General features: G+C 41.0%; 2 protein-coding genes across 5 annotated transcripts; both read right to left on the bottom strand.

Moving 5' to 3' along the window:
* Positions 1-7,902: 7,902 nt before the first annotated feature.
* On the bottom strand, positions 7,903-13,764 carry PHLDA1 (pleckstrin homology like domain family A member 1). Its single transcript, XM_061639709.1, has 2 exons — positions 12,939-13,764; positions 7,903-11,675 (listed from the first exon to the last, which is right to left on the bottom strand). The coding sequence occupies exon 1, from the start codon at positions 13,418-13,420 to the stop codon at positions 12,956-12,958; it is 465 nt and encodes a 154-aa protein (XP_061495693.1). The 5' UTR covers positions 13,421-13,764; the 3' UTR covers positions 7,903-11,675; positions 12,939-12,955.
* A 13,381-nt stretch (positions 13,765-27,145) lies between these two features.
* On the bottom strand, positions 27,146-66,079 carry NAP1L1 (nucleosome assembly protein 1 like 1). Of its 4 annotated transcripts, none has more exons than XM_061639707.1 (15): positions 65,916-66,079; positions 56,641-56,679; positions 53,764-53,852; positions 53,001-53,103; positions 41,456-41,597; positions 41,186-41,266; positions 39,714-39,842; positions 38,259-38,330; positions 37,319-37,458; positions 36,050-36,195; positions 35,934-35,953; positions 35,042-35,164; positions 28,170-28,202; positions 27,943-27,993; positions 27,146-27,840 (listed from the first exon to the last, which is right to left on the bottom strand). In XM_061639707.1, the coding sequence occupies exons 2-15, from the start codon at positions 56,655-56,657 to the stop codon at positions 27,805-27,807; spliced, it is 1,182 nt and encodes a 393-aa protein (XP_061495691.1). In that variant the 5' UTR covers positions 56,658-56,679; positions 65,916-66,079; the 3' UTR covers positions 27,146-27,804. The 4 variants fall into 4 exon arrangements, with proteins under 4 accessions (XP_061495691.1, XP_061495690.1, XP_061495689.1 ...); XM_061639706.1 differs by lacking the exon at positions 65,916-66,079 and adding an exon at positions 65,445-65,493 and having other exon boundaries at positions 39,714-39,839; XM_061639705.1 differs by lacking the exon at positions 65,916-66,079 and adding an exon at positions 65,445-65,492.
* Between the last annotated feature and the right edge of the window lie 1,202 nt (positions 66,080-67,281).

The following is a 67,281-nucleotide window of genomic DNA, read 5'->3' as shown; positions in this document are numbered from 1 at the left end:
CAGTACTAATGACATGGACTAGCATCGGCTGTCCAGGATTCCAGGCAATAATCTCCTCCAGAGATTGAATTTTGAACCTTTGCATCCAAAGCAGGTGCCCTACCACTGAGCTATAGGCATGTTTTTAAAAGTATCTTTTTAATTGTTCTTTTCAATTCACTAATGAATGCCCCACATACTGTGGGGCAGATGCACACCACGCATTTAAAGCACATTCAACATACATTTGAAGCACATGAATCCCATTACAGAATTATGGGAACTGTAGGTTGTTAAGGGTGGTGGAAACTATAACTGTGAGGGGGAAACTACACTTCCCAGGATTCTTTGGGGAAAGTCATGCATTTTAAATGTGAGTTGGATGTGCTTTAAATGTATTAAATGGATCTGCATTACTTCCTAAACTTTGCCTGCATATAAATCATTTTAATTACATTTTAAAATGTAAATAAGCTACAAAGTTTACTGGGTGTCTCTGGGCTATGTACCATCACTCAGCCTATTCTGCCCTCAGGGTGAAAACAACAGAGGGGGACCATGACCGCACCAAGGAAGAAGGGCACACTTAAAATGTAGAGGAAATAATATGTAAATAATAATTGCACAGGACTGCAATTCAGGGATAAGGAACTTCACTCACCCAGTGCAAATTTCAGAATCATACCACTGCAAAGCTGATTTGTAACTATTTTATACTTGTTTTATGGTTATTGGATTTTAAATGGCTTTATTTCTTGTTGTGAGCTGCCTTGGTTTCCAACCTTACCTCACAGGGTTGTTGGAAATATTCCATATACACACATACTGGGGATGTAAAAAAAAGAATTCCATATAATAGTTTGTCAAAACCAGTTGCCCAGTGCAGAACTTTTTTTTTAAGTATTAGTTTCCTGCTAAATAAAAGCAGTGACACCTAAGTAATGGTGGACCAAGGAATTTCAGGAGGAAATCACCTTGTGCTTTATAGTTTACAGCAAAGCCTTTGATTGTGCAGATCATGAAAAGCAATGGAGTGCTTTAAAAGAAATGGGGGTGCCACAGCATCTGATTGTCCTGATGCACAACTTATATTCTGGACAAGAGGCTACTGTAAGGACAGAATATGGAGAAACCAATTGGTTCCCAATAGAAAAGGGTGTGAGACAGGGGTGTATTTTATCATCCTATTTGTTTAATCTATATGCAGAACATATACGGAGAACAGGATTGGACCAAGATGAAGGTGTGAAAATTGGAGGGAGAAATATCAATAATTTAAGATAAGCAGACAATACCATACTACTAGCAGAAACCAGTAATGATTTGAAACAAATGTCGATAAAAGTTAAAGAGGAAAGCACAAAAGCAGGACTTTAATCAAGAAGATTAAAGTAATGACAACAGAAGATTTATGTAACTTTAAAGTTGACAACGAGGACATTGAACTTGTCAAGGATTATTAATACGTTGGTACAGTCATTAACCAAAATGGAGACAACAGTCAAGAAATCGGAAGAAGGCTAGGACTGGGGAGGGCAGCTTTGAGAGAACTAGAAAAGGTCCTCAAATGCAAAGATGTATGACTGAATACTAAAGTCAGGATCATTCAGACCATGGTATTCCTGATCTCTATATATGGATGTGAAACTTGGACAGTGAAAAAAGCAGCTAAGAGAAAAATCAACTCATTTGAAATGTGGTGTTGGAGGAGAGCTTTGTGGATACCATGGACTGCAAAAAAGACAAATAATTGATGTTAGAACAAATTAACTATCACTAGAAGCTAAAATGGTGAAACTGAGTTTTTTTTTTAATAATTTTTATTCAAATTTTTCAAAAAACAAACAAAACAAAGTCAAAAAAGCATAACAATACAACAACAAAAAATAAAAATAAAATAGTTGACTTCCGATTTGTCGCAGATCAGCTATAAGTATATAATATACATCAAACCTGTCCCTTAATATATACATACAGAATCCCTTTTCTCCATAGGCTGTCTTAGTTAATCGTCAAATCCCAGTATCATCATTTTATTTTGATCTTTCAACAAAAAGTCTAAGAGAGGCTTCCATTCCTTAAGAAATGTATCTGTCGATTTTTCTCTAAGTAGACATGTCAATTTATCCATTTCTACTAAGTCCATTAATTTCAATAGCCATTCTTCCATTGTTGGTGTTGATTCCATTTTCCACTTTTGTGCATATAATAATCTTGCTGCCGTAATCATATATAATATTATTCTTCCATATTTCTTTTCTATTTGTTTATCCATAAAACCCAATAAAAAAAATTCTGGTTTTGACTGAATATTTATCTTTAGAATTTTTTGCATCTTCCTACCTATCTGTGCCCAAAATGATTTTGCCTTTTTACACAGCCACCACATATGATAAAATGATCCTTCTTGTTGTTTACATTTCCAACAAACATTAGAAACATTACTATACATTTTTGACAACTTTTCTGGAGTCATGTACCAACGGTACATCATTTTATAAAAAATTTCTTTAAGATTATAGCATAGTGTAAATTTCAAGCCTTTTTTCCACATATTTTCCCATTGATCCATTTGTATGTTATAACCAAAATTTTTTGCCCACTTTACCATACACTCTTTTACTTGTTCTTCCTCCATATCCATTTTCAGTAAGAGTTTATACATTTTCGCAATTATATTTTCATCATTTGTACACAATCCTATTTCAAAATCAGATTTACTTATTTCAAACCCATACATTTTCTTGTCCATTTTATATCTTTCTAACAATTGTAAATAGGCAAACCATTGAAAACTATATCCTTCCTTTGTCAGTTGTTCTCTCTCTTTCATTATATATTCTCCATGTACATTTTCTAATAGTTCTTGATAAGTTAACCATTTCTCTTTTCCAGCCATTTCTCTTCTGTAAAACGCTTCTTGACTTGAGACACATAATGGTATTTTCGAATAAAACCTTGGTTTATATCTATTCCATATTTTCAACAGAGGACGTCTTATAAAATGATTGTTAAAGTCTACATTTACTTTTACTTTGTCATACCATAGATATCCATGCCATCCCCACTTCAAATTATGGCCCTCCAAATCCAATAGTCTTTTATTCCTCAATAAGATCCATTCCTTTATCCAGACTAGACAGCAGGCAGCAAAATAAAGTCTCAGATTGTGAAACTGAGGTTTTCATACTTTGGCCACATCATGAGAAGACAATAATGCTGGGAAAAACAGAAGGGAGTAGAAAAAGAGGAAGACCAAACAAGAGATGGATTGATTCAATAAAGGAAGCCACAGACCTGTACAAGATCTGAACAGGGTGGTTTATAACAGATGTTATTGGAGGTTGCTGATTCATAGGGTCGCCATAAGTCGTAACTGACTTGAAGGCATATGACGACGACAAGTGCTTTTTTTAAAAAAAAGGATCGGACGGGGAGAGAAAGATTTACAACATAATCCTTTTCTATGTTCACTCAAAAGTCCCATTGATTTTCAGCACAATCCTAACCATGTCTACTCAAAAGTAAGTCCTACTGAATTCAATGGGGTTACCTCCCAGGTATGTGGAATTAGCATTGCAGCTTTACTCCCAGAAAAGCTTCATACTGGGAAGGTTTTCGAAACAGGTTATGAGTAAGACAAATAAACTTCAACAGTCCAGTAAAATTTAAAACTTGTTTGACTCCTTAATTAGAAAAGCATAACAGTGCAGCATGTATACTTTTTATAACTTCTGTTCAAAAATTGAAAGATAAAATATATATGCCATTTTTGCAAGTACAGTAGGCCCCCGCTTTACAGCGCTTCGCTTTACAGTGTTCCGCTAATACAGTGGTTGTCAATTGCAGAAAGGCCCCGCTCCTACAGCGCTTGTTCCACTTTTAAGGCAGTTTTTGCTCGTCGCGCACCATTTTCGCATCATTTTCATGCAACGCGCACAATTATCTTCAATGCGTTCCGCTTTACAGCGGTTTTCGCTTTACAGCAGGAGTCCGGAACGTAACCCGCTGTATGAGTGGGGCCCTACCGTAATTAAAAAAACCTGCATGTACTCTTTTAGTATAATTATAACTAAAATTGTTTACTCTGTAAGCCCAACAAGATCCTGCTGTGATCTTCTGTGGTAGTGCAATCCTATGCATGTTTACTCAGAAGCAAGACCCATTCCTGTACAGAGAAAGTACTCTTTATGATGCTGAAAGCTATATATTTACTGAATTCCTGATATGAGACAAGCAGGAAAAGGAAACTGTTCTCAGAACTTGAAATGGGGTTTAGGTATTGCCTAGGGTCAACAAATCTTGTCAATCACAACTCTGACTTCACTTATTGGCTAAAAACCTGAAAGGACAGGGATTAGAGCAGCCAGTACTAACAGAAGCGGCTGGGTGTGTGTGTGACATTTTGATTTATATATTTTGAACCAGACCACCTAGAAACTTTTTTTAAAATGAAAGCTAAGAGTCTGGAGATTAAGGTAACTCACCCAGAGAGGACCCCCCCAAATCTGCAGTCTCTGAGCAAAAACTGGAGACCCGCAACCCTAGTCTGAAGGCTGGGTTGAGGGGGAAATTTCTCCCAAAGGACCAGATGTGCCCTCACTGCTGTGGGGACAAAGCGGGGATGAGGAACCTGTGGCCCTCATAGGATTTCAGCCTTAAAGAACTATTACGTCTTTGAAAGTTAGAAGGCACATACAGTAGGGCCCCGCTTTACAGCGCTCCGCTAATACAGCGGTTGTGAATTGTAGAAAGGCCCCGCTTTACAGTGCTTGTTCTGCTTTTACAGCGGTTTTTTGCCGCCGGGTGCCATTTTGGTCAATGTAAGTCAATGGGATCCGCTTTACAGCGGTTTTCTCTTTACAGCGGAGATCTGGAACGTAACCCGCTGTATGAGCGGGGCCCTAGTGTATGAGTTTTAGTCCACTTTTCAGCCTCTCTTCTGCTATTCACATCTGGTTGTTGATAATAATCTGGATCCATTTCAGTCGGGTTTCAGGCCTGGTTTTGGCACGGAAACAGCCTTGGTCGCCCTGTATGATGACCTTTGTCGGGAGAAAGACAGGGGGAGTGTGACTCTGTTGATTCTCCTTGATCTCTCAGCGGCTTTCGATACCATCGACCATGGTATCCTTCTGGGGAGACTAGCTGAGTTGGGAGTGGGAGGTACTGCATTGCGGGGATTCCACTCCTACTTGGCAGGTCGCCTCCAGAAAGTGGTGCTTGGGGAATATTACTCGGCACCCTGGACTCTCCAGTATGGGGTTCCGCAGGGGTCAGTTCTGTCCCCTATGCTGTTCAACAATCTACATGAAACCGTTGGGTGCGGTCATCCGGAGCTTTGGAGTGCGTTGCCATCAGTATGCTGATGACACGCAGTTCTATTTCTCCTTTTCATCTTCTTCAGGTGAGGCTGTCAATGTGCTGAACCGGTGCCTGGCTGCGACAATGGACTGGATGAGGGCTAATAAACCGAGGCTCAATCCAGACAAGACTGAGATGCTGCTAGTGGGTGGTTCTTCTGACCAGATGGTGGATGTCCACCCTGTTCTGGATGGGGTTGCACTCCCCCTGAAGGAGCAGGTTCATAGCTTGGGGGTTCTCCTAGGACCATCTCTGTCACTTGAGGCTCAGGTAGCCTCGGTGGCACGGAGTGCCTTCTACCAACTTCGGTTGGTGGCCCAACTACGTCCCTATCTGGACAGGGATAACCTGGCTTCAGTTGTCCATGCTCTGGTAACCTCCAAATTAGATTACTGCAATGCACTCTACGTGGGGCTGCCTTTGAAGACGGTTCGGAAACTGCAGCTTGTGCAAAATGAAGCAGCCAGATTGGTAACGGGGACCAGATGGTCCGAACATATAAAACCGATTCTGGCCTGCTTGCATTGGCTGCCTGTATGTTTCCGAGCTCGATTCAAGGTGCTGGTTTTGACCTATAAAGCCTTACATGGCTTGGGACCACAATACCTGATGGAACGCCTCTCCTGATACGAACCCACCCGTACACTACGTTCAAGATCAAAGGCCCTCCTCCGGGTGCCTACTCCAAGGGAAGCTTGGAGGGTGGCAACAAGGGAGAGGGCCTTCTCAGTGGTGGCCCCCAAATTATGGAATGATCTGCCTGACGAGGTGTGCCTGGCGCCAACACTGTTATCATTTCAGCACCAGGTCAAGACTTTCCTCTTCTCCCAGGCATTTTAGCATGTGTTTTTAAATTGTTTTTATATTGTTTTGAATTTTAAAATTGTGTTTTAAATTGTTTTTAAAATATGTTTTTAAATTATGTATTTGTTTTAATGTTTTTGATTGCTGTAAACCGCCCAGAGAGCTTCAGCTATGGGGCGGTATACAAGTGCAATAAATAAAATAAATAAATAAGTAATGTGGCTGAGAAAGTGATGTGAATGAATATTCTGGTCAATGTAGGCTTTGCATCCATATTACAAATCCAACTGAATCAAAGGAGTGTTTGCCTCATGGCTAAGAATGTCCAATGGCTGGTACTATAGAAGACTCATGCTATCAGCAAATACTAGGCAATTAGCTGATGCACAATAAATGTGAAAGTCACCAAATATGATCATGTAAATTCTACAAAAAAAGTAAATGATCAGAATGTTACCATACATTAATTTCCTTCCAATCCCTAGATCAGCCTTTCCCAACCAGTGTGCCTCCAGATGTTGTTGGACCACAACTCCCATCTTTCCTGACCATTGACAATGCTGGCTGAGGCTGATGGGAGTTGTGGTCCAACAGCATCTGGAGGCACACTGGTTGGAAAAGGCTGCCCTAGATATTGGAGAACTACTAAACTATATTTAGCTGTGATTTTAAAGTACCACACAGTTGCTGAGCTTTATAAAGTGGTTGAGATTATTTTCACTGAAAGGGATGCTTCTGCTGAAGATTGACATTTCCCCCCCTCCTGCTCCCCCCCCCAATTATAACAAGTGGGATATTATCTTCATGGCTATTGTTACAAAGGCACATAATGATAACTGAGAAATGTTGCAACCAAATAGCTCTGCAAGTACTTCACAAGCTGCATTAGGCAAAGCAAACTTCAGAGTTTCTTACATTATTTTGTTCTGACTCAGAGTGATGCCAGTTTATCTGGAAATTCTGAATACACAATCTTATTTTGTGCCATACTCTTGACTCATCTTGAAATCACTTGGTCTTTAGTCCACTTAACTCAAATAAAATCGCTATAAAAGTCAACAGGACTGCTCTGGTCAATTCACACACTTTTCTGGATGGAGGTTCAAATCTCTGATGCTTACATAGGTGGCTAATCATACGTCTCTGGTCAGCCATAAACACATATCTTTGTATCCATTATGGCTTTGTCAGATTATTTTTATTATAAACATGTGCACTTATTTACGAGTAGCACCTAGACATGCTTTAAGTGCGCTTACAAATTAAATGGATAATGAGATAGCCAGGTCACCTGCTTATGTTAATCTCCCTCATAGCACAATTAAAATGACTGTGCACATCTGCCTTCTTCGTTTGCCTGCTTTGTATTGTGCATTTTTACATTCTGTATTTTTACATTCTCCTGATAATGGAAAAGACCCTGCAGGTGAAGACTGACATGTGAACAGAGCATTATTGACACAACCTGCATTCAAGTAATTCTTCTAAATAGCCCTTCTTGGAAAGATCCACTGTAATTATTAGTATTTTGTCATCTGACCTCTCTTTTAGGAAGCACTACAGAAAACCATGGATAGCTACTCTTAAAAAACAAAGCTACCGTCTATGTCAAGACCTCAAAATGAGTGAATCAATGAAAGGAACTTCCATGGATATGAATGAGATTTACAGCCACCTGTTGAAGATTAAGTTCAGAAAAATGGTTTCAGTGTCTCTCTGGAAGATTTAATGTATTCACACCATGCTGACAAAACATTTCAATGGATACTTCTTTATTTGAAATGGAATGCATATTGAAAAATAAATCACATCTCTCAGAAATCATTTGAATCATATTTACACACATTTGTTTGATAACACTTGTTTCAGCTCATAATGTGCCAGAAAACACTTGGTATATCACTGCAGCTAATTTGCAAAAGCCAGTATTTGGAAACCATGAACTAAAAAAGAAATGAGGGGTTACTTCCAGAATGTAGCAGAAAAATACCATAAGGGTGATTTCCTTTCTTCTGAAAACTAAGAACAGCATCTTCCTTGTACTACTGAGAAGCAAATGAACAAAATAAAGTCCAGCTTGCATGTCATGGAAAGGTTTACCGTGACTACAGAGACTGTTCGTGCTTCACTCCTCCCCTGCTGTCACCAAACAAACCATGACTCCTGGCTTAGTCCAAACCAGTGGTTGTGATTTGTTCTGCTCAAACAAACCACAACTAGTAAGCCAAGAAGAAAATATTATTTCATGTAGAGGTTTGTTTGGAATGAAAGAAACCATGAGCCCCACTTCTGCTTTTGTTAGGGGCAGAGCAAAGTAGGAGTGATCTCTGCATTCACAGGTTTACCATGACATACAAATGCAGTCTACCTATTGTTTTTCACCATTATTTTGCAACACCGATGTAAAACTGCTTTTCACTAGGACATTATGCAGAAGCATGTTGGTAACAGAGCAACTGTATCCACCTCCATTTGTGGGGCCTATACACCATGGTAAGCATCACATAGAGGGGGGAGGGAAAGCCCCAAAATCACATGTGCAAAACCATCCATTATTACTAAGTTACTATACCCTGAATTTCCTTGGTGAATTCTGTCCTTTTGTCAGGAAACTTGTCAGATATATATGGCATCAATCATATGAAAGAGAATGAAATCAATGAATTAAATTCACTGCTTTTAGCTTAAAAAGTAATCATAGCCAGAATTAACCGGGGACACTTCCTCATAATCATTACTTGATCTCTCAGTGTTATTTATGCCCATGTTCCTTTACAGCGAGGATCTGAAATAGTTGCATTGCTTATGAACCTCAAATGGGATTTGTAGCCACATCCAAGGCAAACATATACTTGAAGGTAAATCCACCAGATTTAATGAAATGTGCTTCCTAATAAATGCAGTTCAGGATCGAAACTTAAATGTGTTGCTCTGTCATAGTCTCAGTCTAGGAATGACCTTGATTTTAATACTTAGAATATACTACAAAGACATTTCTTAGGCTCAGAGACCCAGCAGAATCTAAGTGATTCCTGTGGAGATTTATACTAAGTCTTAAAAGTAATACAAAACAAAGCAACCCTAAAGAAGTCTAGATGAAGAAGGAAAAAGCCACAGCCTTATTGATCATATAAGTAAAATATTATCAGTACAAATGAATGAACTCAGGCTGGCACTGAAATTTATCCTTTAGATAGATCTACCCAACAGAAGACTATAAACAGTGAAAATGTTTATTCCTAATATCAGAGGATAAACATGATTCTCTCACATTGGCCATAGTTTTCCTACAAATTGTTTAGAGGTGACTGCAAAGTGTTCTGTTGTATTGTGAAAAGCAGCAGCTGATATGACCAAAGACTTTTGCCGCTATTTTTTTAAAAACACAGTGTATTGTGCAGTTATGACAATATGAGCCAACCTCAAGAAATTCAGTATGAAATTTAATTTTTTGGTCCAGGATCCTCAACCGAGGATATTAAACAGCAGGAGTAGGAAGATAGACGGGAAAATGGATGTTCTCATTGATTTGGTCAGAAAAAGGAAAACTGGCAAAGCTCATCATGTAAGTCCTGTTTCTGAATCCACTAGTGTCTTTGGGTAAATTTATTTTACAAACATTTAATCACCATTTTGATAAATGTTGGGGAAGGAAGCCAAGAACACTATCAACAGACTGTTACACGTGAAGGGCAGATGCACTGAAATCAAGAGACTTAAGCCCATTGAATTTAATAGGTCTACTCAGAGTATGGCTAACATTGGCTATCACCCAAAGTCTCAGCAAGAAGATCATTCATAGCTTGTTAGGATTAGGATACATTAGGGCTGCATTCAGATACTTAATATTTTAAGGTGCGCTATGCTGTATTAATCTGAGATAAATGGGGCAGAATTTTGCAGAATTAGACTAAATTGGAAGTAGTAAAAGAAAGCCCAAGGTATCCTTCAGAACAGTGTTGGCTTCAGGTTTTGGGGAGCCCTTGGGCATGGCGCACACAGACTCCCACCCTGAATGGCTCCACCAGTTGTTGCTGCAATGTGTTCACTTGCCAAATCTTATATTTGCCTGGAGTGCTTGCATGCTCAGGTAAACAGGTAGTAACAGCAAAGAGGAGGAGAGCAGGGTTGGGGACTCAAAGGGATGGCAGAGGGACTCATGCAAAGGTATGAGTATCAACAGGTGCCCAACGGTGCCTATTCCTGATGCTGGCCCTGCTTCAAAACAGAACAGTTGGACTGAAGATAACAATACGCTTGCAAAGCTCAATATCTTCTCTTATCCAGTTAACAACATTAGACTCCTTATAACTGAAAGAACCAATTCATCGCTTTTTTAAAAAACACAGTTATTAGAAACCTTACTTGTGCCATATTAAGACTGTAAAAACAACAAACAACAAAAGCAGAATGTTTCTTATTAAGTTAAAAATGAGTGTCGCTCCCTGGCTAAAACATCCTGGGTTCTTAGAGGCTATGGAAGGGGGCCATGGAAAATGTTGCACTGAGGCTCATCCAGGAAACTCAATTATAGGAATTATGGGTAAATTACTCAGTTAAACACTAAGAGGTTTACTGGATGGGATGATTTTAGTGTGGCATTTGAAGACGTTTCAGACTGACATGAGCAGAATCAAGTAACAACTCTGAGAAACATTACAGGCAGGGTCCCAAATTCAGACAAAGTGCAATAAACAGTTCTCGGCATGGTTGTACTATCTGAATGCCACACAAAAAAAGAAGATAACATGACTGTATTTTTAAATCTATTATCCTTGATAATCTATCAAGTCAGATTTCCTTTGCCTGTTCATGAAACAGGAACACACACAAGTGGCATACCCAAATGAATGTACTGTTGAATACAAAATATAATACTCTCCAAATGAATGTATAATAAAAATTAAAACAATCTAGATATCAAGTTCCAAGCCATTGATTTCCTTGAAGAGGAGGCCCTTCTTATGAATTAGCATTTGAAACAAATTCTTATTTGGGGGCAAATTACACACTTTTGTTTCAGAACAGTTTCTCACTTATGGTAATGGAAAAATGATGTAAAAAGTGATGTTGGGGAAAAACTAGTTGGAAAGGCCATATTTTGGGAAATCTCTTCAGTTCTCCAACATCCTCTTCTTTCTTACTCCAATGTAGCCAATGCAAGTATGCTCTGTGTGCCATTTCTTTCTAAATGGCCTAACATTCAGAAATATCTTGCAAACAAGCTTGAAAAACCTCCACCAATAAATTAACATAAAACATAAAATAGATTAGAATAAAAATGGCAGCAACAATATTATGTCCTTTGACACCCAGCAGGCCAAATCATCATTTCAAAAGTTCATAAGTAGTAGTCAAAACTACAAGAGTTGAAATGCTTCCCCAGTGATCATGGACTGTCTCAAAAGTAGGAAGACTCCAGGAGCAGAATTGATGCTCTCCCTTGCATTTGTACTCCCTTTGTTTGCCAAGGTTGTGATCAACAGAGAGGGTCCTCCTTGCTTCCAGAAGCATCTCTTGGATTCAATCTATAACATAGGATAATGATCTGAATTAACCTAGTAGCATTCTGCTTTTATCAATTACACACACATTGGCTACTTGCTTTAAATCCAAGAATGATAGTAAGAACAGGGTCTCTTGCAGTGTCCTTGCAGGTGGCAGCAACCAAAAACGCTATTTTTGCAGCAGTTTCACAGCTAAACTTCAACTCCAGTGAGATACTAACTTCCACCCCACAACCAATTCACAGGTTTCTTTTACATTTAATACACAAATGGTCTCTAACTGTCCTCAGTCTAATGCTTGAAAGGTCAACCATAACATGTGAACTGGATGATTTGCAGATATAGCCAGTAATTATTTTTTGTGGTCGCTACAGCACAGTAATTATGGGGCCAAAATCAACAGATTGACTTTGGAGACCAGTGTTCAAATTCCCACTTAGTCATGAAGCTCACTGGGTGACTGTCACTACCAGTCAGCTTAACCTACCTCACAGGGTTGTTGTGGGGATAAAATGGAGGGGGGAGATCCATGTATGCCACTTTGAGCTTCTTGGAGGAAAGGTGGGATATAAATGAAATAATAAATAAATAAAACAAATAAATACTCTTCACCTTAACTTTGGAGAGCGGGGATTTCTTACTCTGCCTCAGCACCCAAGTGTCTTGGGTCACCCTTGATTTAGTTACACAAAAACCCATCACCATCTCACAACACAGCACACCATGAGCAGCACCCAGAGAGCTCTGGGCTCATAGAATTTATTTATTCATTCGTTCGTTCGTTCATTCAATTGATATCCCGCCCTTCCTCCAAGTAGGAGCAAGCAAGACAAACCACATGCTACAGTGGAACAATAAAAATGGGTCCGATTAAGAGCTTTACATGTTACTCCTAATTACATAGAATTTCTGTGTATGAGAACGCATGAAAGTCCTCAAGCGACCCTCTCTCCCCCCCATGTATACACAGGGCAAACGGAACACAAACACGTGTGAAACAGACTAAATAGGCTGCTGTATATAAAGGCGCATTCTTCAGGAAAGCAAATAGTTTGCAAGCCAACACTTGACTTTTTGTTTGGTAAAATGAAAAAGGTGGGGTGACCAGTGGGCTAAGCGCAACGGTGTGGCAACGGTTATGGAAACTATGAGCAGGGGTCTGGAAGCCATCTAGGAAGGGGAAGCGTAGGGGAGATGAGAGAATCAGGTCCCAGCTTAAAGCTGCGACTGCCTCGCTGCCTCGCGCAGGCACAGGAATCGAGGGTGGGCGACGTCGGTACCTACCTGCACGCGGGGCCCGACTAGGCGGAGTTGGAGGCGCTCCGCAGGCGGGGCCCGTGCTGCTGGACGAGGTGCTGCTGCTTCTGCCGGGTGGACTTGACGGCCAGGATGGCCTGGCGGTTCTTGTACTGCACCAGCTGCAGCGTGATCTCGGCGTTCCAGCCTTGCTCCTGCGGACACCGAAAGTCGATCTCCTTGCCCTCGGCCATCACCACCGTGAAATACACGTACTTGCCTTTCCGCTCCACACAGTCCACCGTCTTCATGGTGGCGAAGGGCAACTCCTTGATCTTGGCGGCGGGCGCCGCCGCCGCCGTCCCCACACCCGTGGGCGCCGCCACCGGCTCCTGCTGTTGCTTGGGCGGGATAAGCAGCAGCCCTTCTTCAGTGAGGATGCAGCGCTTCTTCTTCCACAGCTGCAGCAAGCCGTCGCTGCGCTTCTCCAGCACGCCCTCCTTCACGGGCTTGCCACCGCCCTCCAGCATCCTCCCGACGCCGCTAAGAAAGTTCCCGCACGACGGAGGAGGAAACTGCGCCCGCGCGGGAGGCTTCAAGCCCGGCGGGCGGGATCCCGGGGGCGCTGCTTGAAGGCTTTCTCCGCCTCCTCCAACGACGACCGCTTCGGCTGTGGTGCTGCTACCCGCGCACCCGCTCGGCGTTTTCCACAACCACTGAAGGAAACTGCTAGGCTCCCGCTGCTTTTGAACGCGTTTTCCCACCCCGAAGTGACACCCAGTTGGGTGGGTGAGTTGGTGGGTGAGAGCGGCCGAAGCGAGCGGTGCTCGCTGAAAGAGGCTGGCCGAGGAAAGCCCCGCGCTCTCGCTCACACCCTCGCCTCAGGGACTGCGCTCCTCGCCTGTCTGCTTCCTCCTCTCGGGCCAGAGGCCTGTGGCGTTTCAGTCGAAGCACAACGGCGCCAAAGAACAAAGCGCTTCTCCAGTGCTGGCCACGTTCGCTCCTCAAACTCAAAACGAGTCCGCCCCGCTATGGGCTGGAGCGAGAGCACTTTTTAAATGACACTGACAGGCAGGCTGGAGCCTGGGCGCCCCCTCTGGAATGTGCCACCCACCGAGGCTGAAGCAGCGCGGGAAAGCCAGCCCCCCAAATACCTCCTTGCCCTCCCAACTTCTTCTGTCGGAAGAAGACAGTTATACTTAGGAGGAGCTGATGTCACAAAACATGTCTTCGTTTTTAAGGTGCCACAAGATTTTTATTTTTAATGCTGCAACAGCCTAACTCCAGCTACTCCTCCGCAATGCGATCGTTATTTTGGATTAAGGGCGGTACACACAGTACGGAAAATGGTTGCCTGATACATGTGCGGATGTGAAGACCTCTCATGGGGTTCAAAGAACAGAAATAAGCAGTTTGAAGGCTGAACATGTATTAGCAGCCACTGTAGAACTCACCTTCACCTCTGATGCTCCAGCATTTCTTTTTGCATTTTCTTGTAACACAACTATGTATCCTACACTGACTAGTGATAGCCTACACCACGTGTCTCCAGCCCTGTTTTTTAATGATATTTGGAAGTCTAAAAAACACATTTCATATGGGGGAAAGGGAATGCTCAGAACCACCTTCCTAAAATCAAGTGACAGATCTACACAGGGGCGTAGTAGTCCATGGTCTCTGGGGTCTTAGACCCATTACTTTTTTGGGAGCCAGGTCCCAGCAAGGTCCCTATGTCTCCAGCAGCCTATGAGCCAATCAGTGTGAAAGGGGAGTGTGTTGGCTACGGAAAGAGTCTTCTAACTTGCTTCCTTGTCCTTTCCTGCTGATTGGAGCCAAGGAGTTCTTATTAGTTTCTACTTTAAAAGGCCAAGATGTGGAGAGTGAGAATTCTGTAACTGCAGAAAAAGAGACAGTGAATGCTAATGGTAGCATCCCATGTACATCATCAAGCAGATTGTAGCAGTAGGAGATAAATATGCAGACACTGAATTTAGTAATTCAGGTAATATCTCTTGACAGTGAGAAAGGACAGTCAAATAGTGACAGTGATAGAGAAGCAGAAAGCAATATTTAAGCCTGGCCACATTATTCTATAATCTTAGAAGTTTGTATAAACGTAGAAGGGGGCGTGGCTGCGACTATTATGAAGGGACCCTGCACTTCTGAATTTGCCACTATACTACTGGATCTACACCTTCCCAAATAAAACATATAACAAAGCAGGTAACACACACACACAACAGAAGTCCAAAGCCCTCAATTTAAAACAAAACAAAAATTAGGAGGGCTTGACAGGTAGCAAGGAGTGAGTGTGGCTAAAGGCACTGTGGCGCCCATAGTCACAGTGGGGACCCAAGGCATGCATTAACATATTGTTGAGGGTATTATATGTGACATTCAGTCTGATCCCAACCCCAGTATATCACACTGCCTTCAATGAGGATTACTCCTGTATATGTCTAGGGCTGCAACCACCCTGGACTTTGGTACAGGATTTAGAGGGCAATCCTAACCATGTCTGTTCAGAAGTCCTATTGAATTCAATGAGGCTTCATTTTAGGATTGCAGCCCTAGTTTTTGTTACCAGACAATAGGCACACAGCTCCAGGTTTTAAGTATCTGAAGCTTAATCACCCTTTGCCAAAAGAAAAATGAGCAAGAAGCTGTTCCCATTTCTACCGTGTTAAGAAGTAGCTTGGATTTTAGAGCACTAAATTAAATTCTACAGGACTCCCCTTAATACCGTCTCATTTGGTACACTTGGGAATAATTAGATTCAGACTATATCTATACCCTCCTTTAAAATCAAGCACTACAACCAGGTTCAGCACCAGGCATGACTGGACCCTTGGGCACCAGCCTGTCCCAGGCCCACAGCACAGTAAGGCCAAACACCCCCACCCAATACAAGCAGCACAGGGCTTAAATAAGCCTGCCTGCCCTGTCGCATCAGCATGCACATGCCACAGTCTGTGCAGGTGCATGCCATCATCCAAAATAGTGGCAGGGGTGTCAACCCCTTAGGGATGCCCCTGCCGCTATCTTGGGTGATGGCAGACATGCATGCACAGTATGCAGGGCTGAGGGGCTGATGTGGCAGGTCGGTGCGGCAGGCTTATTTAAGCCCTGTGCCACCTGTTTCAGGGGGCTCCTGGGAGCTTCCGCTTTGTGATCCACGGCAGTGTCAGGTCACTGAGTCCCACAACCAGACGCTGCTGCAGATCACCAAGAGGGAGCTTCACCCAACCTGAGGGGTCCCTCAAGGTCGCATGGGCCCTCAGCAATGGCCCAGCCTGACTACAACTCACCCTTCTTGGGTTGGAGGCTTCTAGCATTAGCATACAAGACACCTATGCACAGCATCTCTCTCTCTAAATGGCTCTGGCATGTGTATTTTGCATTCAGTGGGTGTGCATAGGAAGGAGGATTTTTCCCATTGCAGTCCCAAACCGTGTAAAATGAGGAACCTGGGGCCCTTCGGATGTTGTAGTAAGTAGACCAGACTTCATCAGCTCCAACCAGCACAGCCAATGGTCAAGGACAATGGGAGCTGTAGTCCAACATCTGCCGGGCCATATGTTCCCCATCACTACTATACTATAAAAGTTGTAAACGTGACCCATACGAAAATAGTTGAACATCTTCCCTTGTGCCACTGCTGCAAATCCAATTTGCAGTCACACACTAAAGGTACATTTCACTTAATTACAAATTATCATGCAGTTTGCTCCTTAGGTTCAGCAGAGAACAAGGATGAAGGCATTAGGTCAAAGCCCTCACAGAAGAGATAGGTTTTCAGAAGGGATTTCAAGGCAAAGATAGCTGGAAGAAAGTGCAGAGTTGTTTAAGGAGAAATGAGACTTTTGAGTGGCTGCACTGAAAAAGATAATCAAACAGTGTTATAAAAAGGTAGGGATATAGGCAGGTGAAGATCCTGGCAGACTTTGGGAGACAAAGTGAGCAGAGGGCACTTCTAGACTTGCTTATTGAGCATTTGTCCATTTGTTTGCAGGGAGGTGAGGCAATGTTGTGCAAAATGTTATCCCACACTTCCCAGTGTATTTTCCCATTCCCTTATCACAAGAAGTTTGCTCTTTTGCAGATGCATGTTGTTGTGCAAGCCTTCCCAATCAACTATAATTGTGTAACCTGCATTTGCCAGTATGTGACTGAATCTCAGTGGAAAATAGTGTCAAGTGCCCAGAGTCTGTGATTAGACAGGAAGCTACCATAAGGTACTTAATAGATGTCACATGTTCTAAAGCAATGGCCTTTCAGATGTTGTTGAACTGCCATCAGCCTCAGCCAGCATGGCTACTGGTCAGGGATTATGGGAGTTGCCCTGAATAATGACAGAATGAGTTGTTTTGGCAGGAGAATCTGGAAAAGACATGAAGAGCTGGCATTCAGAGCCAGTTGAAGTAGTCAAGGCAGGATACTTCTCAAATCAGTTTCAGAGGAAGGACCACATTTTTGCTAGTTCGTACATAGTGATAGACTAACAATAAGAAAACCAGAGAAGAAAGAATCAAAGACAGAACCAGCACTTTTGCACCTGATTATCTTCTGGTAACAATGATGTGACTAGAGCAGCTGAGACTCAAAGCACAACATCCTGTGCACAATTCATGTTTCTTGAAGCCTTCTTATAAATACCTTTGCTAAAATAGCTGTAAGATATATGTGGAAGGAAACCATAGCACAATCCTTGTTAGTGATAGAAGAGAAGTTGTTTTATAATGCCTTCTTAAAAATATACCAGACAATTTCCAAATTACATTAACTAAATGCATGTATCAAATCCCTCTGCAGGCCATTTTGAGTACTTTCCTGAGAGCCCACATTGTTTGTAAGCACAGGAAAGCTTTTTAGTTAAAGTTGTAAAACCTGCATATCACATAGCTCGTCCCTTCCTTCCATTCCTCACATCTCCATCTCTCAGCTTTTCAGTCCACATAGCACAGTTAACTCTTTTCTTTCCTCACCCTGTGCTTACTGTTTTGTCCATCTTATTATATCTTATTTCTACTATTTATCACCAAGGTCAGCAGCAACATGTAGCTGGATGCAAGCTCCAGCATGCAAGGATGAGCATTCTGCCATTTCAAGCTTCATTTTTTTGAGGGCTTCTACATGTTCACACAAATTTGTCAGAAAAGGCTGCCAATATTTATTTAGAATTCCTCTGGGCAGGTTATAATGTGCAGGGCTGATATAATAAATTCATCCTTTCTGTATTAGAAAACTGCAGTGCTCTAGCTAGCCTGGCAGTCCTAAATAAATGTCTTAACATTCATACAAGCAGAATTGGTAGAAATATTTCATACAATTTAAAAAGCCAACATGAGCACAGCATAGACTTCTCAAGAATCTCTTTATGCTCCATTATTATGAAAGGAATTAAGTTATGTTTAGGCGCATGGATACGTCATAATTTGTATTTGTGGCTGGATAAGACACTTTACTATATTAGCATATTTGAACAGCAAAGTTTTACCAGCTTTGTCTACACCTTTGTATCAGATGCTTTACAAATACAAGCAGCAATCATAGGCAATTTGGTGATGGCACACAGATGCCCTCTAGTGTCAAGCTCAACTCTGTGTATATTCATTCTCTGCAGAGAAATGTGGCAAACTAAAGCCATTACTTGAACTGCTTTGTTGTTGTTATGCACCTTCAAGTCGACTACAACTTATGGCGACCCTATGAATCAGCGACCTCCAACAGCATCTGTCGTGAACTACCCTGTTCAGATCTTGTAAGTTCAGGTCTGTGGCTACCTTTATGGAATCAATCCATCTCGTTTGGCCTTCCTCTTTTTCTACTCTCTTCTGCTTTTCCCAGCATTGTCTTTTCTAGTGAATCATGTGTTCTCATCATGCGTCCAAAGGATGATAACCTCAGTTTCATCATTTTAGCTTCTAATGATAGTAGCCGTTTAATTTGTTCTAACACACAATTGTCTTTTTCACAGTCCATGGTATCTGCAAAGCTCTCCTCCAACACATTTCAAATTATTTGAACTGCTTAGCCTACTTTTAACTACCCTCCCCCCCAAAAAAAAACCCTTCTGTATTGAATGTACATATATAAACCAGGCATTGAATGAAGTGGGGTTTGGCCCATAAAAACTTACATCAGAATTTGGTCTTCAAAGTGGCATAATGTTTAGCTCAGCCTTTCCCAACCAGTGTGCCTCCAGATGTTGTTGGACCACAACTCCCATCAGCCTCAATCAGCATTGCCAATGGTCAGGAAAGAAGGGAATTGTGGTCCAACAACATCTGGAGGCACACTGGTTGGGAAAGGCTGGTTTAGCTGATTACTGCAACAGTCGCTTCTCTGAAACCTAAACATATTATCAGAGAGCCCCACAATCCTCCAAGATCTCCTGCTTCAGTTCGTAGTGGCATGAAAAGCATTATCTCACTTGCACTTTCCATTTCACTTGTCAGATGTCCAAAGCTGGTCTCATTCTTAGTAGTTAAACAAGAGATTTATTTAAATTTATATCCTGCCCTTCCTCCTAGGAGCCCAGGGGATGCGGGAAACATTAGAACTGAATTGGAAAGCTACTTTTTCAGTTTGAGATGTTTTTAGTGAATTGAACTGAAGCTGTGCCTACAGACTGTTGCATTGGACCTGACTGCCCCCCCCCCCGCAGTAGCCAGTTGAAAGTGATTCAGCTTTTGAAAAAATGGCTTAGAGGTTTTATTAAGGTGTATATAAATGCTGTGAAATAAATAAGAGAGTCAGGTTCTCAGCTGATAGTTGAGGGTGTGGTACAGGAAGGTACCTCCCACTCTCCCCTGAATGACAAAAATAATATTTCTAAGAAAGCTGCAGTGGTTTCTTCCACTGCCTTTACTTTGACACAGGTAAATCTATTCTCTAATAAGACAGCCAGAACTCATCTAAACAGTGAAATTCCAGCCTTTGAATAAGCAATGTTTCTTTCTCAATGCATACCACTGAGTAGTCTTTGGGAAAAAATATTCAAAAGCTTATGTTCATTCTCCACACACACTCTTTTCCCAATGAAGGGCAATCTATACATTGGGCTTTTTGAATGGATTTGTCTGCTTTAAATAGATCCATTCCTGCACCCACTTATGAACTGTTCTTCTGTTGCATTTGTTCTGGAAGCATAAGGACTGGTCCCTGAATTCTTGTACCAAGAGTAGCCTTAATGATGAAGAGACAAAACATCTTTATTGTGAGGGATTAAAAATACTTTAAAATTGTTTTTCCCACTTCTCCTGTGCAAGTCAGCATGAAAAGACATTTGTTCCTTCAGTGGTCAAATATGACTTGCTGTTCTGACAACTGTGTAATTATTAGTGAGGGAAAAAATTGCCATGAACCAAAGATCTCCTTGCACGCAATCAAAGAATCCTGTTTTAAGGCCTGGGGCTCCTATTCATTTTCTTCTTCTGACTGCAGTTCCTCAAGCTACATCAGATGCCATGCGAAAGGTTGTCCCAACTTTCAGAAGAATCTATTTGGGTGGCACTGGAATTGTAATAGGAAGTGGGCCATCAAAATTCCTGGGGCATTCACCAAAACTCTGCATGCCCCTTTGGATCACAGTCAACGTATTTTGTATCATTGCATTAATTTCAGCATCACTGTTATAATTGTCACTTTTCAAAACCACCCACCATACAGGTTGCTACACTTACTACCCACCTTAAAACTATGTTCATCTTTACATTTACCACATAAAATACTTTCCAGTTGGCAAAGACTTATAACCTTTATTTGGAATGGGGGAAAGTATCTCAGGAAAATTTTGACAATATTATATAGGGAATAGCTTTCCCATACATAACAAAATATTATGAAGCAACAATATGAGCATGTTTTAAAAGGTTCGGTTTGAGCCCATTAGGGTGGTACGTTTCTAACATTTCAACAGAACTTACTGCAGCACTCACCACTGTGTCATATGAGGAAATAAAGCTAAAAATTTACTGAGGCAACCTCCAATTATGGTATGATAATGGTCAGGGATCTTTAAGGACAACATTTTTTAATTCTTAGTGGAACTAATGCAGACGCCATCTGCAATTTCAGTGTTTACAAATAAAACATATAGCTAACAGTCTAGAGCAGTGATGAGGAATCTGTGGTCCTCCATGTGTTGTTGGACTACAGTTTCCATCATCCCTGACCATTGGCCATGTTAGCTAGGTCTAGGGTATATTAGATCATACTAGGAACATCTAGGGGGCTACTCTAGTCTATCAAAATATGGTCGTCTACAACAAAGAATAGACTTTGAAAGTTTAATGTCTAAAGGGAAAAGCTGAAAGCTACTACATAAACTGTATAGTATTATGAGCATTGACACTTCCAACAATGTATACCAAAGCAGATGGGATCTCTTTTGCTGTTAAAACACTATCAAGACTGAGTCAAATATACACAGAATCAGATTCAAATTTACACATAGCAAATACAGTAGATGCTGGATTAATAAGTGCTATGACGCTTTAAATGCCACTATGCTCCATATATTTTGGTCTTGTCCTAAAATATGGTTACTATGGATGACCCTTATAAAGATGAAAACTATAACGTATTATGAGTTGCTAGTCAACCCTTTAGCAGTTCTGTTTATTTAAAATACCTGATGATATGGAAATGATCATTAATATTTTAACAGCTATGTATATGACAAAAAACCTGAAACTTCCACGCTGATGAAATGGACTTTGAGGGAACTGGAAAATACTGTAAAATATAGTCCAGAAGTAGCCAATTTATTGGAAAATGGAGCACATTAGTCATATAGACTGCCTTCAAGTCAATCCCGACTTATGGCTACCCTATGAATAGGGTGTTCATGGTAAGTGGTATTCAGAGGAGTTTTCCCATTGCCTCCCTCTGAGGCTAGTCCTCCCCAGCTGGCTAGGGCCTGCTCAGCTTGCCACAGCTGCACAAGCCAGCCCCTTCCTTGTCCGCAACTGCCAGTTGTGTGGCAACTGGGCTCCTTGGGACTATGCAGCTTGCCCACGGCTGCACAGATGGCAGAGCATGTAACCCCTGAGCCACTCACTGTGGAGGTGATCTTTAGCTGGCCCTTGACACCCAGGAGACACGAGCGGGGATTTGAGCTCACAGACTCTGGACTCCCAGCCAGGCTCTCCTCCCCACTGTGTGATGTGAAAACCAAATAATCATCCATATATATTAACATTATACTTCCCCCCCTTAAGTTACTTATGCTCTTTTATATATCAGTGTAAATTGTATATTAGATCATACTAATTATGATCTATTTTGAAATTCAGTTGTATTATGTGAATCAAAAGAAAAATAGAAAAATAGAAACAATTCGCTAATAGGCAAAAAACCGCTTGCGGTTTAAGAATGCACCTACAGCCAACAGATATTTCTATCAAACTTTAAAAAGCAGGGAAATTGGGCAGCTATAGTTGACTACACCAAGGGAGCAGACCTGACCTCTCTGAGATATTGTACCGCCCTACAAATTTGTCAAAATGCAAACACAATTTGGGTTGGTCTTTCACAGTCCAATCCACTTGCTGTGTAGCTTGCAAGAATTTGGTAACATGCCTCTGAGCATATGGTGAGTGGTGGCAATGCCTGCCATCTCCAAAGATGGAGAATTATACTTTTGTATGTTTGTTGGTGTTCTTACTTTGCTTCTTTTCTGTGTTACTGTTTCTACAGAGAATCTAACCTAGAAAATTATATTTCTCATTATTCATCCTAGAAATCTGTCAAATTTATTTTTATTGATTTCAAAGCCTTTTTTCTTGGTCGATGACATATGATGGTGAAGATAGCCTCCCCCCCAAAAAAACTGGAGGTTATGTTCTATTTAGGGCCAAAGGGAGATGATGGGAGAGAAGAGGGGAGGTTTGATCATTTGCATACTTAATGAGTTCAATGGGATTTAAAAATGTAAATGCACTGCCTTCAAGTCGATTCCATCTTATGGCGACCCTATGAATAGGATTTTCATGAGGCTGAGTGGCAGTGACTGGCCCCAGGTCACCCAGCGAGTTTCATGGCTGTGTGGGGATTCCAAACTTGGTCTCCCAGGTTGTAGTCCAATACTATGCTTGAAAATGAAATGGACTGCCTTCAAGTCAATTCTGACTTATGGTGACCCTGTGAATAGAGTTTTCATGGTAAGCTGTATTCAGAGGTGGTTTAACATTGCCTTCCTGTGAGGTTGAGAAGAAGTGACTCGCCCAAGGTCACCCAGTGAGCCCCATGGCTGTGTGGGGATTTGAACCCTGGTCTCCCACCTCCTAGTCCTAGGATAGGTAAAACTGACCAGGGGGAAGAAGGGGGAAGGAGGGAATTGGAAGGAGGGAATTTGAAGGAGGAAGAGGGGGAAGGGAGGGGTGAAAGAAGGGAGAGGGACGGGGCAAGAGGGAGAAGATAGGAGAGAGGAGGGCAGGTTTGATTATTTGCATGCTTTTTGCGTTTGGTGGGATTTACTCCTGTGCAATCATGCTTTGGATAGGTGAAACTGACTGGGGGAGGGGTGGGGGAGAGGAAGAGGGCAGGGAGAGGAGGAGAGGACATTGCGTGGGTGGGCACTGGGCAGAGGGGAAGCCCCTTTCCTTTCCAAAAGGAAAACATTGTGAACAGTATTTCTTTTTCAGGGTCCCCTCCCTTTTTATTCTACAGCAGGCACATGTAGCCTCTCACCCAAATTTAAACCAAAGCTGTCCCTGGCTACATCCACACCAGACTGCTATTTCACTTTAGGCAGTCATGGCTTCCCCCAAATCCTGGGAAGTGTAGTTAGTGAAGGGTGCTGAGACTTGGTAGATGCCCTGTTCCACTCACAGAGCTTCAATCAGAGCGGCTGACTGTAAAACCACTCTGGCCACTGGAGCTCTGTCAGGGGAATAGGAGTTTCCTCTCGGCCCCCTTCACAAACTCCACTTCCCAGAATTCTCTGGGGAAATCCATGACTGTCTTACATGAAAACAAAGTCTGGCGTAGGTGTGGCCCCGATTAGGCAAACCCAGAAGCTGGGAGTCTGGCTTTTAGAACACTGGCAGTTGGTTCTTATTGAGCATGTCCTACATTATCATTGAGTTCAAGCCAAAATTTCTTAATTAAATATCAGCCAGGCATTGTTTTTACTTTTAAACTGCAGAAGAAGGTCAGAGTATAGGGCAAGGTCAGTAATAGGATTACAGGTACTCAGTGAACATGGCTGATTTTTAATGAATTTCAACAGATTATGAGAACTCTGACAGAAAAGCAGTCCAACAGGGGTCTGGTTTTTCTCTCTCTTTTTACTCTTTGAACTCTTGATTCTCTGTTTTGTGTATCACCATGAAAATTTAGAGGGTTGTTAAGCAAGTGTTTCTGAGTTCAGGACGATAAATTTTGTAAGATTTTCTTTTGGAATGAGCTTATCGGAAGGATCACAATGGCATAGGGGGTATTTTCAATTTAACATTGTGGAATGCAAAAAATCCATGCTGACTATAGTATACAGCCACTCTTAAAAACTACATCTCTCTGGGGTTGGGGCCGAGTAATTTTGACTTTGACATACTACTTCAAGAAAAAGACCTGAACAAATGGTAAAAGCTGGGAGTATCTCTCAATCTGAGGTTATCATACTTTGGACACATAATGAGAAGACATGATTTACTAGAAAAGACAATAATGCTGGGAAAAACAGAAGGGAGTGGAAAAAGAGGAAGACCAAACAAGAGATGGATTGATTCCATAACCCTGAACTTACAAGATCTGAACAGGGTGGTTAACAACAGATGCTATTGGAGGTCACCGATTCACAGGGTTGCCATGTAACCGGCTTCAAGGCACATAAAATCTCTGTCTTGTGGACTTTCCATAGGCATCTGGTTGGCCACTGTGAGAAAAGGATGCTGGATTAGATGGGCCACTGGACTGATCCAGTAGGCTCTTCTGTTCTTACTCTGACTAGACTTTTCATTACTTTGGGTTTGATGGTTTACTTAACTCTTATCCACATGTTAAAAAGTTATATAACGCAAGTAGTGAAGGGCAAAGCAAATGGCATACCTAAGTCAGTCACTAGTTTGACAAACAACCAGCTAAACTCAAAACTGGCCATGTCAAGTTTATCCTTTTACCCAGACTTAGTACTGGCTGTCTGAGACCCACTGGAGATGTAGCTGAATTGAGGATAGTCCTTCCACCTATCTAAAAGTAAAGGCAGCACTAAACACTTTTAAGGAGCCACTGAAGACCCTTAACATCTGTTCAATATATCAAAGTGTAACACCCTAATCTTATAGCCTTATTCGAACGAATCAGGGATGGGGAACCTATTGTTGAACTACTACTCCCATCATTCCTAACCACTGACCATGCTGGCTGGGGTTTAATGGGATTCTAACAATATCTGGATGGCCAGAGGACCCCCAGTCCTGCTTTCAGGGGACAAAATTTATTTGGATCAAGTTATAATATCAGAATCTTTATGAAAGTATCTAGCCAGAAAAATGCTTCAATTGTGACGCGAAAGTCCACTGAAATAATTTATGCAAGCCTATTGAAATGAACTGGTGCAGGAGTACAACCCTGGAGGAATCTCAATTATTTATTAAATTTATATCTTGCCCTTCCTCCCAGAAGGAGCCCAGGGTGGCATCACAATGGTGTTTGTGAGAATAACCCTGATGAGATTGCCCCGTTTGGCAAATACAGCCCACAGCAAGGTTGATAAAAATCAGTGGTTTTTTTAAAAAAAACAGGTTTTCATTCAATTTGCATTTTTTATTTAAATCAGATTTCAACATTTTCTTAAAACAACTAGTAAAAAAGAGCCTAGGTGAAAGATATCATCATGATAATTATACAACTTCTAATTGTATTCTATGAATATGTTAACAGCACTTTATGGAGATGGGAGATAATCTGATCAGTCCTATTTGGTGGTATACATGAAGCGCTCTCTCCCTCTATCTCTATCTCGGTCTTGCATCTCTCCAAGTGCAAAGATAGAGATGGTCAGTGAATAGAGAATTTGGGGAGATGGGAGTAGATCTGAGCAAGGAGACCACTGAAGTGATAATCTAGCTCTTAACAGCAGTAGTCTCTTCTGCAGTTGTAGAGAAAAAATGTTCTTCCTTTGGACTGCGTTTCGTTCTGGACCGCACACTTTAAGAAGGATGCAGACAAACTGGAACAGGTTTAGAGGATGGCAATGAGGATGATCAAGGAACTGGAAACAAAGCCCTCTGAGGAGAGACTGAAAGAATTGGACATGTATAGCTTTGAGAAGACCGAGGGGAGATATGATAGCACTCTTCAAGTACTTGAAAGGTAGCCACAGAGAAGAAGGGCCAGGATCTCTTCTCGGTCATCCCACAGTGCGGGACACGGAATAATGGGCTCAAGTAGCAGGAAGCCAGATTTCGACTGAACATCAAGAAAAACTTCTTAACTGTTAGAGTGGTACGACAATGAAATGAATTACCTAGTGAGGTGGTGGACTGTCAGATATGCTTTAATTTGGATTCCTGCACTGAGCCGGCGGTTGGACTCGATGGCCTTATAGGCCCCTTCCAACTGTGATTCTATGGACTAATTCATTCTAAATTGAGAAATAAGTTGGGAACTGAAAAAGCAGGAAAGCTTGTATTTCTTTTCCAGACAACGAACAAGGAAGACAAGGGTGAAGAAGACTGAGAACTGCTATCCGATATTTTAAGTTTCTCATGTTGACTTGGTTGAAATTGCTTAAATTTTATTTTTTAACGAGCTTTACATTTATCTAAAAATTGAAATAGTTAACCATTCAAAACTCCATGTGTATGTTTTGTTAAAGTTGTTTGTTGGTGGTGACAAACATATAATGATTAACTGAACAACTGGAGCTGGTTCATCTCCTGAATGACTTCACAAGTTCATTCTGCTTTAGTACTAAAATGACCAAATTATCATCCCATTATTTGATTAAAATTAACCTGAAAACAATTTAGAATTGCTTAGTGTATACCTACCTCCTAATGAAATCTACATCTCTGAATATGTATTAGTAATATTAAACAATAATGTACTTCTATTGAAAAATGATTATTCAATAGAATCTTCCTCACTAGTGATTTAAATCATGATTTAAATTATTAAAATTGAGTCTTTCAGAGAAGCAATTTAAATCATGATTTAAATCAATTTTAATTTAAATCATATCAACCCTGGGCTACAGCAATTATGCTTATAACATTTTTAAAAAACGTACACAGGCACACAACTAATTTCTGAAAATACTAGGTTTATTCACACCCCAGTGGTAAACAACCTTAATATGATGTCTCTAGTTTTCCTGTAGGTCACTGTCACAAAATACAAAAACCTAAAGCATGAACAAGCAGACAGTTATGAATGTTCAATGTGGTCTTGATGAAAATTAACATATATGGAAGTAATCAAATTCAAAAATGCATTCATCTCCTAATTAGTACGAGTCACTGCCATTTCTATAACAAAGTAATGAAGGCACAGCTAGTGCAAGCAGACTTAAACCCATTGAAACTACTGGGCTGAAAAATACTTTGGTTGGTTCTTCAGGAAATATCTTTTCTAAACAAAGATTGGTCTCTGTCAACAGTTCTGATATCTTCACAGCTGCAGTCTAATAGCTACATGACAACAGACTTCACAAGAACCAAACTATATATAGCAATGAATTAACTATTCATGCTTTAGGGATTTACTGCATTCTACATATTGGCAGAAAAGTACTATTAAAATGCTAGGTACAAGGAACCTACATTTTAAACTGGTTCTGTCAGTTTGTTTTAACAAATAGTTTACTTAATTCTACCAAGATACAAAACATAAGGCTGTAAGTAACTAATAGTTGTGTTTAGGCTATTACAGTGCAGATTATCCTCAAGGCCACATACACACTGTTTCACTGCTGCTTGCATTCTGCTGGGTTTTGATCCTTCTGTTGAAGAAAAACACACACATTAGTGTGAAGACCACAGTTCTGCTACAGGACTTTGTAGATTGCAGATGATTCCTTCAAACACACACATTGATAATTTACCTTGGGGTCATAATCTGGATCATTTTCTTCATCTGCTTCTTCTTCCCCTTCCTGAAAAATACACAGGAAGTATACTTAGTGTCATGTACAGAAAAGGTGAGAGCCTGATATTCCAGTATTCATTAGCACCTTCATACTATGTTTTACAACTAAAATCAGTCAACCCTAAATTGGAATATTGCATATTCGTATACGTCTAAGGGACTCCACCATGAAATGAAACTCACCTCATCATCGGCCTCCTCACCCTCTTCATCATACTGGGGGGGGGGAGGAGAGAGAAAGAAAAGTTTAGTAGTACAATAGCATTAAGGCCATCACCCCAGAAATTACAGCTTTCAAATTACAGGTATTTCTAGATATACAATGTTATCTTACATTACACAGGAGGCACTTTGCAAAGTATGTCAGCTTTTGAAAGTTTCCAACAAAATCCAAATTAATGTTTCAATCTTATGCACACTTACTTGGAAATAAACTTTGACATGAACTCAGATGGAACTTACTTTGAACTAAACATGCTTAATTTGTAGCACTGTTGCAAAAGCTAATACAGTAGGGCCCCACTCATATGGTGGGTTAGGTTCCAGACCCCTGCCGAAAAGCAAAAATCGCTGAAAAGCAGGGTCCTACTGTACTCCTTATTGAATTTTTCTTCCTCCCATTTCTTCTTGCACCACCGCGTCCAGCTCCAGCAGCTTGATGAAGGCTGCCCGAGTGAGGAGCTGGGCATGTACGAAATGTGTGTGGAGCTGGGACACCCTCAACCCCCCCACCTTCCAAGTCTCCACCTCTTCTGGCCAGGGAACATGTGATCTGCCAAGCTCCATTAAAACTATCAACAGAGTGTCATTGTGGCTGCAAGAGATGGCGCATGCTGTGCACAGTAGCAGTGAGGGGAGAAGGCAGCACAGCGTTTCTCTCTCTCGGAGCCAAGTGGCTGGAAAAAGCAGCTACTAAACCAAGTCCAGCTGGGTGGGGGGAAGTGGCAACAGACAACCACCCCCACAGACACTGCCGCCAGGAGTGAAAGAAAGGGAGCTGCTACCACGAGCTCCAGAGAGAGCCGCCTCTGCAAGCTCTGCCTCAGTAGCCAGCAAGCTCCCAATGGCCGCAGTAGCGAGCCGTGGAGAAAGGAGCCGCTGCTGAGAAAGAAGAGAGCTGCCTCCGTGAGCTCTGCTTCAGTAGCCGGCAAGCTCCAACGACCGCAGTAGCGAACCGCAGAGGAGGAGCCACCGCCAAGCGCCCAGCAGGGGGAGATCAGAAGCAGCACCTCATAAAGTAGGCGCAAGACAGAGTCGCCGCTGCGAGCTTCTGACTCGCCGCTTCAACCAGCTAAGGACAGAGGGGGGCGCTGCTGCTAAAGCAAAGGCAGCTGTAGCAACCTCTGCCGACCCCAAAAACGAGGAGGGCAGGCAAGGAAACAGCCTCCACTGTTCCCAGAGGCAGCAGTAGCAGCCTCCGCTGTCCCCCAAAATGAGGACAGGCAGAGAAACAGCCGGGTAGAAGGAAAAAAAGGGGGGGACACCAACTGAAAATAACCACCCACAACCCAACCAAAAAACAGAAAACACTAAAGGTGAAGAGGAGGGAGGGGAAGAGGAGGGAGGGGAAGACAAAGAAGCTGGGTACAAAGGAACAACAGCAACAGCCCCAGTCCCAATACACTCTCTCTCTCTCTCTCTCATACACACACACACTATCTGGGGAAAACCGCCATATTAGTGGAATGCCGAAAAGCAGGGCCCTACTGCACAAGTTTGGAAAGAAAACCTGATCCCTAGTAAACATTTTAGATTTATTAATATTGCCTTGGAGTAAGTTTCACCAGGTGAGGAATAACTAAACAAATCTAACTCATACTGAAGTGTTTCTACTTGAAGGACAGCTTTCTGGGTCTAAGTCAGCTGGTGACAGCTTTCTAACGCAAGCCAAACTGGCATAGTATTTACAGGGGTGTTCTCATCCTGACAAAAAAATAGGCCTAGAAAGCATTAAATCTTCTGTCAAGAATTCAAGGATTCTCACCAGAGGGTCAGCTCCCAAGACAAGGGCAACTGATCCCGGCCAGGCACAACCCGTGCCTCCCTTACTAGGGCTGAGTTAAACCAACAACAAACCTGCAAGATAGATTGATTGCCACCACCCCTTAAACCTGGTCACCCACTCTGGGCCAAGGGGAAACCCAAAGTGCCAGAAATAGACCTGCCAAGGATTCCAATAGACAAGAGCCAATGATGCACTCCTTATCTTGGAGCCTTTAGGCAAAATACCCACTATACGGTAGTCTGTGGCTAAATGGCCACGGTGCTGGATTCAGAGCTAAATTCCCCCTGAAATAAACACACACTGGTAAAAAAGAGGTAGCTTTATTAAAATAAAATATAAGTGAAAAAATATAGTAGCAAAATAATTCCTTAAACCAAACGCCCCTAGGATTAGGTAAAATACAAAATGCACAAGCAAAAATAACAAATCTGTCTAGCCTATTCTATACTCACATATTATAGGAAGCAACCTTACAGTAACCTTATGGTTCCACATCTCCCCAGAGATGTATAGCCTGGATAGCAGATGGAACCCCAGCAACAGGTAGCCCCCAAGGAACATTGGGGAACAAAGACCCAGAATCTTAGTTCTACTTTTATGGGGAAAAGGCCAGCAACAGCCAGAAATTAATTAGCCTTATCAGGGGGCTTTCTGATGATGAAATTTTCCAGAGCTTTCACGCCTAATGGTCGCGAACCTCACCAACCTTGTCAGGCCTGTGGCCTTGAAGTACCAGTCTCAGGCTGATAAGCAGGTGTTCTTACTCACTGCCTAATTAACTGAGTCCAGTTGTGAGAATGGACAGTCTCATGGCCTCCCAGAGGCCCAAATTCAGGCAAGATGTTCGCCCTACAATTCCTTGCCACAGAACATTTTAGTTAACAGACTTAACAAACCAGGCGTTCTTGACACCTTCTATTTTTATAAAGCTATATCAATACCACAGTCTAATGATTGAATAAAACTCAACTGTAATTAAAAGCAGTATATTCAGAGATTAAAATATTAAAGATTATGCAAATAAAATAGCCCGGGAGTAGTTACAATTAATTTATTTTGAATGTTCCTATACTGCTTATCAGGCAAACCTCACAAAGTAGATTCCATAAACATATTTTTATAACAACAACAACAACAATAAATTTTATTTATACCCTGCCTTTTGGCCAAAGGCCCTCAAGGCAGCTTACAAAGAAAAATAAACACAAGGATAAAAATACATCAATAAAAGCAATAAAATTTACAAAAATTAAACTAAATAACAAATAACATTATTAAGAAAAACAAATGTCCAAGAAAATTTTTGAACAAGTGAATTTAAAATGGATCACTCTGTCTTTGCCAGCACACAATATTCCATACTTAGAGTCTCTCTCAGACACAGTTTACTCTGTTCCAGTCCCAGTAGACTGTTGGGATTGGACCCCATTTCTGAGACTTCCGTTTCTAAGTTTATTTAACAATAAATAAAAGTACAATAAAATAGAAGAAAGCGGAAACAGAAGTAGAAAGATAAAAATAATTAAGATTTGCACATACACATACACTAAAAAGCCTGAGTGAGCCTGGCCCCAAAAGGAGTTTACGCTAGGTGAGCTTGCCGGGGAAAGCATTCCAAGACAAGGATGCCATAAAGGTTTTATTACAGATGTCTAACGACCTCACGTCAAATCACAGGATGACACAAAGAAGGGTCTTAATGACAACCTTAATATCCAAGCAGTTTCTATGTAGCTTAATGCTGGTTATTTAACAACTGTATGTCTGTATTTTAGTTTTATTCTTAAGTTAAAATATTGAATGTGAGTTCTCTAATGACATTGTTGTTGTTATGTGCCTTCAAGTCGACTATGACTCATGGCAACCCTATGAATCAGCGACCTCCAAGAGCATCTGTCATGAACCACCCTGTTCAGATCTTGTAAGTTCAGGTCTGTGGCTTCCTTTATGGAATCAATCCATCTCTCGTTTGGCCTTCCTCTTTTTCTACTCCCTGCTGTTTCCCCCAGCATTATTGTCTTTTCTAGTGAATCATGTCTTCTCATGATGCGTCCAAAGTATGATAACCTCAGTTTCATCATTTTAGCTTCTAGTGACAGTTCTGGTTTAATTTGTTCTAACACCCAATTATTTGTCTTTTTCGCAGTCCATGGTATGCGCAAAGCTCTCCTCCAGCACCACATTTCAAATGAGTTGATTTTTCTCTTATTCGCCTTTTTCACTGTCCAACTTTCACATCCATACATAGAGATCAGGAATACCATGGTCCGAATGATCCTGACTTTGGTGTTCAGTGATACATCATTGCATTTGGGGACCTTTTCTAGTTCTCTCACAGCTGCCCTCCCCAGTCCTAGCCTTCTTCTGATTTCTTGAATATTGTCTCCATTTTGGTTGATGACTGTGCCGAGGTAAATCCTTGACAAGTTCAATGTCCTCATTGTCAACTGTAAAGTTACATAAATCTTCTGTTGTCATTACTTTGGTCTTCTTGACGTTCAGCTGTAGTCCTGCTTTTGTGCTTTCCTCTTCAACTTTCATCAGCATTCCTTTCAAATCATTACTGGTTTCTGCTAAGAGTATGGTATCGTCTGCATATCTTAATGTTTCTCCCTCCAATGTTCACACCTCCTTCATCTTGGTCCAATCCCGCTTTCCGTATATGTTCTGCGTACAGATTAAACAAATAGGGTGATAAAATACAACCCTGTCTCATACCCTTTCCGATGGGGAACCAATCGGTTTCTCCATATTCTGTCCTTACAGTAGCCTCTTGTCCAGAGTATAGGTTGCGCATCAGGACAATCAGATGCTGTGGCACCCCCATTTCTTTTAAAGCATTCCATAGTTTTTCATGATCTACACAGTCAAAGGCTTTGCTGTAGTCTATAAAGCACAGGGTGATTTTCTTCTGAAATTCCTTGCTCCGTTCCATTATCCAACGTATGTTTGCGATATGATCTCTGGTGCCTCTTCCCTTTCTAAATCCAGCTTGGATGTCTGGCATTTCTCGCTCCATATACGGTAAGAGCCTTTGTTGTAGAATCTTGAGCATTACTTTACTTGCATGGGATATTAAGGCAATAGTTCGATAATTACTGTATTCCCTGGGATCCCCCTTTCCTTGGAATTGGGATGTGTATGGAACGCTTCCAGTCTGTGGGCCATTGTTTAGTTTTCCATATTTCTTGACAAATGTTTGTCAAAATTTGGACAGATTCAGTCTCAGTAGCTTGTAGCAACTCTATTGGTATGCCGTCTATTCCTGGTGATTTCTTTCTTCCAAGAATTTTAAGAGCAGCTTTCACCTCACATTCCAAAATTTCTGGTTCTTCATCATTTGGTTCCTCCATGAATGAATCTGTCATCCTTGCATCTCTTTTATAGAGTTCTTCAGTGTATTGCTTCCATCTACCTTTTATTTCATCTCAGTCAGTGAGTGTGTTCCCCTGTTGATTATTCAACATCCCTACTCGTGGTTTAAATTTCCCTTTCATTTCTCTAATTTTTTGGAATAGGGCTCTTGTTCTTCCCATTTTGTTGTCCTTTTCTATTTCTATACAATAACTATTGTAATAGTTTTCTTTGTCCCTACGTACTAGTCGTTGTATAGTTGCATTTAGGGTTCTGACTGTGTTTCTATCTCCTTTTGCTTTCCTTCTCTCTTTAACCATTTTAAGAGTTTCTTCAGTCATCCATTGAGGTCTTTCTATCTTTTTAGCAAGAGGTATTGTCTTTTTGCATTCTTCCCTGATCATGAGTCTGACTTCAGTCCATAGTTCTTCTGGTTCTCTGTCAACTAAGTTTAAAGCCTCAAACCTGTTCCTTATTTGATCTTTATATTCTTCTGGGATCCTTGAGTTGGAGCAACTTCCCTATGAGGAAAGTTACAACATTTGGGGCTTTTTAGTTTAGAAGAAAATATAACAGAGGTGTGCAAGACAATGGATCATATGGAGAAAACACATAGACAAAAGCTTTTCTCCCTCTAAAACCTGGGACCATCCAACAAAGCTGAATACTGCAAGATTCAGGAAAGACAAAGAAACTATATCTTCACAAAGCGCATAGTTAAACTATGGAGTTTCCTCCTACAAGATGTGGCAATGGCCACCAACTTGGATCACTTTAAAAGAGAATTAAACAAATTCATTGAAGATACTGCTATCAATGGCTACTAGCCATGATGGCTATGTTCTTCCTCCACTGTCAGAGGCAGTATGCCTCTGAAGACCAGTTGCTGGGAATCAGAATTTGGGAGAGCTCTGTTGCACTTAAGTCCTACTTGCAGGCTTCCACCAGCACCTGTTGGTCAGTGTGAGAACAGGAAGCTGGACTAGATGGCCTGATCCAGCAGGGGTGCTCTAATGTTCTTAAGGATAGTTGTTTCTGGAAAATAGCTTCTCATTCAAAGCTACTACGAATTTGCTTCAGTAACAGTATTAATATTAGTATTTTAAAATTGTAAGAAAAAACTATGGACACATTCAGGTGTGGTGGACTTACTTTTAAAGGCAAGGGTTGTTTTAAAACAAAAAACTTTATCTGTTGTTTCAAGTGACAGCTTCGCTGCTCTCAGAAGCTCAGCAGTGCACTTTTTGTGATTTGGGTCAGATTACACCATGAAAATGATGTTATAACATGATAGTGTTGTTCCCAGAGGCACTGTTGGGAAAAAGGATGGCTGCCCCCCAGGCCTTTACTTTTATTCAGAACAGATCATGTACTTTGTTCAGTATTAAGGGAGGACAGCCAGGGCTCAAGCATCTCTGAAATTTGTACTATAAAGCACATCTAATTACTGTGGTTGCTGAAGAGGAGGGAAATTCATTCTGATTGTGCTTCAACTCTTACTTGAGCAAGAATATAAAGTATCCAGTCCGAGATTCAGCCCTATGTACAAGTGTGTACCATCCAGCAAAGTCACAAGCACCCTTTGTTACATGTCTAGTTCAGTTATAATTAATAAGGTGTATGTGGTAAATTATAGCTCACTAAAAGCCCTTAGATATAGCTAATTATGGCACAGCTGAAAACAATCACCACTTACATCATCATCATCATCTTCAATGGCTTCTCCTGTGAAATACAATACTGATCGTGGAACTATGCGTTCCCGTAGAAAGTGACCAATTTCAAAATCAGCTGCAAGTATTGCTTCGGCATCATCATCCTGCATAGGTAAATGAATTCACAGCTCTATGAATTTGTATTCAGGAATGATACAATTCTATCACACAAACTGGTCTAGATCCAAATTCCCCCCAATTCTATACATTCATTCGCAAAATTAATTCATGATCTGAAAAAAATCTTATTTGTTTCCCAAGAGTGAATTCTCAAGCTCAGTAGCTAGAAAACACATTTTTGTCTGACAACTTGCTTGAATCATTTAATATGTGCCTATAATTTTTATGTCAAAACCTCTTAAGACTTTCATTTTTACTCTCCGTGACCTGACCACTTCCTTGTAGCTTTCTTTCTCAAAAAGTCTTTGACAATTATATTAGCCAGTCATAGCTACTATTTTATAGTATAGATTGTCAATTCTGCTTTTTTTGTTACAAGTGTTCAGTTACACTATTATTTTATTGCATGTATGGAATGAGGGGGCAGTATACTAGTTTCGGTTTTCATTCACACATGTGGCCTCAGCTGTCATATGCACTCATCAACAAACTCACATTTACTATCCAACAGCAACTTCTTTCACCAGAGACACATTTTAATGTAAATACAAATAAAGGTAACTAGAGGAACTTAGGCACATTTTGTAAAAATTAGGGACCTAAGGTGAAGAATATTTCACACTGCGTGTGTTATCACTAAAATCATCTTAGAGGAAGCCAAAAAGGTGTCCTTTGCTGCTGCATTTATTAGCCCCTACACTTAAGATGTTCTCTATGTTATGTTTTTCATTTGGAAATAAAGCCAGAACTTACCAAGTCTCCACTTTCAGGAACTGTAAAGGAAAAGAATTAAGATGTAGGATTATATTTGTATTTAAAAAGCACCTACATTGAGATTGTACTGCAATAAAAAAGGAGCAATCATTTACCTTCAGGAGGACTGAAAAAATTGAAGAAAGAATCATTGGAAACTGTTTTTGTCACTGTTCTAACTGTTCCACGCCCCTTGTGCTTTTGTTTCTTTTTGATGGTTTTCAAAGTAACATTCTTCCCCTTTTTCCAGTCTATTTGGCACCTGTGAGAAAAAGATGTTACTAAACCAACCATATCCTTATGTTTATTCTAGCTAGTTAGAACACTTGGTTTTTACTCAAGTACACCATTCAACCCTGTGAGTAACAAGGCTGTATTAGGCCCTGTTGGTAATGTTATTCTTCCAGAGTTGTCTAATATTAGCAGAACCTAACATCTGAATTGAATGAATGAATCCATATACAGTGCCTTGCAAAAGTAATCAGACCCCTGACCAATGTTCTCATATTACTGAATAATGGTATATTGAAATTTCCTTCTGTATTTTTTATTCTGGAACACTGAAACTCAAAATCAATTATTGTAAGGTGACACTGGTTTACTTGGGAAATATCCTGTGATGTTATAGTGCCACCTGTAGGCCAGTATTAGAGATGACTTATGGCATCAACCATCACACATCAATAGTACAGGCTCTGTGATGGCCTAGGAAGGACTACTGGAGTGACCCATAGGAGGGCCCTTTCCTTGCAATACTATGGGGAACGGGGCCTCCTATAATCATTGATTGGTAAAAGTTTTATTTGCTATGAAGGGTCTTAATGTAATGTGGAATATGATCTGGTATCTGAATAAAAACCACATTTATTAGCATAGCTGGTGTCAAACCTTATTATTTATCTGACTTCATCATAAAAAAACATTTGCCTGCACCCTCCCCAAGGAAACACAAGGGAGTGACAGAACAGGTATAGAGGATGTATACAGAATTAGTTACATATACGTCTTTATAGTGAAGAGTATATTCATAAGTTAAAACATCACTCATGTCCTTTAAAATATTATTTGTTGTACTGAAACAGATATTGTGAACTAAGCAGGCACACATTCATATGCACCCCACACTGACTTCAGCAGAAGCCCTACTCTGGGTACCCTCACCTTCAGAGGCAAGGTGGGTGACCACAACTGACAGGCCCTTCCTTGTGATAGTACCTTGCCTATGAGCCCACCTCCATTTGTTTATTTGTCAAGCACCTACTTGCTAGCACTTAGATGCCATCTTAAAAAAAAAGTTTGTTTGTTTAAGAATTTAATGGCATCTGTTATCAGGTGAATTCATATAGAAGGCTGTCAATCACATTTTAAGAGAATATTACACTTACCCTGTACAACCCATAATTTCTGGTCCATCAAAGGAGAAAGGATCAGAATCATCGGGCTCTGACCTCATTCTATATGTTTTTGTCAACAGTTCATTTGTGAAATATTCATTGGGTTCAAAGTGGAATTCTAATGTAAAAGTCTTTTTAAAAAAAGAAAGGTAGTGTTAGAAAGAATATAATTAAGCTTCAACACAAGCCAGATATCTAAAATTTACTTCCATTATTTTGACAAAAAGGCTACCAACAGTGCTGTTTAAATTCTATTTCTTATTCAAATGGTTACAACGCAAGACAGTTAGTTCAGACCAGCCTTCAACAACTTGGACACCCTCTATATGATTTGGACTCCAACTCGTATCAGTCTGAGCAAGAATGGCCAATGGTTAGGGATGATGACAGTTGAGAGTGCAAAACATGTGGTATCAAGTTGAGGAAGGCTACTCTAGACAATGTTTTGTTATACCTCAAAAGCATAAATCAGTTTTGCAAAACAAACATGCAAACAGACATGCCATTTTCTGCATGGCACCCATTCACATTCCCTATTTTTCAGAGGATTTCTACTGGTGAGATCCCAGTTTTAGTGGAGCTCACTAGTAAAAGTCATGTAACAATGCCCACTGGAAAGAAGTCTTTATAAAGCAATTCTTATGGACTCTTCACGTATTTATATTCATAATATCTCAATACTTTTCAAATATAGCTGCTTCACATATTCAGCTGTGAGTCAGAGATCATGATGCAGTATTACAATACTACACGCATATTTGACTCAGCCCTTAGTTTTGGCTAACAAGTCATGAGGACCACAAGGTTTATGTCTGCTACATGTGTAGAATACACTGCAAATTTTTCAAGTGTCACTGCTGATTACTAAACAGAAAGCATGCATAATTTGTCTAAATATTATTCAATGTATTCTCACCAAAGAAAGACTTACCATAGGCTGCCCGGCCTCTGAAAACTTCACTTTAATATCTTTTAAGTGTTTCAGAATAGGTTCATCGTGTTCCTACAAATAACATGGCAATTAATATCAAGCAATGCTTTCTGTAGTTTACAGAACAATCCAACTCAGGGGAAGCTGGCATAAGTTGTGCTGGAGCAAGAGACGCCGGCGTAAAGTTCTGCTGCTGGGTTAGCTGAATGCCAGCTCAGCCGGGAGTTGTGCACAGGGACCAGAAAGTAAAAGCCTGCTCTCCCAAATAATCTGGCAAGGGAGTAAGCCCCCTCCATTCACTTCTATCCGCAATTATTTTCCTAGACCGACCTTTTTCCTGATTAACTTTTGCCTGGATTGGCAGGAGCACTCCGAACATGTGTTGAATGTGGCCTAAGTCCCCTCATCTCAGCCCCAACATACCCCCTTTTTGGGCCTTACGCTGGCTCCACTTGCACTGGTCTCAGCTGAGCTGGCTGGGTCCCAACTGAGCCGGGCTGAGGGACTTATGCTAGTGTGGCCTGGCTAAGTCAGGACCCAGCCAGCTCAGCTGATGTTCTGCTGCATCCAACTCCCCTCAGCCTGACGTAAATGCAAGTTGGACTGCGGCTTTACTAAATGTAGTTTTTCCCCTGTTTTGTGACTACATTGTAACATAGCAAGAGGAAACAAATTCCAATAATCTGTGGTGAGCATTTAAAATTAGATCCATATTTCATTCATATAGCTAATTTACCAGGAAGCAGCAGCAGTCACACAAGTATTCCTCATAAAACACATGCTTCAGATAAATGAAAAGCATACCACCCGCCCAGGGCTGTATATATTTTGAAATTTGATGCAAATGTAGAGTGTGGCATTGAGTGAGGCATTCAGGTTTTCAAGAAGCAACATTCTCAGTGTACAACATGTTAATTTTTGCCCTTAAGGTGTCTCCCAATAAACACTAATATGCGCAGTGTAAGCAGAATAAAATTCAGCATGGTGTTGGAAAGTTCAGAACAGACAAGAGAAATTCAAAACTTATGGAATTCATCACCGCAGTATGTGACAACGGTCTCTACTTAAGAAAGCTTTAGATAACTTCATGCTCATCAAGTGCTATTAATCATAATAGCTAACTGGCACATCCACATTCAGAGGAAGTATGCCACTGAATATGAGATGCTGGGGACCAAGGTTACAGCCTTCACACCCTACTTGTGGGTTTCCCAGAAGGCACTGCTGAATCACAGCTGGAAACAGAATACTGGACCAGATTCCGCTAGTCTGATCTAACAAAGGTATGTCATGTCCTTATGGTGTAGAATTTGAGTACACAAAGCCCTAGAAAGTGGATTACTGGTGGGACATTCTGGAAATTAGTTGCACTCCAGCACAAAAATCAGACTCCCCAGGTTCTGATAACTTAGTTTACTAACAAAATTTCAGTAAGTTAAAAATTCATTTTTTTACCTGAACCATATCACTGAGTAAATCAACATTCTTGAATACAGTCAGCCAAAATTCAGGAATTCCTTTGGGGTCATCTTTTTCTTCATCTTTTTTCTCTTCTTCAAGCTTGGCCTTCTCTTTCATTTCCTCCTTGTTAAAATTAAGAAGTTACTCTTTCTAAAACTTTGAGCACTGCACACTAACCAAGAGATTTAATGTTATACTAGTAACCACAATGAACAGGAAAACCTACAGTCATATACCACCAGATTAGGGGCTGTACATTCCTATGTCTATGTAGGACAAGCACCTTATTATTGAGAGCTACTTAGAACCTCTCAAAGCACAGATAGGACATCAGAATGTTTTGACTGCATTTGAAATCCAGGCTGTAAAATATCTTATGCTACCTCTGTGCAGGGAGATTTTTTGGCTGTCTAATTGTTGGTTTTGTTATTTTTATATATTGGCTCAGGATGCATGTAATACTAAGCCAAACCATGGCTTAGTGTGAATATGCTGACATGCAGGTTCCTGGAGAGGAAGTTGCAGCCACTGCACTCTCCGGTGGTTCTTTTACTGCTGTGCTGATGTGAGCTTAACCAAGAGATTTAATGTTATACTAGTAACCACAATGAACAGGAAAACCTACAGTCATATACCACCAGATTAGGGGCTGTACATTCCTATGTCTATGTAGGACAAGCACCTTATTATTGAGAGCTACTTAGAACCTCTCAAAGCACAGATAGGACATCAGAATGTTTTGACTGCATTTGAAATCCAGGCTGTAAAATATCTTATGCTACCTCTGTGCAGGGAGATTTTTTGGCTGTCTAATTGTTGGTTTTGTTATTTTTATATATTGGCTCAGGATGCATGTAATACTAAGCCAAACCATGGCTTAGTGTGAATATGCTGACATGCAGGTTCCTGGAGAGGAAGTTGCAGCCACTGCACTCTCCGGTGGTTCTTTTACTGCTGTGCTGATGTGAGCTAAACCATAGTATGGCTTCACATGCTAGGCTTCTGGTTCGTCTCACTCCAGACCATGAGCTAATAAAACCAAGAACAAACCATGGTTACAACCCATGGTTTGTATGCAGGAAAAAATCATAAGCCCAGGTTCACACATCACCCATGCTACACCAAACTAAGGCTTAGCTCATGGCAGCATAGCAGGAGGAGGACTGGGGGAAGAGTACAGCATCAGCTGCAATCTCCTCTTTGGGAACGAATGCATTTGAGCAAACCATGGTTTTATATTAGTGGTGAATGCAAACTGGGTTACTGCGTTTATTGATGGGCTCTTGTATAAATCCAATACAAAACATCATCATCATCATCTGATTAAAGTATTTTCTGATCATCAAGGAGACAAAGACTACTTTACAAAATTATAAACTGAATGATTTGTCTGCTTTTGTTAGTAGTATAAGTCTACTTTCAATGTTTAAAAGCACGAGTACACAACATCATATTTAGATACTCACTGAAATTTCTTCTTCAATATCTGTTTTCCATTCACATTCTTCTTCAGTAGGTTCATAAACTGCATTGATGATTTCACTCCTCTGGAAGATTAAAGTTTTTTTCTTCAGGCTATCATGACTTAGTTTGACCCAATACCCATATCACAAAGCAACAAATATTTTTTGCAAATTAAGAGTTGCAAAATTACTGATCCAGTGGGAAAGCGGTCCCATTTGCCTCTCTACAAAATTAAACTTTCATATGTAAAGAACTAAAAGTATAAAGATTACCTTGTCAAACAAGGGCTGATAAAGAGCAGCATATTTTCTTTCCAGTTCATGAACTTCTTCATAGAACTTTGCTTCTATCTGTGCACATTTAACTTGAAGATTCTTGAGTGCATTTACACGTCTCTTAACTACTTTAGGCAAGCTGAGAGAGAAAATATATTGCAGTTACACCAGTGACAATCATGTGTGATTTTTTCTCTCTGAAAACAAAGCTTCCTTTAAATAGGTTGGGTTGTACTATTTAATGTTCATCTCCAAGATTAACAGCAGAGCTAGACTGTGATATTGACACAAGAGCGTTAATATCAAATACTTCACTGAAAATTCAGAAACCTAACTTTTTTAAAATTCAATTTAGGACCTGAAAGCCAAGATTAAACAATTATCTGTGACCTTTATGCAAGTAGTATATTAGGTGCACTCCATGCAGATCAAAAGTTAAAGTGAATGATATGACAGGGCACTAACTTATTGAAAAAGTGAGTCAACACATTCAATGTATCCCTCAGGTGAGCTGATTTTAGGATACAGGATTCAGCTGAATGTTTACCTGTTCTCTGGGTTCTAAAAATCGAGTTTTCTCTAGTAATTCAGCACATGCCGAAGTAAAAGTGTAAAAGTGAACTCTGGCAATGACTGAGCACAGAGACAAAGTTCCACTATGGTATTCTGAGCTGGTAATTTCAATTTGTGACAAGGTCTCAACTGAATAAAATTTCTCTTGGAGAACAGTCCATAACATGGGAACTTTTTTTTTTTTAAAAGAAATACAGAAGTGGCAGGTAAAAGGCACACAAGCAGCAACAACAATGGTGGCAAAGATTGAAGGGGGACCGGGAAATTCACAGAGATGCAGGGGAAAAACCTGCTGCCACAGCTAGAAGGAGCAGTGGGGTGAGGCGAGATAGACCAAGGAAACCCACTCAGTTACACACTCAGGTTAAAGGAATGGGGATCTTCTAAAAAGGAGAAAATAAGAAGCCCAACCAAACCCACAGGGAAGAATTAACAAAGCAGAAGGATGGGGGAAAAGAGACTCATGAGGGGGGGGAAAGAAAAACCTGACAAGAAAAAATCCCCCAACTCACTCAAAAAACACAAAAAAACCTCATCCATCTGATGGACTATCCTCCAGGCAGAATTAAACAGGGCCACTCCCATACTGTGAAACATTCTGGCAACAAGTCTGTGGCTCCTTTATCTCACTCATCATGCTCCCTAGCCTTACACTGATTAGACAACTAAAAATGTGCTCCTTATATGCCAACTGTCCAAAGATCACTAGTCAGGACTGAAGCATTTCTGTGGCACCACGCTACAGGAATGGGAGAAGTACAGCATGAACAGCTCCTTAGCGTCCCCAATACTGCTATCCCACCAAGAGTTCCCAAAAGCCAACTGATCAGAACCACCTGCAGAACAAGACTAGGGCAAGACTTCCCCTTTTTCCAGTAGATGGAATAATCCTGTTTTTGAAAAAAGAACTCCTGCGTATAAGTACACATGCGATAATGGTACTAAAAGTTCTTTCACTGATATTTCGCTCAAAGTAATAATGCTGTACACTTACTTTATTCTCCTACAATTTCATTTTCTCATTTTTGTATTTTAAAGCTTGTTTAGACTGGTCTTCAGGAGTTAGTAAACAAAAGGTACATATTCAAAACTATTTATTTGTAGCTTACTGTAGCAAAATTTAGATAAAAACAGTCACCTGATCCCCAAGAACTGGTACACCAGCACACAATTAACTGCCTTAGCATATAGGCTATGTCAATATTAGATATGATATTGTAATAGTATAGCAAAGCAAAAGCTTCCAGACAGAACTTGGGGGGGGGAGTGAGGAGACATTACCCTTTAGATGCAAATTCTTATAAAGCTAGAAGTCAATAAAAATCAAGGTTGGTTTTATTTTGCTGTATCTGGTTTCACCAATTTGTTATATGGTTTGAAAGCTGCAACTTTCATTAGCTAGCAACTGATGCCAAGACTACAGCTTCTTTCAGAAACTCACTCAGTTAGCTTCTATTTCAGTAAATGGTTTAGATGGACAGGTGTCCTCTTTCGTACTCAACAGTTAGTTATTTCATCTGCTGCCCAGGCCATTATTCACTTCCTGTATGCCCAACATCCAGGAATAAATTATTAAGAGACGGTAGCCAATGGGTTGCCCATCTTTTTATTCTTTTTAGTGTTAATCCAAGGGCAAGCCAGTGCTGCTGTCACACTGCACAAATCAAACGCCTCAAACGCCTCTGGGAAGTGACACACCATCGTTTCCCAACAGCCGATTTAAGTTTTCAATTTGCACAACACAACAGCCTGGCAGTACAGTGAGCCACTGTCTTGCCTTTGGATTAACAGTTCTAAAAAAATGACAACCAAACTGAGCACAAGAGATGAGGAATCGCAAGAGATGAAGGGCAGGGCGTTAGTGGTATCACAGCAGGGAAGGGCTAGCTAAGACTCCCCACAACCCACCCTTGCCACTCTCTTCAGGTGCTTTTGCCTTGCACAAAGCGCTTCTTCAGTTCCATGGGAAAGGAAGAGAGATTAGGTTTGCCCTGCAAAGTGGGGTATGATTAAAATCAAGAGGCACCTGAACACTAGCAGAGCGGAAGCAGATGACCTCTCCTACTGTTAACTGAAGTTCTGCCAAAGCACCTTATCCAGTTGTGTGGTTCCAGTTGGGGGGAGGACCAGGTGGCGATTACTCAAAGACTGGGAGTAAATTAATTGAAGAGGAATTTCTTTTAGGTGATTTGGGGGATGGAGTGCCATTTTAAATGAAGAATTTATTTTGGGAAAGAATTTGAGGAAATTAATCAGCTCAGGTTTCAATGAAATTCTAGTAATTATTTCTAAATTTGACCTGTACATATAAATTAGCATTTGTAGATTATCCTAGTTTTCAGTGGTTCATATCCTTTTAAAAAGTCATCTAATTAAGACAACAAATGTTTTGAAGCATAACCAAAACCAAGAACAAGACAGAATAACAACATAATACTAAAGCGTATTTAGAAGTTGCAGAATTCAAAATGTTTTGCTGTGAAAAATATTTTTTTTAAAGGATAAACAATATTCCTCTAGAAATCAGGAAAAATCCATTATTAAGTACAGCAACATCCCTGCAAAGATTATGGCATTGAGGCAACACCTGTCAGGATGCAGGATTGGGACCCTGGCACTTCAGACGATGAGGAGGAGATCATTTTCCCAGAGTTGTGTGAAGAGGGGGAGAGAGGCCTTGAAACTCCAGCAGACACAGATACAGACTCTGCTCAGGAATTTCCCATGCTCATTCCCCTTCCCGAGCCAGAGCAGTTAGAACAAGAAGGAAGGGGACTTCAACTCCCTCATCAGCCAGAGAAAAGCCCACCTGATGGGCATAACGTTCACCCCCCTCTTTCCCCAATACCAGAGGTAGAATCTTCAGAAGGGGAGGGGGCAGAACTTCCCCCTTCACCACTAACCCGGAGAAAACAAAAACGAGCAAAGGGGAGAGAGAGGAGGGGCGGGGAAGAGAGCACCCTAAGGCGGAGTTAGAGAATTTGCGCCAGAAAGCCCCCTTTATAAGGAAAGGGGGGGCTGGGATTCCTTGTTCTGTCAACTCTCTTGCATGTCGCTGGACACGTATATTGTGTTCCTTCATGAGAAGGCGCAGCCTCTGTTTGGATATTACTCTAATAAAGACTGAACTGCTTTCACAACCTGGTCTGGTTTCTGAGTCCAGTCCCGGACACGACAACACCTTTAAGAACATCAGATAGCAATAAATCTCATTGCAATCAATGGGACGCTCTAGTAGACTTATTAGGATTTGAGAAATTACATTCCCAATGTGGCTAACATGATCTGTGGTGCTCAGTAACTAATGCAAGGGATAATCTAGCAAACACCTTCAAAAATTATTCTTTACACGGTAAAGCCTCCTGTCGGGTATTCTTTAATTTGAATTCCTAACATTGAGCATGGGGTTGGACTCAATGGCCTCATTGGCCCCTTCTAACTCTATTATTCTATGAGTCTAAGAAGTCATTGCTCCTAATAACCTCTCCACATAAAATCATATAGAAATAGGGCTGCACTGATGGCTACTGATGTCTCTTTTTTATCATTAATTTTATTCAAATTTTCCAACAAAACAAAACAAAACAAAAACAAATTAAACAATAAAATAAAATGTTGACTTCCGATTTGTCGCAGATCAGTTATAGGTCTATGATATATAACAAACCTGTCTCTTAATATATTACAAAATCACTTTCCTCCAGTAGTTATTTTAATTAATCATCAAATCTCATTAACATCGCTTTATTCTTTCCGCAAAAAGTCAAAGAGAGGTTTCCACTCCTTGAGAAATATATCCCTCGATTTTTCTTCAAATAAACATGTCAATTAATCCATCTCATCAAGTCTACTAGGACCAATAATTTCAATAGCCATTTTTCCATTATCAGTGTTAATTCCATCTTCCAACTTCCATCCTTGCACCCATAATAATCTTGCTGTCATAGTCATATAGTAAGAGTCTGATGGGAATTTCCTTCATCACAAATATTTCCTTGCCATCAATTCTGAATGTGTTGCTGAAATATTGTTGTAAAGTCATATCTCTGTTCCTCTAGTTTACGAAATGCACTAGCACATCTCTTGAGAGTTTTTCCATTGTCACATATCTGGAATTAATTCTATAAATTTTCTCTATTTCAAGTTCCATCAAATCATTCCAGTCCAGAAATTCCACTGAAACATTGATAGCTTTATCTCTGATATCTTCATCAATTTCTCCAGGAACAACGCCGAATTCCAAACAGTAATCTTTATCTCCAGGATCCACAAACTCCAAATATTTTTCCAGTTCCACACTTAATAAATCTGTTCCAATCTCCAGGACTTGCATCCTCCCTTCAATTTTTGCCATAAAGTCCAAATCTTTTTCCAATTCCACATTTGATATATCTGATCCAATCTCCAGAATTTGCTCCTTCCCTTTAATTTCTTTTTCATATTCTATTGCTTGTCCATCTGCTTCTTTTCTCATATAATCCTTTATTTCTTTCAACTCCTGTTTCACTTTACCAAATTCAGTTGCCACCTCTTGTCTACTCTGTCCCAGTTCTTGTTTTGTTATCTTAATCTCATCCATTATCTTCTGAAACATATCCAGAGGGGAAAACCCTTCCAGGGGTACATCCAGGGTCTCTGCCACTTTTTTGATTGTCATTCTTAAAGCCGAAGAAAAAAAAAACCTTCAAATTTCCAATATAGCCACAATTCCCAAGCAAAGAGTAATTTGCTTCTTTTTCCAGCAATAAGGGAGTTAATATTCCAGGCCTGTTGACATCTGGCCAGCACAGTTCTTATCTCCCGCACGTCCAAGAATGCAAAACAAATTTGGTTCACAGCGCTGAACAATTAGTAACATACACGAACAGCAGATTCGTCTAAAGAAAGTAGTCCAAGAAAAAGTAGTCCCAGACATATATCAATCAAATAATCATCTAAATCAATTTTCTCTTCGGATAAGTTGCCCCTCATCCGTTTTAATCTTTATAGTTTCCAAATTCAGGCCTGCTTTTTGCCATAAAAAATAAGATAAGCGTTTTAAATTTTCTTTCCTCCTCCTTAATTCCTTGTATAAAAGAGAGAAGTGTAACTCACCCAGGTATCTTAATTGCTGATTCTTAAACAAATCCCTTTTACTGTAGTAATTTAAGACAAATGATAAGATTAGACAGAATAAAGCTCGCCCGTTGTGGATCGTTTAAAAGAAAAAAGTCTCGCTTTTTTTCAGCCCAGCTTGCTGGAAGTCCTAACTCCGTCCTCGGCTGCTAGGTATGCCTTCCTTTCCCAGGGAATTCCTGATCAATTCCAGCCACCAACAGCCCAACGAAGTTTCTGTGGATAATCTATTCGGTTCACCCTTGCCTGGGAGAACATTTACACCAGTCAAAGTTCCCTTTTGACTGATTTTAAACTGAAAAAAGCTTCCTCTGAGACAGAGCTCTCTGAGGCAGCCACAGGCGGAGCAATCTTCCGGGAAGTCCCATGGCTACTGATGTCTCAATTGTGTACATGATACCCTTTCTCCAGCAATCCAGTACCAATCACTGTTTGCTCATAAGGCTCTATGCAGCAATTAAACTAAGAAGTCTTTTTTACAATTAGGATTCTCAATCAGTGACTCATGGCCACAAAGGGAACGTTACAGGATGGATTTAGGGCAGGGGTAGTCTCCAGATGTTGTTGGACTTCAACTCTCATAAATACTAAGTAGCATAGCTGAAGGCACAATGTTTGCTACCTTTAGTTTAGGGGTCAAAAGAAAAACATTTTATACCTTTAAAGAATATTTCCAGTAACAACAGAAGCTGACTTTATCCATAATTTTTCAGTGAAACACTTGTTCTTGTTTGTCTTTAGTTAAAACGTTCTTTATATTGGGATGAAATGAAGAAACGCAGAGCAACAAATCATTCTACATAGAATGTTTCATTGCTTTGTTCATATTGCACACCCATCAACAAGAACCTACGCTTGCATGTGTAAGCTGTGACAAATGGAGTTTCAGTCATAAGTTGCACCCTTTGGATGGTTCAAAGACAAGTCCTTTGATGGAAATAGACTCTGAAGAACCTTCTTCCTACTAAGCATATAGACAGTTGTTATTACTCAAATTTCTTAAGAAGGATGAATAAGGGTAGAGAATACATTTGTTGAAGAATTTCCCTGTTCGTGGATGACCTCTAGGGCTTTCATCAGCTACTACAGGAATCACTGGAACAATTTAACAGTAAGCATGGTGCCCACACATTAGGGTATGGAATTACACTGCTTGCATAAAAAAGTACTGGTCAAGAAAACTGATAAATCTATTTAAATAAAAAATATATTAGGATGCAATTATTCATAAACCAACAATTTAGCTTAGAGTACTAGCACTCTGTTCATGCATTCCCACCATGATTCCAATTACATGTAGGGGGATGTGGAGGGGTGGTCCCTGGCCCCCTTTCATGTCACTTGCCAATGACTTAGTCAAACACTGTTGCAGCAGAGACATTTCACAGTTCTAAGTCGCACAAGGAGCCTACAGAAGGTTCCTCACTGCAAAAAGTTCAATTCCACAACGTGGTGGGCTATGGAAGCACCCTCCTGCTGTCCCCTCTCACTTGACTGGAATTGTGTACAAACATAAATTCTTGAATAGGGCTCATGTTTTGAAGCCTTAAACAATCTTTTTAAGTCCAGAGGGGGGTCACCACTTAAAAAGGATGAGAAATACTGCTTTTATAACAGTGCAAACTGCTTAATTTAAAAGGGTTGTATCCAACTAAGTTCTACTCAGTAGACCCACTGAAATTAATGAACCTAAGTCCATTAATTTTAATGGGTCTAGTCTGAAAATGACTAGTACTCAACACAACTCTTAATGTCAATTTTAATCAGGTTTGCTCACTTGTATGAAATTGTCATTTTACCATGAACAAATAGTTAGTTTCCTGAACTTCCATATAAGATTTGGCCATCACAAAATGCTAAGTAAAGATAAGCAAGACAACTAAAATATTTAATACTGCTGGTGCCACATGCATGTGTTACATTTACAGATTAACAAAAACGGTATATACAAAGTCAACAAAATCTGCACTTCTTCAAAGCAGCCATGTCAAACTTCAGTTGAGCCCATACCACAGAATACAAAAATAAGGGTTTCCTCAAAATTAAGTATATGCATTCAAGTAGAATAGTTCAGAATTACTGTCAGGATATTTATTCAAGCAAAACCTACTCCCCCTACCCAGCAGTATCCATGTATTCAAGCAGCATTAAAGTAGACTCGGGGGAAGGTTGATTCCCTGTCTTCTACAGGAATTCATTCTCTCTCTCCACAGGTTTCCCATCTAGTTAGTGGAAGACTGGGTTGAAGTATTTGTGTCTACTGTTGGACAAACTGGATAAATTAGGGATTTTGCTGGTATACCACCAACCTCACTGCTCAGCCTTTTCCACCCTGCCTGAGGTATTCTCACTTGTGATGTTGAGAATCAAGACTATCAGTTCTGGGGGATTTCAACATCCATGCCAATGCTCCCAGTTGTAGAACAAGTCTCCTAACATGTTATTGGTTAGTTGCATGTAGCTGGCCACACTCTGAATTTTGTCTTTTCAGCTGGACAAGAAGGCATGTGTAACACCTTTTCCCTGTCATGGTTAGATGAACTCTTCATGAGATTTAGATTGTCAGCCTTCTCTCCCCTCCGCAGAGATGGGAGGCCTATCAAAATGATCTGCCCACAGAGACTGAGGAATCTACTTGGCTTTAGGCATTCTTGGATGAGATTAATTTTCTAGACAGGCTTTCTCTGTGATAGACCCTCATCTCCAAAGGCAAGTCTGACACCAACTTTACTATCATTCTGGCACCAGGTAATTTTTTTAAAAATTTTCCTGGGCATACAGGCAGCTTAAGTAACTTTGTTACAGTTACTCATACTTATTTGCATTTTTTTTTTTACAACTGTAAGTCGCTTTGAGACATTTTATGTAGTAAGTGACAAATAAATATAACTAATCATCATCCGGACTTGAGTGTGTTTTCAGCATTGTTATTTATTGATACTGTGTATTGTTTAGTATGTTTTTATTATATTTTATTGTATATTACATACTAAAGTTTGAGATTTTAGTATAAAGAGACATGTAATAATAAATCAAATGTTTGGGAAATAGAAGTTTATATTTCATGTATCTCTGAATGCCCTTGCATGAGCTCGCCCCTCCACCCAAGCCATCACAGGATCCTTTCCATGTCATTTAAGAGCTACTAGCCCCTTAAGGCAGAAGAACCAAATATATACATACACACTAGTGTGGCGCACTGTCCTTCTCTTGGTACCTATAGGCTTTAAACCAGTGGTAGCAATCCAGCTCATAGACCTAATTAGGCCTGACTTGTAGACATAAATTGGCTTGCAAGGTTGTATCCTCAAACCATGCCTACCTGCTCCACACCCACCATCATTAAAGAGAGACCTTATAAGCACCAACAGCAAGCCCCTTTGAAGCTGCCATTTGCAAATGCAGTTTGGATTTAGTTGCGCCTCCAAAGTGATATATGTTCTCTGCAGACAGGTTTGCCAATTTGCAAAGGAAAAATGTCCATTGGCAGGCAGTTTGAAGCCAAACCCTGCTTGCAAAGAGACAAAATAGAGCTCACAGTCAGAGCCAATCAGCTGATCAATCCGAGCAAGCCCCTTTGAAGTCACCTGATGTCATAATGACATCAGGTGATTGACAGGTGGGCACACCGCTTGTCACATGTGTCCCTACTTTAAACTGTGATGGTAACTGAAGAGCAGTTGTGCCAGCCCAGAGGCAGCCAACGTAGTGCTCTCACATGTTTTGGACTACAACTTCCATCAGTCCCTGCCGGCATTGTAGTTCAAAAAAATCTGGAGGGCAATACCAGCCAGGAGACAGTGACTGAAATTACATAGCTGAGAAGGATTTCTTTAGCCTGATACAACTGTATTTCAGTATAAGCTGTGTTTCAAATTAAAGATTGACAAAGAAGTAAAACAGGTGAAGACAGACAAATTATAGAAATGAATTGTAGGTAACTGATAGAGATGAAATTCCTTAAATGCTGTATCTAGGAATTATTAGATGTCTAGCTTATAAACTAGCTTTGCAGGAGGGCAGGAAAGTGGCTTCTCTGGAACCAATGAAGCCAAGAAATACCTTGCACAGTAGTCCAAAACTGCCCTTCTAGTTCATATTCAGAAGATATCAATTAAGAGGTGCAAAGGACAGCTACAAAATGTTTTATGATCAAGCAAGCATGCAAGCATTAGACAAAGCTCAAAAACATTACTCCTGTTAAATTAAATTGCTTCAAAGCTTCAGTTGACATGCTATGTAAGCCTTAGGGATGAGCTACTGTACTTGAACTGATGAAGAGCTGGCTTTTTGACAGCTCTCTCCAAAAGGTATAGTATCTCAGTGAAAGCACATCATGAAACTCAGTAAGGACTTACTGATCTTGGATCAAGGACCTTGCAGATTAGCAGAGATTACTTAAATGCGCTACAAGAAAAAAAGAAAGCAAATGCACAGCAGATCTAAGATCAATTGCGGTCAGCTATTAGAATATAATGGGGCAAACTACATCTTATTCACAAAACACATGTTAACAAATGTTCAATGGACTTTTTTATTCAGAAAAGCCACTTTGGCTATGATTTTTAGCCAAGCAAATGGGAATTAAGGGTGCTTGATCTTTTCCCTGCTTGGCACTTCTGCTCCAAACTTTCTCGCCAGTTGCTTCTTCCCTATAGGATTCCTATCTGTTTGCATAGATGTAAAAGGGTCTCCCATCTCTCCCCGAGCATATGTACTTCTCAGGCACAGAGACTTTAAGTTTATGGGGATTTTATGTCTTCCCCCAAAGTGAGAAACACTCTTTACAGTAGCTGTATTCAAATAGAACACTGTTTTTACAGTAACTTTCCACTTTTGGGATATGTCTGAAGAACATGGCATTTGAAAATGCATTTCCTACATCCCACCTAAAAGCAATATATTCTAACTAGTATCTATCAGCCCAATCCTGCAGACCAGAAAAAGGTACAGCATGATTGTCATGAAACCCTTCTCCAAATTTCTTACTTTCAACTCAGACTAGTGTTCCATTAATCAACATGCTAGTGATGCAGATCGCTCCCAGCTCAGCCATGAGGATTGTTACCAGTGTACAAAAATTTCAGTCAAGAGCACTGGCTACCAACTAAAAACCTGTGGCTCTGCAGTGGCTGGAAAGCAGTGGCACTGCTGCTCTGGAACAACATTCAGCTCTATACCTGAAGCATCAAAGGCTACATGGAGTATGGACTTTCAGCAGTATTGTCTATTAGTTTCAATCTTCATTCCACACTTATAGAATTCATACCAAGAAAATTATCATTTTATGAAAGTGGGTTTCTCCAAGAGTATGTGTAACCGATGATAAATCAAAAGTCAAGCAAGAGGCAGTATTGGGAACCCACATCTGCTGTGTAAAATTCCAAGAATAATAAGGAAATAAACTAAAAAAACTAAAAACTAAAAATAAGAAAATGAACTTTGTATATGTTTCAAAAACTAAAGATATGTATAATGTTCGAACATCCAACCAAATAGCTAGAACCTAGACTTAACACCAACCGACCACATTCTGATCTTCAACACTAACGGTCCAATCATAGCCATGCCCCACTGAGTTCAATTAGGCTTATTCTCAAGCAAGTATATAGGGAATGCAGCCTTAATTACTTCGTTTTCTGAAGCATCAGTCAGTATTGCTTCTCTGAAGCAGATTGCCTTGTTCCAATTTTATACTCCCATCTGATATCACTATTTTAAACTTGTAGATCATACTTTTGTAACTTAATGTTGCAGAACAATGACTATTTGACATAATGCAAACAATTTCATGTATTAAAGAAACAAGAAAGAGCAAAGAGACCATAATATAGTTAGTGGCAGAACAGTCTACCTTTCTATATATCCTGTAGGTGTTCCAACCAGACCATCAAGTCTTTCCTGAAGAGCTGCAAGAATTTGAGGATTCTGCATCATTTGTACAGTCAGCTGACGTGCTTAACAAAACAAAAGACAAGAAGTTTTAAAAAACACTATACTAGCCAATTATGAAATTATTTTAGCCCAATCTTTGCCATTCACATTTTACCAAAAGATAAAACATGAAATGTTAGCATTTTGCATCATGTGTCTAGAAGTCGAGCATCAAAAGAAACCTACCTCAACATATCTAATATCATAGCAGCATGACAACATGGTAAGTAGACATTTAAAAAACTGATAATCAAAAGAGGCAGCAGAGTTAACAAGGCTACATAAAATCTAACACACAGCTCCCAGTCACAAAATTAATTTTATATCAATTGAAAAGTGTTAAATGTTTGTTTTTAAGGCAGCAATCCTATGCACACTTTTGAACACAGCAATACTTACTTCCAAATAAACATGCTTAGGATCATGCTGTAAATCAACTTAATCCCAGCAAGATTACAAAGATGATGGACACAAGATCACACCAGTATTTAATAAGTGGACAACGTTGCCTTAAATGTTCAAGGCAAACATTGCACAGATCAATTTTTTTCCTTTGAATGGCAAGAAATGATGAAAATGAATATTTCACCAGCAGCTTTCAGACTGAACGGAGAAAATCACTTCTTGCATTTACCTACAGAAGACAGCTTAATTATCTCTACCTCAGCTCACTTTTTCCTTACCTTTACTGTTAGCATCCTCTCCAGTTTCTTCTTCTTCTACTTCTTCAACATCTTCCATGTCTTGCTGGTCAAGCTCAGCTTGTTCTTTGCTGTTAAAATCCAAGTCAAACCAGGAGTCTCAATCTCTTTAACCAAATAATTTTAATATGCAAGTTATCTAGTAAGTTACCACTTTGGATAGGATCTAGCACACTCAAGTTCAGAAAATGCCCAGAAGTTAGTCTTTGAAATCATTTCCCTAACCCTATGGTGCACTGTTGGCATTAACTTGCACTGGGCATGACAGATGTAGCCACTGATCTCTTCTCATCCCTTGTATCTTACTTTCCCTCCAGTTGCTGATTAAACAGCAAGCCCTATCACTAGCAGGAGAAATGCACACTTGCTCTACTGTTATACAGGGAACCTTGGGATAATTGGCAATTTACATTATGTTAGCTGCAGTGTAAAGCAGATAGTTTGTGTAATTTTTTGCAAAAAAAGTCTAGTTAAGAAATGAAAAAAGTATTTTCAGGTATCATTTACACCAAGTAACAGGAATCTATCACAGGCAGTAGGAAGGAGGTAACTTTTCAGACTCTTTGGCATCAGCACAACTGTACACTATTAAGGGTCACGTAACAAGAATTCATGTTATAATGCCACATTAATACTTCTGGACTGACAGCCACAACACAGCTTAACTGGTTGGCAAGAGAGCAACATGATTATCAGAATCTGACTTCTCCAACTTGACAGTTTGATTTTTACTTTTATGAGAGAAAAATAAGAGGAAAATTTGTATTCACAACTTGTAATCCATGTTCTACTTCCAACGTACTTAAACTCGACTAAAATATCTTCCTTTAAATAAATGTTTCTATGCACATTTTTCCCAGCTGTGTGCTACCTTGTATTTAGCACCAAAAGCAATTGTAACTGACAGTTTTAGGAAGAGATAACACAACATGGTCTTTATAATTTGGCATTATTGACCAAACAGAACAGAAAAGAGAGATTCAAACATAACATTGCTGGCTTTAGGCATCTTAAACATCCCAAATGTGCACTAGAATGGGAGTCTTGACACCTTGTCCTCACTGTGACAGGACTCAAGGTATACAATGATATGCATGACTACTGGGTAAGCCACAAGCCTGCATGTTAACACCTCATTTATTCACATCAAAAAATGACCAGACTTTTTCTGCCCCCAATGCTCCTGGGTGCAAGCAGGGCTAGCACTAGCCTGCTGCAGGCTCTCAGGCACCAGGCAACTGTGGCCCCTCTTCCCCTTATGTGCAGGCGGGCACACCTGTGTGGACACAAACACACTTAAATATGGCCAGTTATGACACCTCACGTCAGTGGGCATGCCTGCCATCACAAGAATGTACGTTGATGTGTGAGGTGAAGTAACCAGGTGTATTTAAGCACCTGCCGGCTATGCGCATGTGCAGGAGTGATGTTGGCTGGGACAGCGGAGCTGCTGCTCCACAATCCATGCCACCATCCAGCTGCAAGTGCCCTTGGCCAGCTGCAGGGGCCTGCACCTGACCTGGCCACCCGCTGGTGAAGAGGCCTAGGTCCAAGTATGTGGCTTATATTTATTGCCAGCCTTTTAAGGAACCAGGACTCATACGTACATTAAACTACTATTAAACAACCTAACCAGCAAGATATAACCCTAAATAAAATTAATATGAATATACACACACTGTTCAAGCATGCTATAACATTTCATATTGTTTGCACCAGGAAAAGCACCAAGTTATTTGGAGAAATGTAGAATTAAACTAATTAAATTAATTAAATTTATTAGTCGCCCATCTGGCTGGTTCTCCAGCCACTCTGGGCGACGCACAACATAAAACATACAATTCACATTAAAACCTTAAAATTTCAACAATAACACTGAAACCTAACCCACCTCAAAGGCCTGCCTGAACAGCCAGGTTTTCAAGGTCCGACGGAAAACAAGTCCATCTTGTAAATATTTCATTTTAAAAGGCTAATGATAAATGCCATGTCAATTTTTATGTCCAAAAATGAAGGCACATTTTTTCCTATTTTAAATAATGTTGTCATTCTAAGCAAGCTGATTTGACACTAACTGAAGCCAGTGTTAGTAGTATTAAATTAAATAACATGGATTAATTTTGGATGACCTATAAAAACCATACACAAAGCTCCTGCTCAAGGTTACAGCACTAGAGGTTTCTGTTAATTGTGTGTTCTCAATTAAACATCAGTTTTGCACCAAGCCACCCTGAATTTTGTAGCCTGCATAAATTAGGTAAAATTAAGTTAACTGACTTATTTTGCAAAAATTGTTCGGCACCTGTTAGTCATCCGAAGCAAACTAGACTGGAGACTGACACCTTGGTATGATCACTGTAAATACTGCCCCATCATGATATTCCAACTGGATTTTAAAAAGGCCCTGTTCAGATACTTGTGAGCTTGCTCTGCTATTCACATTATGGAGGAGCAAACACATGTTATTCCACCAAAAGTATATACAGTAACATCGTAATGCAGGTGCTCCACAGACAGCCCGTACGTGCAAACCTAATGCACAATTTTTGAGTGAGAAGAACTGTGCAGATCAGGTAGCCATATGTATTGCTCATGTTGCATCATGTACATGGTTGAGAGAAGAAATATGCATTTGTTCCTCCAGCACTTGAGACTGCTACTGCTTGGATAAATATCCGAACCAAATCTAGGATTCCACAGATACTGCCTACCAACTTACAAGGATATCTTTACAACTCTATGACCTAAAAAGGTTACTTTCTACTAACTATATATGGCTTTGTGAGGACGAATACAAATAGGGATTTCACATCACTTTTAAAAGATAAATTCACATTAGCCAAAATGAAACGTGCTTACTTGTCAATGTCTGCCATTTTTCCAGACCTCAAGAAACCTCTAGGAAAGAACAGAAAGCATTATTTTATATTTAATTGTAGCTTAAGCAATAAAATAATTATGCCACAACCAAGACTGCACCCTTTTATAATGCATATGGGAGACAGGCATGCAACTGCAGCAGTTTTGCCAGTCAACCCATATTCTTACAATGCAGTCCAATGCACCTGTACTCCATCCCAAAAATTGGACACAAAACATTTAAGGATTGCTTCATTTGCAAGCACACTAAATTACAGGAATTTGTCAGTCCAGACACTACTATTTAAGACCAAGTTTTCCATTGCAGCCATCAGATGGGGGGCCACTTAAAAGACGTTTTGCATGAAAGTCTCTCTAACCCACCATGGTAGGGATCAGGCCCCAGCTAGGGCACCCAATCACTCACCTTCCCCAAGCCACAGCACTCCAGAGGGATTCCAGGGAGGATCCCTGGGTGGTTCCCGCTTGCAGGAGAGTTGTGGCCTCTGGTACCCCGCTTCCCTCCGATAAGGAGGAAGGAGAGCTATTCGCAGGTGGGGAGAAGGAAAAGGAGAGGGGTTCCCTAGATTGTTCACAGAGCCTGACTTTAAGACCAGTCTGCAAGGCCTGAAAGAGAATAGCAATCTCAGCCACAAAGGAGATGGGCCAGGCAACAGAGACAGACAGCGCCTCCATTGTTTTTCAAAGTGCAAGTCCAGCAGTAGAGCCTTTTCCTTTCCCACTGATTTTAAGGATAAAATATTGGGTGAGTGGCAGAAGCCAGGAACCGTGAGGACCTCAAGCTCCCTCATGAGGTGCTGGTACCCCTTTGAAAAGAGATTGAGTTTTGTGGAGAGTTCCCTTGGTGGACACCCCAGAGGCTTCTCTGGCCCATGGATCTCTGATGGAACAGGACGGGGTGGATTTTCAGATAAGAGAGCAGAGGCCATGCTGCACAGGGCACATGAGGCTTCAGCACTATCCATTAAGGCATCCTCTACAGCTTCATCCATGGCCAGAGTCACCTTGTGGGCTTAGGATTTGTTAAAGGAAGTCTCTAAGAGGGCCACTGATGTTCACCAGGGACTATATAAATTGGCAAAGGCATCTGACTACATGGCTGACACATAAACAGACACATTAAAATTCTCAACCAGAGCCATAGCAGTGGATGTGGCACTGTGCAGGCAGCTATGGCTGAAGTACTGGCAGGCTGATGTTAAGCCCAAATCCAGATTCACCAGCGATCACTTCAAAGGGGGCAGATTGACTGGACAGGCTCTGGAAGATATCCTGGTGGAAACGAAGAACAAGACAAGACCATTGCCTCAAAGCTCTAGGAAAGAGGACAGCAAAACTGGCAAGGACAGCCTCTCTTTTGATTCTTCAGAGGACATTACACCCCTACAGATAGCAGTAGAGCAAGGCCAGAGCTTCTTGTGCCAGACTCAGTGAACCCCACCCTACCTTCCCTATGGCGCCAACATTCCCAACAGCAGTCCCACGCCTGTTGAGGGTGCCATCCAGGGGGGTTACTTCAGCTGTTTGCCTCACACTGGAAAGATACCACTAGGGATCAGTGGATATTGCTCACCATCAGGGAAAGCTACATGTTGGGAGTTCAACAGAATTTCTCCCACCCACTTTGTAGCTTCCCCCAGGTCCCAGAAGATTCAAAAACACCAGCTGATGTTACAGGCCACAGGACACCTACTGGAAATCAGGGTGACAGAACAGGTCCCATCTTCTCAGATCAGTTTAGGCCACTACTCAATCATGTTCATCATCCCAAAAAAATTAGGGGATTGATGTGCTGTAAACCGATTCATCCCCAGCACCAACAGTCCTCGCACTTTGCATATCAGGGCAGACGATATCAATTCAGGGCCTTAACATTTGGCCTCACTTCAGCACCCAGGGTTTTCACAAAGGTACTGGTAGCACTAGTAGCCCATCTGAGAATACAGACCATGGGGGGAGGGGAGGTTCTATGAAACTTGATGCTACCACTTACAGATTGGAGATGCCAAGTAGTCACCTGGCCTGAGGGCTTCACTTTTTACTGCACAGGAAAAACATTTGTATATTTTCCCAGATCCGAACAGCGTGCTTTGAAAGATTCCCTTACCACCTGCCATTTATGATATTTACATCTTCAGATATTCATGTCTACCATTTGTTAAAACTGAAATCCTCATCAAGAGGTAGAAGTTTAAGACTATACAGAAGAGGCATTCCTCTTTATTTTTCATGCATTCATAAAGTCACAAGTACTTTTCTCAACATGTGTCACATGGAAAAAGTCAAATGTGATCTATCTGTATGAATACTATGCTGCAGGATTCCTGTGGCTGGGCTGGCTAGAGAAAAACTTATTGTTATAGAAAATGCTGCTGGCAACCTCCATGCACCACATGACACAGTGATATTTTCTTATAGGCTCTTGGGCCAGTGTGTGGCCAAAGGTAGGCTGGGGCTGCTCATGTGTAACTATTTGTGAATCAGCCCTTGAACTGATGAATCACTGATTTTTCCCACTATTTTCTTTCTGGAATTGTCTCCGTTAGTTTATTTATGGAATCTGGGTGATCTTAATGTGGGTTATAATTTAGTTGCATTTTTCTCTTCAATCTTCTGGAGAAGTAGCTGATCCGCAAGCCAAGCCACCGCTTGCATCTTAAACAGGAGTAACAAAGGCCATTAGTACTTCACCTGGGTCCCTTTGGAGCACAGGAAAAAAATTTCTTACAGTCAAAGCTGTATGTAGAAAGGACAACACTGGCATGATAGAGGACATCAATAGTGCATGAGTCCTCACTGCTGGATTAAGGATCATGAAAGGATAGCATCCCACAGATGTGTTGTAACCAGCAACTGCCATTTTATTTTTAAAAGAGAGTATGTAGGGATAAAAGAGGTGTGAACAGGAAAAGAGGGCAGATTTATATAGTTGGTAAAACTGAGCTTTGTATGCTGGAAGTTAAAGGCATGCACCAGATAGGAAAGGGCTGAAGACTACTGAAAGTGCTCATTTATTCTTGACAAATTTAAGTATGTATTCACCAAGATAATGGGCTGTTTTACAGATCATTGACATTACCAACTTTTCTACAGCAGCCTTCAATAAATGACCCTACCTCCCACCAAAAACCCTAACATCCAGGAACCTTCAAAACCTACACTTTTTCTGTCATTCGTTCTTTCTGCACTGCAGAGCAAGTCATTTAATCTCTCATTGGAATTCTCTATCAGAACTCTCTATTTTCACCTCAGCACTAGGAAGTAACAGCAAGTGATATTCAACAGACCTTCATCCAAGATTCTAGAACAGCTCTGTGCCTTGCCAAAGTTGTCAGCACCAAGTAACAAGACATGCTGACAATGCCAGGGCTCACACTCTGAAGTATTGCTTGCTAGTGTCATCAGGCTTCATCAAGATTATCAGGACAGCTGCTCATAAAAGCCAGTCCCGCAGTTCAAACTCTCATTTCTTAAGCACAATTAAGCACTTAGAAGACAAGTAAAATACTGATATGGGGGGAAAGTTACCTAAGTCTATATTAATGGAAGTATGAATGAAGACAAATGTAATGCAGTGGCAGCAGGTTCTCAGCCAAAAGAACAGCCCAGTTCATCCTGGCCTCTGAACTGAAGTGACAAATATGAACACTAGCTAACAAAATGCTAGCTTAGACATGAGCTCTGCCACTTTGTACATATTTCTTGCATGCATGCTGACTGTTTAATTTTTTTTATGATCATGACATGTTTTTAAAAGGTCAAAACTGCACTAAAGCAAAAAAAGGGCACTGAGAGGGAGTAAAATCATAGGTATCAGTCATTCTGCACTGTGCCCAAGTCTGCAAAGATTTGGGGTGAGGAGAGACATAACAATGACTTTCCCCTCACAACAGCAGAGTTGTCTTGAAAGCGTGCTCACTGCACTCAGCGGAACTGCATCTTTCCTCTTTGAAGCTGAATTCTTGGGCAGTTGGAGAAGGGGAGATCAAAGTTCCAATGTTATGGGTGGTTGGCCTTCTATAAAATTGTTCCTTTCTATTCCTTAGAAAGCAGTCTGCAGGAGTTGAACTATTCCAAATAAAATTCAAACAATATGATTCAGACCTTACCATTTCTATGTTAGTTATCCTTTTCTACCAAGTTAAAGCTAACAACCATGCTGCCCTATCCTTAGCTCTAAAGCTTAAAAATCAGAACCAACTGTAGTTGAGCATTTTCTTGTGCAGAGAGAGACAGAAAAACTATTTTTCTAAGGTTTTCAGTCCAGAAGCGTTAGAAATAAAAATGAAGCTGAATGTAAAGTTGGCCACGTGTCTGTCTGCCTGGCTGTAGAGAATCATCAAATCCAAAGTTGCTCAAAAGTCTGCTAATGCAGTTTGCAACTCTGAAATATGTCAGTTGGTTATCAAGGTAGTAATTATAAACCACACACTATAAAATACTAAGTCATACATGGCTTTGCCAGTTTCTAACATATGTGAATATGTAGTACTGATCATTGTAACTGGCAAAATCCCTAAAGAAATTAGTCTATCTACGCTATTCATATGTATTTTTTCTTTTTTATAAGTAAACATGAGGGCTGTGCTCTGTATTCGGCTGAGGTCCAAGCCCTAAGCCAAATTGGGCCTCTTTGGAGGCTTTCAGGCCTCTGCCAAGTCAGGTTCAGATAGCCTCAGATTGCTGCGGGTTGGGTATGGCGGCCCAGAGTGATGCAGGGTTATCAGGTGGGCTAGGTTTTATCATCATTGTTTGCAATTTTTAATGTCTAATGTATTTATATGTTTTATTTTGTACGTCGCCCAGAGTGGCTGGATAACCACCCAGATGGGTGACAAATAAATTTAATAAATAAATAATAAATAAATAAAATCAGGGTGCAGAGAGTGGGTGAGTGACAACATCCAATACCAGGCGCTGGCCTCTGGAGGGAGGAGGCCGCTGAGTAACTGCCAGAGAGCCCACTAATCAATACCAACCCCTTACATGGCTCTTCGACAGTCTACTACAATGATGTCCTCCCTTCAAAGCTGGCACATGAAGGAAAAAGCTGGTATTGGGCAGGCCTACGCGTAAGACCTAGCCTTGATTCCGCCCTGGTCTGGCTTTTGTGGGAGCACCCGAGATAACTACCGATCCTGCAAGACCAAGCACAGGCAGGAGAAGGAATTTCCCTCCCATTGCTCAACGGACTGCACACCACCCCACAAATGTGCCCCGCTTGGGACACAAAGAGGTTCTTACATGGTGCTGGTTGCACCTACCTGCTCTCAGCCTTGCATGTGGTGCAAGGAAGCAAAAAAAGGAGTGTTACAGAAACAAAACACAAGATGAACATACTCCACAATTCTTTCTAAGAGACAGGATTTACAAAAGAGTAAAGGCAGTGTGAGTTTGCTACATTTTAAGACTTTACCATCCTTCCCCCACAAGCACTGCTATTGGAGAGCTGGGTCAGATTCTAGCCCTAGACTGGAAGCTACAGCTCTCAATGAGCAAAGTCAAGCTCTCTTCTTCCCCCCTCCCTGGGTGTTCTCCTTATAAGGTGCTGTAATTAATAACTGCAACACTTTGGAGACAGTCTGCGAAAAAAAGAGAGTATTTTGAGCTCTGCATCAGCACAAATCACTATAAATCAATTCAAGTCCACCCAACTTGCTCTGCAGCAATTTGTAGCTGCCTCAACCCAATTTAGATTCAGCACAAATAGTAGAAATCGCCCCAATTCACGATTTGGACAAACACCCCTAGCTGAGACTGATGGAAGTTGTAGTCCATAATATCTGGAGGGCACTATGCTTGCTCCCCCTCTTAAGAACTATTCCTAAGGGTTTCCAAACTGAACAAGGGACTGCTGCCAATCTTTGAGAAGTAACAAAGAATCCTCAAGAACAAAATGGATGGAGACCTCTCAGATCCAATCAATCCATATTATGCGGTCCCCTCAGATGTTCTAACAGACATTTCAATGTAAAGGGGGATATTCTCTTCTCTGGAACAGGACAAATGGCAAATATATGAGCAGCAGCAACTAGTTATTCTACTCTAAATTTTCACACAGTATATTTCCTTCTTAATATTTAGGTGAATTTAGTCTGAAAGACAAAGGCATTCCAGTGCCTCCTTACTCATTTTCCAAGAATTTTCCCAACTTTAGTCACGGCTCACATAATCCCTACTGCAGCACAAAAATGGAGTTCCTGCCAATGAAACCAGTAGGGAAGAATCAAGTCATAAGGAAAATAATTTTATACTTAATTAACTATGACAACAAACTCAAGTATCAAATAGACTGACTGGTAAATTGACAGAAAAAGCTGTGACACTGTACTATGCTACTAGTATGCTAAGCAGCCCAAGCAGAATTGCATAGACAACTGCCTCCAAAATTTTAGAAGAATTATATACACCAAGGTGACTAACATTTTCCTAGGAGTCAAGCTATACTTTAGCATGTACTGGTACAAATTTCTATAATATTTAAGATATGTACAAAATTGTTACTAAAAAGAAGTCAATTTATAATTAACCTTCACTTATAAAGAGAGTCCAAGTAAGCCCTTTGGAAGTTAAGCCTGAAGCTACAGGAACACCCCAAGGGTCAGCCTTCAATTCTAGTCATTATTTTAACTGAAAATCTGTAAATAACATCTGTTTTATACCCTTTCAAGACTTAAAGGATATGGTAGCAGAGTAAAGCTGCAATTCTATGCACTTACTTGGAAGCAAGTCCCACTGAGTTCAACAGGGCTTACTCCTAGTTAAGTGTGTAAAGAAATGAAGCTTTAAACTTCCAGCAAACATGCGCAAGATGAGACTGTTAGAAGCAACACTGATTAAATTGTGTCTTTATTATTCAGAATATTTTTATCACTGCCTGCCATTCATATAGTGAAAAGCACTGGGAACAAAGTGCTTTACAGTTCTGCACATCCCCCTTCAAACACCTTAACGCCTCTCCCGCTACGAACCTACCCGTGCACTTCGTTCGACATCTAAGGCCCTCCTCTGAGTACCGACTCATCGAGAAGCTCGGAGGGTAGTGACAAGATCCAGGGCCTTTTTGGTGGTGGCCCCCGAATTGTGGAATAGTCTCCCCAAGGAGGTACGCCTGGCGCCTACGTTGTTATCCTTTCGGCGCCAGGCTAAAACCTTTCTATTCTCCCAGGCATTTTAATTCATGTTAAAGTATTTTAATGTTTTAATGGTTTACTGATCTTAATATTATATTATTGTTATTATGTATCTGTATTTTTATATTTCGTGATTTTTGTTGATTTATTGTATTATCTTATGTTGTACACCGCCTAGGGAGCCGTTGGTTATGGGCGGTTTATAAATGAAATTAAACTGAACTAAACTAAACTAACATTATTCCCATTTTACAGAAGAGTAACAAGCAGAGCATGACTCACTTGAAGCGACTAACAAATCCACAGCATATTTTTACATTGAATATAATATACTGCAGCCAATTTTTTAACAGTTGCATTTAAGGCTGCAAAAATTGACATTAGTGTCAATACACAAACTTAAATATTAAGGCAACATACAACATGCATCCCACAACACCACTTTTGATGTGTAAAATCCCTCTTTGTAAAAATCTGCCATCCATTGTTCAGTGAAAGGATAAGATCATCAAAGGTAAATATGGACATTGAAACCCACTGTTTCAAACCATTTTGAAAGCCTGGTTTGTTTGGCATTTACAATTCCAGAGAATGAGGAAAACCCACCAGTTCCAGCTTATTATGCCAGTGTCTCTCAGGCCTTCTCAGGACCTACCTGACCATCTGCACTGTTGCTGAATGTTAAATAAAGCATACAGAATGCAACTATACCTTGAAGATCTTAATTCCACAAAAAGTTCATCCTCTTACCAGCATATTATTACTGAAGTCAATAGTCTTCTGCTGTCTTTTCAGACCCACGTTTAACCTAACCCGTAACATAGACTCTCTTAATATTTGACAGTCCCTCTCAGCCCATATCCAACACTTCAAGAACAAAAGGTGCCTGTGCTGCTAGTGAGACCCAACTGGGGTCATACACAACCCACGTGCAGTAATCAATCTACTAGTCAAAAATCAAGGCAGTAGACTCTACAGTACTTCATGACACAGCTTCATCCCTGCCCTAAACCACCTTGCCTCTGGCCAACCTCACCAACCACTCCGTCTCATATACAGTGTGGCAGCTGTAAGTTAATGTTACAAAAGCAACCAAGAGTCTTGTATTATCTTAAAAACTAATAAAGTTAATTTGGAATTATTTGAAGGTAGCACAACAAACCACTGAGACAAAAAGGGCAGGTATTTGTTACACTTACTGAAACTTCAAAAAGGGCAAGACACCTATTTTATTCTCAGCACCGCCAAAAGCAAAGCAAAACAAAACAAAAATACTGTACCCTGCTATTCGCCACCTCGCCTTTCAATCTCCAATAACATTAACAGCATACAAAATGCGGGAAATGGAGGCCAGCGATTGTTTATTACCTGGCGAGCACAGCCCTATTGGACTTCACGGGGACGGGAGAAGCCTTTTATCAAGAAGCATCAAGTCCTTCCAAAACTGATTTAGTCGGTCTCGCCTCTTAGACAAACAGAACAGTGTGAGAAGAGACTATAAACCTTCCCGCCACAACCTACAACCTCTAAGCCCTGCCCAAACACAGCGTCTGCCTCAGGTAGAACCCTCTACCACAGAGTGGGTCTTATTTCTTCTCTCTCCTTCTCCCAGCCCTCCCAACCCCCAAAATCTCGGCGAGACTTACTTACGTTTCAGCCTGACCGCTTTGCATCGCCTCTTCCCCAACACACCCGACGCTTATACGGAGACAGGCGGAAGGGGAGGCAGAGGCCGCCCAAACCCATCTCGTTCCCACGTGCTTGTTTGCGCTTCAGCTAATCAGACTAGGCCAGGCCACGGCGGGCCGCCTGACCACTGTCTCACCCCAGGAGAAAAATAACGTGGGCGGGAGTGATCCTTCTCCACACGCTTATTCCCTCGCCCTCCCCCCGTCCCCTTCCCTTCCCTCCCCTCCCCTCCCCTCCGAACGACCACAGCCAGGATGGGGCACATTCCGCACAAACGACCACAGAAGGGCACCGCCTCTGTCCGCCCTCGCCCTCTCTTCTCCCCCCCCCAGAGAGCGAGATTCCTCAACTGCAGGACAAGGCAGAGCTCAACTACCAGACCCTTCCATTGTAACAGGCGGTCGCACCGTCCAGCCCACGCACCCCGATTACCTGCGTGAGGCCGGGTCTCGCAGTGACTCAGGAGCGAGGAAGAAACGCCGCGCGGCTGGCGGTAAAAAGACCCAAGCTCCCGCCGCTCGCGCTCATATAGAATTAACGTCACCACGTAACATCCCCCTCCTCCTCCCTTTCCCGCGCGCCCCTGTCTCCCGGCAACCCCGTGAGCGCGCCTGCCTTGGAACGGCGAGCTCGCAACCTAGTGACAAGCGACAGACTCTTTCTCTCTTGTCCGCCAATCAGCCCCGCCAAGCAAGTTCCACCCAACCACCGGCCCGCACGGGCAGGCCACGTGGTCCCGGGTTCCCTGGGTCAAACAACAGCGCGTGTGTGTGTGTAGGGAAAAGGAAGGAGGGAGGATGACAGCGCCGCGAGCCGAGACGAAGCAGCGGTTGGTCGGGAAGTGAGCTGGGAGCTTGAAGCGCGCCTTGGGTGGTGCTACCAGCACTACGTGACGGCCAAGCTGGCTAATCCTGGCTACAAACTGAGCAGCTCTTCAGCACATCCTGCCAGCGTTTCTGCGTGTTATATCCATCATGTATTCACTTATGCATATATGCAGCATATGTGTGGGAGACCACTTCCACTTCCAGCCTCCTTGCTGACCCATTTTTGCATTTACTTGGTCGGCACTGAAATTCTGAGTATTATTATTATTATATAGATCTCTGCCCTGAAGTTTCCAATCCGACACAGGGCAGGCAGTAGAGGAAAGGGGAGGCGATGGAGCCTGGGGTCGGATATGTGTTTATTTCAGCTGCGTGTATTCAAGGTTAATTTCAGTACAGGATAAAAATGATTTTTCAGGGTTCATGGAAAAATAGTTTTTGAGAGACAGTTCAAGGAAATAATGCAGGTGCTGTTCTGGATATCAGTTCTAGGCACAGGGGTTCTCAAGGGAGAACAAGTGAAATCATCTGTTAAAGCAGGAGATTTTTATTTATTTATTTAATTTAATTTATATACCGCCCTAAGCCCGAAGGCTCTCTGGGCGGTGTACAAAAAGATAAAAAACAAGCAATGTATAAATACAATAAATACAATAAATTCAGAAAACAAAACAAACAAACAATAAAAGAACCAAACAACATCCAAAATACAAATAATGATGAAAATGCTATTAAAACACACTTTAAAATGCCTGGGAGTATAAAAAGGTTTTCACCTGGCGCCGAAAAGATAGTAGCGTCGGCACCAGGCGCACCTCATCGGGCAGGCTGTTCCACAGTTCGGGGGCCACCACGGAAAAGGCCCTGGTTCTAGTCACCACCCTCTGAGCAGTTGAGGATGATGGAGGTGTATAAGCAAAGGTCATAGGACACTATTACATCACTGACACTTTTTAACATCTATATGAAAC

The sequence above is a fragment of the Rhineura floridana genome, chromosome 8 (genome assembly GCF_030035675.1).
Source record: "Rhineura floridana isolate rRhiFlo1 chromosome 8, rRhiFlo1.hap2, whole genome shotgun sequence".
NCBI lineage: Eukaryota > Metazoa > Chordata > Lepidosauria > Squamata > Rhineuridae > Rhineura > Rhineura floridana.
This window is presented reverse-complemented; position numbering and strand designations above follow the sequence as displayed.

What these genes read in the sequence shown, in the direction of transcription:
- NAP1L1 (XM_061639705.1), bottom strand. Translation starts at nt 65,467, where the DNA reads ATGCAAAGCGGTCAGGCTGAAAC. An exon ending in CAAAGCGGTCAGGCTGAAAC is followed by an intron (nt 56,680 to 65,444) that starts GTAAGTAAGTCT and finishes GTTCTTTCCTAG; the next exon opens with AGGTTTCTTGAGGTCTGGAA. An exon ending in AAAATGGCAGACATTGACAA is followed by an intron (nt 53,853 to 56,640) that starts GTAAGCACGTTT and finishes GGATTTTAACAG; the next exon opens with CAAAGAACAAGCTGAGCTTG.
- PHLDA1 (XM_061639709.1), bottom strand. Translation starts at nt 13,420, where the DNA reads ATGCTGGAGGGCGGTGGCAAGCCCGTGAAGGAGGGCGTGCTGGAGAAG.